Source organism: Cryptomeria japonica, chromosome 2 (assembly GCF_030272615.1).
Source record: "Cryptomeria japonica chromosome 2, Sugi_1.0, whole genome shotgun sequence".
Lineage (NCBI taxonomy): Eukaryota > Viridiplantae > Streptophyta > Pinopsida > Cupressales > Cupressaceae > Cryptomeria > Cryptomeria japonica.
In genome coordinates this window covers 575,136,245-575,208,333 of record NC_081406.1, presented here as the reverse complement: position 1 = coordinate 575,208,333, position 72,089 = coordinate 575,136,245, and the positions used below count along the sequence as shown (strand labels likewise).

Below are 72,089 nucleotides of genomic sequence, written 5' to 3'. Positions count from 1 at the left end.
GATCTATAAATGCACTAAATGGATCTTTTGATATCTACATTGAAACTAATGAGTCCTTTTGCCCCTCTCTTCAAGCCAATATGTCTCTTACACTTGATGTATAGGGACGAAACCTTCCTTTGGCGTCTCTTTGTGGACACATGCAATGAAAGTGTTAAGATTATAGGTTGTCTTCCTACACTTGTTACTAAAGAAGTTGATGCCAGTTCAAAATTTAACTTTTCTAATATTAAATACAAATACTTATGCTACTAAAAGCGTATAGCCAAAAGAAACGTTGCAATAAAGTAAATAACTAAAAGGAATCCTTAACTTAAGAGTCATAAACCTTAGCACCATCCTCAACCACGATACCAAAAATGACCGGTCTCCACTATATCCATTGAGTTGGTGTAGTTTATCATACACACAACCTAGTTGAGGTATTCAAAGGGGCAACCCTATGATCTAAGTGAAGGCTCATTTTATTATTGACCAGTGAAATATCTTCAAAGATAACACTCGCATTGTACATGCAACAAGGATCCTAAGTTCTCTATCATTTTGTTAAAAAATTATACTAATATATTGAGAACATAAACAATAAACATGAACAATGTTGAATGAGATACTAACTAACACAGTAGTTGTTGCGTGCAACTTTAGGAGTTGTTCAATAGTGGTTGTGGGTATAGCTAGTAATGTAATCAAATGAACTAGAAGTTGGGTTGCAACTAGGAAACTTAATTATGCAAATTTATTGAACATACATTAACAACTGAAGATCAAGAATAATTATCAAACAACAGTAAATAAAAAAAAGAAGGAAGGAGTCTCACATTACCTCAAGTGGCCCTTTCTCGAGGAATGCAATCTCTATAAATAGTAACAATACACTTGAACCACAAAACAATAATCATCCTTATCATTATTAATTCATGTACAAATAAAATATGATAGTGATTATACAGTAAATCTAGCTAGAACACAATCTATGTCGTCTGCATCATAAGTTCAACTAATAGATACAAAAGTAAAACTAATGTTTTAACAACAAGAGAAGATTTTAATTGTAGTGACACTCTTCCTATTTAAAGCATTTAGAGAAAGCATGCCATTAACTTCTTTGAATTGACTCTAGCCAAATGTCGCTTCTCCCTAACACTAAGGTGACTTATTCTTAAGAAGATAAAAAACTAATGGATTAATACTACAAGAATCTATTTCATAATAATTTTTTTATTAAAAAGTAACACAGAACTAGGAACACCATTGTTGCATTAATTCAATATTAATGATCCACAACTTTGTCAGTTTCAATGATGCATTATTTCCTCAACTTCTTCTAAAAAACTCTTCTTCAACTTGGACTTTGTGTCTCCATATCGGTGCTACCATGCATTCTAACAAAGTCCCTCCTTCCTCGGCTGCAGATGGAACTATGATATAATGGCCATGACCATCTCATGCTTCTTGTTGCATGTTAGTTTCAATAATGATAATAATCCACATAAATCAACATTCATGACTTTTAACAACATAGTATCCATTAAAACACATCACGTATCCATACTATTATACCATATAAGTGTGTGTGTGTGTGGCTCTAAGGATGACTAAAACATATAATGTCTAATGATAAGCTAATACAAGTTTGTTAAAGTAGTTTGAAAGTAAGTAAACTCAAGACATTAATGGGACTCATCAATACCTATTTTGAGTAAGAGGAGCAAAAGACCTCTTGAAAACCTTATTATTTTGGACATGAGGGAAACCATTTTGATTAGAGTTATTTACTTCATCCTTGACCTCTTCTCTACCATCTTTATTCAACTTGTTCCATATGTCTTCTACCACATTCTTGTTTATTGAGCTAGGTATTAGCTCCAACGTCCAACTTTCCTCTATCAGATTCAATTCTTCTTCTACCATCTTTACCCAACCTTTATCTTCTAGAGAATCATTCTCTTCTACAGTAGTATAAATAGCCTCAGTCATAGGTACAACCTCAGTCTAATTCCACTCTTTACAAACTTGTGCTAGTAAACAATTGCCTCCACTATTATCCTTCACATAGTAAACATTGCCATTAGTCTATGCACCTTCTTCAAATAATCTTTTAGAACTTCCTTTTTTGATTTCACATCTAGACCCATGAAATTCGACCTTATACCATTTTCTACATATCTAACTAACACTTAAGTGATTACGTCTTAAACCCTTAACATAATAAACATCATTAGTCTTATACTTACCATCAATTGAAATAGTACCATTACCACTAATAGCTATAACTTCCTCTCTTGTAAATTTTATAGCTCAACCATCATAATTCTTAATATCGATGAACTTTCCTTTATCTCCTATCGTATGACTTGAACATCCGGAATCAATTATCCATGCATCAGGCTCAACTTTTGCATGAAGTGTAGTCTTTACATTCATTGGTTTTTCATTATTCTTCACTCCTAAATTATTGGATATTTCATCACTCTTCTCTTCTATAGATAGAAACAATGCTTCTTCATTTGAGTCATTTTCATCTTCCTCTTCAGATGAATGAGTCTCCATTGAACATAAATTCTTCTTAGATTTGTCTCTGTCATCTATTCTTCTATATTCATTATTCCATCTATGGTTTTATCTTCCCTTGTCATCATCATAATATCTTCTAGCATGGTCTTCCTTATAAATACATCCAGAAGCATAATGACCAATTCTTCCACAATTGAAATATTTAAAGGGTAACTTGTGTTTGTACCTTATGGATCCTTTCTATAGTCTTCTTACAAAGTTTGCTTCTAACTCATCCATATCATTGCTCGATTCAGGTTCATCTTCAATCTTCTTGCTAGCTTTGAAAGCTACACATTTCTTCTCTTTTTGCAACTCATCTAGATCAACAATCTCAAAGACTGAGAGTGATCCACACAAATGATCCAAAGTGTACTTGTCCATATCATGGCTTTCTTCAATTGCATACTTCTTAGGCTTGTAGGATTTAGGCAATGTCAACATCATTTTTCTCTTAAATTCACTTTCTTCTAATTTACCACCAATGCCCTTCATAGCACTCACAATCTCATTTACCAATCATATATAACTTTCAATATTCTCACCATCAGACATTCTCAGGTTCTCAAACTTATGCTTCAAATTTGTCAACTTGGCTTGCTTTGTCTTCTCATCACCTTCATATATATTTCTTAGCTTTTCTCAAACCTCTTTAGCAGACTTCAACACAACAACTTTGGAAAATATTGCATCACTTAGACAACTGACAATAGCAACTTTATTCTTAAGCTCATCCAAAGTTTGAGGACCATTTTCCATAACATTATATCTATTCTTAATACTTTCCCATATTTTGGTCGGTAGGGATTCCAAATGTCATTCCATCATATCCTTCCAATAAGAGTAACTTGTGCCATCAAACCTTGGTGCTTTGAAATAAACTTCTTGCGCTATTCCAAATCTTCCTTGAGTAGTTAAGCTTGTCCAAGAGGAACCAAGCTGTGATACCAATTGTTGAACACACCATAGGATTGAGAGGGGGGATGAATTAGTCTGGACATCAAAACACTTCACTTTTGTTCTATTAAACTTAAACCAAAATTAGCTCATCACTGCAATTATGAAACATGAAAGCACAAAACACAACAAACACATGAACACTAGATTTATGTGGAAAATCATAAACAAGGAAAAACCATGATGAGAATTACACTCACAATATGAATGAATGATTACAGTGTTTAGGCTTAAGACCAAGGAGCACACTACCCTTGAAGGGGCTTACAAGACTAAGGCGCACAACCTTAGGGCAAGATAAACAGGTTGCACAAACTGCCAAAAAGAACACACCTTCTAAAAAGTACAAAGGATCAATGAATTGAAATGAATAAGATCTCCTAGTCATGAAACTATCCTTGAACCAATGTGTCAAGCGAAGAATATCATGACAAACATATCTAATCACAAACACTATCTCAACTCTTTTCCCAACTATCTTTGACACTTTCACAATATCAAAAAATCTTGCACATTAGTAATGTACACTTCACATCAATTCACATCCATCCCATACTCAAATCATACATCTGCACTCCTATTTATACAAGATAATTCACTAAAACCCTAAACTAGGTCGGTTGTAGACAAAATATACAATATTACACAAATTAGGCGACCTAGGCCTATAGCATCAAATGTGGTCCACTCCAAGAGATGGAGGGGAACCAAACACAACATAACACAACCTTTCCAATCAATTACAACAAGATGAACATGGTAACACATCCTCCAAAGTTGACACCAAATAAACATGTAGATAAATAAAGTACCACGCCAACCAATTAGCCCAAAACCATTATCCAATGCACAAAACATAATGTAGATCTACACATGTCATGATGAGACTCATATCATCATTAAAACTCATCTACCAAAATATGTCCACACCAAAATGGGCATGATCCAAATAGAAAACATCACCTTAGTTAGTCGGAACCCAAACCAACTAACAAAATTGAACTCTAAACATCATAACTTCACTTTTAGACTGAACCATCATTAGAAAATTGAATTAGAACATTGAACAAATCAAATAAGCATGTCCTCCAAGCTGCATCACAGAAAACCACATATCAGAGAACTACCAAGCATTCTCTGGACCAGTTCTAACATACATTCCACTATAAAAAAAATAACAACTAACTCAACCATTTGAGCAACAGAGGACCTATAAAATTGATAGTACAATATAAAAATATCCTAAAAATTATTTCCATAATCTTCACATACCAGAGGAATGCAAAACATTCTTCCACTGAAACATTAAAAACTCTTTCGTGCATAAATATTATTTCCTGCATATTGAACCTTCTACTACACCAATCTTTCAAAAACACCTCATACTTACTCAATGTCATTACCAACCCATTCAAAAGCACTAGACAACCATCTGCAACACATAGTGACATCTAATATAATACAATAACTCATATACAACACAAGGTGACGTCAATGATAACATAAGATAGGTTGACATTAATGACAACATAACACAACAACTCATCTGCAACAAAAAAACGTGTCTACAACACATGGTGACGTCAATGATAACACAAGACAAGTTGACATCAATGAAAACAACTCGAATTTCTAACTGTATGTAGTAGCGACACCAACAATGATGATTGAAACACTAGCAAGTACATTTCAACCCAACTCATCAAGTGTTCCTCAAGTAGACATACACCCAGTGTCACAAATAACTGCACAAATAAGTCAACCAAAAGTGGGGCTAAACACATCTGCATTTACAATTCTACCACCTTTACCACTTGTAGGGTTAAACATGAGTACACAAAATAGAGTTCCACCTTTAATACCACACCCTACATCACAAGCGATTTTTCCAACAAATTTCCCACATGTGGGGACAAACACAAATTTTCAATCAAGTCAAACTCTACCAAGGTCATGTAGACCTAAACAAACAACTTTGCCTCTGGTTGTGTCACAAGTTAGCATGCCTCCTCTTATATCTTCGAATGCATCAATTGTGTCACAAACCAACACAAAAGTAGTAACAAGTATTCCACTCATCGGACATTAACCAAGCATAGACAATGTACAACAAATTCAGTCAACAAATGCCTTATGACATCCAAGCATCAATGTGGTATTAAAAACAAAACTGCCCAAACAACAAAAACACAAACCCAAAATTCTCAATAATTTGCCTAGAAAACTAGGTCATACACAACCAACAATGCAAAATTAGCAACCAACAATGCAATATCAATCACGACCGCAACCTACTGTGCAATATCAACATCAACCACAACAGACATTACACCATCAACAACCAACAATTTAGTAACAATCACAACAACAACCAATGGTCCATTATGTCCAACAACCACAACAAATGGTATAGCAACAACAACAACATGTTCAAACAATCACATAATACCAACAACATGTTCAACCAACCGTGCAATTCCAACAACACGTTCAACCAACTGTGCAATATCAACAAGTTCAACCAACATTGCAATACCAACCACAAGTACAATTGACTATGCAATGCCATTGACAAGCTCAACCAATGATGCATTATCAACAATCGCATTCAGTAATTCGATACTAAAACATTTTAGCAATATAACCCACATCAACCACAAGTACCCCGAGAAGTCAATTTTTTTAAGATCAAGATCAAAACCTGTTTAGAGGTATGTTGTATCAAGAAAGAGCAAATCCAAAACATAAACAATGAACCTCTAAATCCATCACCTTTTGATGTGATGACTCAATAAATTGAAAAAATGGCACGACAAGTGGAAGCCATACAAACCAAGGGAATGAAAAAGAGTTACACAAAGAAGGATATATGTCCTAATCCATTCAACAAAAGTTTATATATGCCTCCCTTTCCTAAGAATTTTGAGTTACCAAAATTTGATAAATACAAAGGAAAAGGGGACCCTAGAGATTATGTTAGGGAATTTTATTTAGCATGCATAGAGGTTGCTTACGATGACACTTACCTTATGCACCTCTTCCCTCAAAGTCTCTCGAATCAAGCTATGGATTGGCTTGCTTGATTACCCAGAAACATAAAATCATGGAATTAATTAGCTGAAAAGTTTTTGGCTCATTTTTCCTTTAACATTGACAACTAAGTCACTATGTCAGATTTTTGCAACACAAAGCACTAGTGAACCTTTTATAACATTCTTGCAAAGATGGCATGACCTTGTTAGTTGATGCCCTTGTGACATTCTAGAAGACCAACAAGTGAATTTATTCATTGAAAATTTGATCCTAGAACTAATATATGAACTAAAAGTCAAAAGTCCTATCACAATTGAAAAAATCATTCGTAAGGGCACAAACATTGAAAAGGTCCTCAATTAGAGAGGAACTATTAAGGTTTTCAAAGACAACAATAATAACATGAGCAACTCAAATGATAAGAACAAGTTTTGGTCTAGAAATAAGAACATTGCAAATGATGGAGTAGTTGATGAAAAAACAATCAATAATGCAAAAGAAAATATTAGTCTCAAAGGACCAACCATTCCGGGCACACAAATGCCTAATCAACATGAGTGGCAAGATCCTTCAACAAACATAATTCAACAAAACCAACTATGGAGACCTCCCTGACCTAGGGATGATCCTCTTAGACAATTTACACCATTGGGAAAGCCTATTGAATTAATTCTAAAACAATTGCTAAGATAAAATGTCATTTGATTGCTCTAAATAAGAAATGAGCTAGCAATCAAACTTGGTTGGTGGAACAACAATGAATATTGCGACTATTATCACACGAAAGGGCATAAAATTGCTTCATGTTTTCAGTTGAAACATCTCATACAAGATCTGATTGACCAAGGTTTAATTGAAGTGGAAACTCCTCCAAGGTCATCCAATACCAATCACACTATTTTCAAGAATCCATTACTTGATCATGGGAAAGGAAAAGCCTTTAGTTTAGGTTATAACCTTACAGGAAACATAAGCTATGCTAGAGCCCCTCATGACTACACCATAAATCATATCCAAGAAGCAGGTGGTCATGTGTTTACAATAACCATCAAGGAGAAAAGTTCCTAGTGTGTAGTAGCCGCCCAAATATCCAAAATGACTTTGCAAGGAGCCCCTCCTAAGCCCCAAGCAATTAGTTAGTATAATCTCCTAGATCATTTAGATAAAATGCCTACACAAATTTCCATTCTTGAGTTGCTATGCATATCCCCTATGTATAGGGCTATCTTGGATAAAGCCTTGCAAGATTATATAGTTCCCATGGACATAAATGTTGATCAATTTCAGTCTATGATAGGCCACCTTATTGTCACTCAACATGTCACTTTTATAGAAAATGACATTCTGCATGACAAACCCAACAATAATGATCACTTACATCTCGAGGTGTTTTTCCACAAACGTAAAATTAGACAAGTCTTGATAGATGGCGAAGCAAGACTTAATATTTGTACCTTGAAAGTTGTAATAGCTCTAGGATATTTCGAGGAGGCCATAGATGCTTCCAAGAAAATAAAAATAAAGGCTTATGATGATGTAGAGCACCCTTCCAAATGGGTCATCATATCACCTATTCAGGTCGGTACGACTATAGAAAATACATTGTTTCAAGTCTTCGACTTAGATATTCCCCATAACATGATTCTTGGTCATCCCTGGATCCATGCAATGAAGGTAGTACCATCTACTTATCACCAGTGTATGAAATTCCCACACAATGGAATGGAGGTTACCATCCCTAGAGATCCTAATCCTTTTCAGTTTTGTGCTAACTTAAAGGGGACTCTTGAACAACAAGTTCCAGTTAACAAGGAAGCATCATCCTCTAGTTCCTCTCATCATGTTGATCCCTTAGTATTGACAAAATTCTCCAAAGCTAAGATCAAAATATAGAACCAAGGATGTGGAGAATTTACTATGGCACAATCATTTCACATTGGGAAGTTACCTACTTCCCCCAAATCTTTTGGAAAACCACCTTCTTCAAAGAGAATAAAAAGTTATCATTTAGTACAATCCTCCCACCACATTCTCAAAATGGGGCGAATTGAACAAAGAAAACATTGAAGAAGACCCATCTACATGGATATACAAAGATGAAGAGGATATACCATGCATGCAGTTACCTATGAAATGATATGGACTTGGATTTACAACTATGCAGAAAAAAAGGATATGATGGGCACATTGGTATAGGGGCATAGAAGAAAGGTGTCATAGAGCCCATTTTGCATAAGATGCAACCTAAGACCAAAGGGATTGGGTTTGTACCATTGTGAATTGATTCCTCTAGTATTAAGTCTGCCTTGTGCGAAAAAGTGAGTGCCTCTAATGATGATATGGAATCTAAGGAAAACTACATTGAAAATGATTCTAATGAATACAAGTGGGATACCCCAATAACATCTAGTTCCTATGCCCTTGACAATATTTTTATAGATCTAAATGACATGCCCTTAGAAGAAAAACATGTAGACAATACCCCTCCTCCTGTAAAAACTTGTCCTCGAGCATGGCTCAAAGATTTTTGGGATCTTAATGATACTTTTTTCCTAACCATAACACTTGTGACCCAAGCTTTATACAATACCAATGACATCATGCCTTTAGTGCACCTTCAACTAATAGATTGGGACCAATAAGGACCCACCGAGCTTGGACTATTTTGAAAATGATGAAGCTATAACTGAATTCTTAGATCTTTGGGAAGGCATACTATTGGGTGATCATAAATTAGGATTCACTATTGATCTAGATGCAACAACATATTTTGGGGAATCAATTCCGTCTTCTAGTCATAAACATAAAACAAAGAAAAAGAGAAAATAATAGGTCTCTTGGTGAAAATCGTATGGCACCTCTAGACCATCAAAAAATAAAAATAAAAGATGTATTCGAGGGTGAAAACCTCTCTAAGGCGCCCAAAGATGGAAGACTAGACATACCCCCATCAAAGATTAGGAGAAGTCTCCATTACTAGTGGAAATGACAGGAAATTAATCTGGGTACGACTGACAACCCTAAGATCATTCACTTCGCAACCTCTTTGTCAACATAAGAAAAAGCTGAATTTATAAAAAAAAAATCTTGGAAAGGCAATTTTTTTTTGCATGGTCTTATGATGACATGCTAGGACTTGATCTTGAATTGGTCCTTCATCACTTACCATTACAGTCGGGTGTCAAGCAAGTCAAACAAAAGTTAAGGAAAATGCAACCTCAAATTGCATTGATAGTCAAAGTTGAATTGAAGAAACAGTTAGACGTGGGTTTTATTAGACCTATTGACTATGCAGAATGGATTTCTAATTTAGTCCCAATTACCAAGTCTAGTGGGGGCATAAGGATATGCACTGACTTCGAGGATCTCAACAAGGCATGTCTCAAAGATGATTTTTCATTGCCCAACATTAACATCGTTGTAGATTTGACAACTGGTTATGAGATGTTATCATATTAGAATAGCCCCTGAAGCTCAACACAAAACAACTTTCACGTGTGCTAGGGGAACAACTATTGGAATGTGATGCCCTTCGGTCTTAAAAACATCAGAGCCACTTATCAAAGAGAAATGACAACCATTTTTCATGATTTTATGCATACACTCATGGAAGACTATGTAGATGACTTACTATGCAAGTCACTTAATAGAGATAGTCATCTAGGCATATTAGATATGATCTTCACTAGAATGGAGGAATACAAGGTTCGTCTAAATCCTAAGAAATGTATCTTTGGGGTAGTATCAGGAAAACTCTTAGGCTACATTGTATCCCACTAAGGCATATTAGATATGATCTTCATTAGAATGGAGGAATACAAGGTTTGTCTAAATCCTAAGAAATGTATCTTTCAATAGATGACTTACTATGCAAGTCACTTACCAAAGATAGTCATCTAGGCATGTTAGATATGATCTTCACTAGAATGGAGGAATACAAGGTTCGTCTAAATCCTAAGAAATGTGTCTTTGGGGTAGTATCAGGAAAACTCTTAGGCTACATTGTATCCTGGTAAGGCTCTGAAGTGGACCCAACAAAGGTGAAAGCCATAATGGACATGCCTCCACCCTCTAATTTAACACAGTTGAGAAGTCTTTAGGCCCAAACTACAGTCTATTTGGAGATTTATTACACCATTTGCTAACGAATGCCACCCTTTTCAATATTTGTTTCACAAGGGTGCAACCTTTAGATGGAATGATCAATGTTAGCAAGCGTTTCAATTGCCTGAGGACTATATTATCTCCACTAGTCCTGATGCCTCCTATTGAAGGCAAGCCATTCATTTTATACATTTTTGCAACAACAACAACACTAGGAGCTCACTTAGCACAACACAATGAAGAAGGAAAAGAGAGAGCAATATATTATATCAGCCAAACGCTTGTGGGCTATGAGTTGCACTATACTCCCATTGAACATGCATGTCTGGCAGTTGTCTTCATCTCCCAAAATCTTAGACACTATATGATGAATCATAAGACATTGCTAATAGCAAAGATGTATCCCCTGAAATACCTCCTTAACAAAGCAACTCTCATGGGATGATTAGCTAAATGGGTGATGATCCTGAGAGAATTTGACATTGAATATGTAGATCAAAAAGCAATAAAAGGGCAATTCATAGTTGATCAACTTGCATATGCTCAAATTCCAGATGATCATCCTTTGTTATTTGACTTTCCATATGAGTTAGTGTTTATGGTTATAGCCTCCATCGAGTGGAAGCTCTACTTTGATGGTTCACACACAAGATAATAATTTTATTTATCATACAACAAGGGGATGCAATTGCTAAGTCATATAGAATGACTTTTCAATGCACCAATAACATTGCAAAGTATGAAGCTTTGATCACAAAACTTAGAATTGCAGTGCAGTGGAAGATCAAGAACCTTCAAGTGTATGGTGATTCCTAGCTAGTCATCCACCAAGTGAATGATGACTATGATACTAAAGATGAAAAGCTTGTTCCTTTCAAGAAATTGGTTGACTTTTTCAAGTCTGAATTTGATACAATCAAATTCGACCAAGTACCACAAGTGCAAAACAAACCAGTTGATGCCATGGTGACAATTGCATCACTGCTTGATATGCCACAAAATGTTGAGAAATGTGATTTTTTAGTGGAACAACTTCTGGTACCTATTTGTATTTGAAGTTCCCCAGTTTGAGCTCATGTGTGAAATTGTTGGTCCCAATTCTCCCAGGTACCAAGATATTTACAATTACCTACATGCCCAAATTTTACCACCAAACCTATCCAATAACCAACATCAATCCTTCATTCGCCAAACTTCTAGATACGTTATCATTGATGACACTCTTTATCGTCGATCCCTAGACCAAACCCTCCTTAGATGTTTTGATTCAGAAGAGGCACAAATGACTTTAAATGAGGTACGCAATGTTATATGAAAAGCCCATTCTTGTGGTCCAAAACTGACAAAGAAAATCATGAGAGCTAGATACTATTGGCCTACATTGGAGCAAGATGCCTATAATTTTGCAAAGAAATGTGTCAAGTGTCAGATACATGGAGACTTGATTCACACGCTGACGCAAGAGCTTCAACCTGTTATATCTCCATGGCCTTTTCCTCAATGGGGACTTGATCTCATAAGAAAGATTCATCCCACTTCTGCAAATTTGTCACAAGTTATTCTTAGGGATCATAATCATAATATAATAAATTATTAATATATATTAATTTATTTAATATTTTCCAATTCTCACGGTGACTACTTCTAGCTTATATATATTTATTTATGTAATAATATATAGAATAAGCCAAGATATATCCTTTTCGCGTGGCTATTGCACTTTAATATGAACAATTGATTAAAAAATAGGCTTCTCTAGAAAGATTTCTCTAGACTTATTCTATATATATTATTAAATATATAAGCTAGTTTTTAAAACAAAAGAATAGATTTAGAATTCTTTTTTATCCATCATACTTAAAAGGGAAGTAGAGATTTAATAATTTTACCATATAAAAATAATAATAAAATATATAAATAAATAACAATCCAACAATATTTGCAAAGCAATTTGAAAGATAATTAAGAGTTTATAAAGGTTTTGAGCTTACAGAACAATTATCAAAATATAAATACAGATTTTACTGGCAGGATTTATGTAGGGTTTTGAAATTACAGAAGGTCAAGAAACTGTGACTACAGGCATGGCTTCCTCATCATTGCTGAAACTTTCGCGCTCATTATCTCGCGTAGCAGGTAAACTTTTCCTCGTTTTTTCAGCTCAGTATTTATTCATGGGGAGGCATAATTGATTTGGAGAAAAGCTGCACATGTAGGTTTATCCGGCAGAGCAAATGCAGGTGGTGGTTGTTGCTGGAGGGGTTTTGCTACTTACGAGCTTTCTGACAAAGACTCTGAAGATGATATTGCCCAAGAACCAAAGAACACAACACAGAACAATGATGTAAATAGTAATGGCGGCTCCAAATTCAACGAAAGAGCGGTTCAACATAACTTCAATGGGAGTTTGTATAGGGTACTTTTTTCCACCGAAGCCTGTCAGGGTGATTTGACTGTTTATGGTTCCTTCACCCCTGCACTCCTCCCACCACGCTTCAATTGGCTGTTTTTTCATATTTTTTCTTAGAAACTAGATTCTGCCAATTGAAAAAGAGTTTATAACTAACGTCCACAAGCAGCGAAATGCCAGTAGGAGAATCAAATTTTCCGTCCCTGCAGTGAAATACCTTCTTTTGCTACTTTTGATCAGAAACTCCTGGTGTTGGTAAGTGAGTCTCGCCGAATAGTGCAGGTATAGAATCAACCCTCAAGGTGCCGAGGAGATTGGCACTAAGGTTACTGTATGCAGAACAATCCACAATGAAGCGAAATTAGGTTTCGAATGTTCCCTTCATTGATAGCAGTCATGATTTCTTCTCCCGATTTTTTGCTGGACTTCGTCTAGTGACCAGTTTTATATTATTGTCCTCTGGGCTATGATCATCTTATACCTCCCTTTATGCAAGCTTCTTGATGGTCGTTCATATGTGGGGTTGGATTTATTTTGGACGTGTCGTTAATCCCTTCAAGTTCCGTTGTCCATAGAGTTAGTTTAAAGTTCAGGTGTACATTTCCTATACTTTCAATTAGTATTTTGCTGTTCTTGTAAACGAACTAACGATTTCTTCATCCACCTGTTGTTTTGTTTCATCAAAGTGTCATTTTCTCCATTCAATTATTCACCCACTACTATTCTTGGTCATCTTCTATTCTACATGCCTTACTTTCTCTTCAAATAACCCAATGTTGGATTGTAGCTGCTGCCGCTTAAGGAAAGGTGCATGTTCCTGCCAGTAAGATCTCATAGCTGACTGAAGCTGTTTCTGATTAAACTTTTTTGTGTTCTTTCTAGATGTCTCCATTTTCAACCTAAGGTATTGCTGCCCCAAAGCTCATACCCATAAAGCACTACTGGCATAACAAGTTATCCAAACAATATCCTAATGGTTCTCCAAGCCTACAATTTTGCAGGCCTACATGGCTACATCTGTTTTGTAGTGCATAGAATGTTTTCTGGCTCCTCGTATAATCCTTTCACTGTGCTTAAGTGTGCAGATTTGTTCACTATGAAAATTCAGACCATATTTGTATTCTAGCACTACCTCCAGTAGCTTTCCTTCAGAGATAAATTCTATTTGCTTTTTATCCTCTTGCAGAATGAAGACTAAGATCTTTCATTTTGTTGATATTTACTTGCATCTCTGCTCCCTTTTAAAAGAGTTAAAGGGTCTTCAGATGTTCCCTCAAGCTGCCTGCTGTTTGTGCAAATGGAAAATTGTCAAAAATTTATTCAGAATTTTTTCATATAAAATTCACATCATGATATAGGATGACCAAAAGATGCATGCACTAATAATAAGTTATTTGCTTTCATTCACAATTTTTATATATTTCTGATATATTTTTTGAGTAAGAGAGATTTATTTGCCAACCATTCTATATTTGTAAATCATTTTTCGTCACTTTCAATTTTAGCTGGCCTGCATGTATAAACTTGTTCCATCTCTTAAAAAATGTAACTATACCCCATCTCTGTATGATGTGTTTTATGTAGGTCTAGAGTGTATAAGGGTTCAAAGCATTGCATATCATGGATTGATTGGGACTCAAACCTAGGATCTCGCATCTATTGTTGAAATTCTGATGGGCAATGCCTCCTTCACAAGTTCTATTTTTCCCAGATTGCAACTTGACTTTCCAACAATAGGAAGCTCGCTGATCATTGTTTCCCTTTGCAATTTTATTAGTTCCATTGAGTTAACCATATAATGAACTTGTGTAAAATAGCTATGGTTTTTTCTTTTTTGGCTCTTTGGTGAATCTTGGATAAGGTTAGGCACTTCCTTATGATTTTACACTTAGGTAAATCTCGAGTTTATAAGCCTTTTTAAATTTGGGTCAGGGTGGCATGTTTACCATACCACAACCTAGCATGCAACATATATTCTGGGTGTAACAGTATTCTGTGCATTAGGAGGATTTGAACTTGGATCACAGTTTAGAATTCTCCCATCTACTATACACCACAACCTCTCTGGACAGAATGTCTACATTCAACTTTCCCACTGTCCTCCATTTTATGCGATGTAATTTTTTTGAACATAGGCACACACTTTCTTATTTTAATTCTATCCACCAAGAGCTATAAGATTCCCGTTTCCTATTCTTTAGAGCTTTTTTATGGGCATTCAAATTCAACAAACCCTTAGACACAAGGGTTCTACACCAGCCAGTGTTTATGCTTGGAGCTTTTGCATGGTGACAGCTTGCTTCAGTCACTAGATGGAAACCAAAGGTCAATTGATATTTTAAGTAAGTAATAAACTATTCCAGGGCAATGGTCAGAAAGCGGTTTTGTTTTTCCTGTAGTTTCAGCACTATCCAGGGGCCATACAACTAAAAATGCTATAAAGGCCATTTTTTTCAGTTAAATTTTTGCATCTGAAAATGCAAGAACAAGTCTTTTGTTATAGAAGGAGAAATCACTTTCCTAGTCTTAAGAAACTTTTATGGTGAAGGTGTAAAACTATTGTGTGTACATCATATAAACTGTTTTTTCATAAATCATAACTGAAGAAAGCCAGGGCTTCTGTTATTTGAAATTATTTTTGAGCCTTGCTTAAGCAAATTGGGATTTTCATGTAGGCTATCATACTTGGGGAGGTAGGGCAGGTACCAATTCAGAAGAGATTGAGAAATGGTCAAGCGGTTACCGTTTTTTCGGTTGGAACTGGAGGCATTCGGAATAACAGGAGGCCTCTGGAGAGTGAATCACCAAGAGAATATGCAGATCGGGGCACAGTTCAGTGGCACCGTGTTTCCATTTATACAGAGAATTTGGGAGCAGTTGCGATGCAGCACTTGAAGCAAGGGTAAGTTCACGATTTTCTGATCTAGAAATCCTCTTTTGTGAAGTGATACTTATGTAGGTTATCTTGTTAGTTAAATGTTAGTTGGTGGAAAGCAAACATTTAGAATTAATTGTTTGATTGGAGTCAAAGTGTTGCCAATTAGCATTGAGTTCATTTGTTATCCACTCCAGGTAGATATTGTGCTGGCATTATGGTTGAGGTGAATAAATTATAAAATCAATGCACCATAAATCAATAATTGTGTCCTTTAGAGTACATCATTTCATTCGAATTTTCTATCACTTGGTCATGTTGATCTTTGTTATGCCGAAGGCATATCACACTCACATATGGATGCAAAACCTCTGTCATTAAAAACTAGAAGCATTTAATTTGACATGTTTGTGACACTTAAATGCATGAAAAACAAAAAATCATTTTATTATTATTTTTTATATTTTATTTTATTTTTATTACAAGATTAGTATGTTGATATTCTTAATAAATACATATATAAACAAAAAAATATTTCTACATTGTTTTAAATATTTAATATAAGAAAATTGTAGAATAATAATATATTAGAAACAATACTATTAATTATGTGGGATTGAAAGTGTTTCTACATGAAATCCTCTTTTTTCTCAAGGATAAGGATAAGAACAAGAATATAAAATAAAAATATAATGATATTATAATATCATAATAATGCGGTCTTATTAGATTTTTTGCTTTTGTCAAGAGTTAAATAGAAATATAAAAATAAAATAATAATAAATTGGTACTACAAGCTTTTTTCTTTTGTAAAGAGTTTAATGGAAATATAAAAATATAATAACAAGAATATATTAAAACATTACAATATGATCATATCTTTATAATAATTTAATATTAATTACAATATCGTAATATAATAATGATTTAATATTAATTACAATAGAATAATATAATTATAATTTATTTTTTAAGTGGAATAATGAACAAAAATGATATCTTTCGATGTACTTTACCTATGTTCTGCTAAAGATAGTTATGCTAGTTAATAATGACTGAAAGTTTTATCCACCTTTCATTTTGAAACATGCCAAATTTGCACAAGGAAAAGAAACACAGTTTTTGAAAGCTGTTTAAACCATTTTGGTTTTCCAAGCCTGTTGATTCAAATGGTCAGGACAAATTTGGATGACCAATTAATACTTTGAAATGTCTTGGTTAGTGTTCCTAATTTAACTTAAATAACTTTTTGCTTTCTTGACATCCATAAAAATATTTTACTGAACAATTTTCAGTCAATTAATTTTGAGCCATGAAGAATATTCTAGCAATATTCACTTGCAACAAGTATCGGATATTTAGAAACTTGTGATTCTCATCAGGATTCATAAATAGAATTTACTTTTCCATATTGTAAATGTATTTTAGCAAGTAGGCACAACATCATGTTGTGTACAAAGAATTGGTTACTAAGCAGATTACATGAATCAGATTACTTATCTGATTTGGTTGCCAATCTAGGGCAGACTGAACCTAGCATATGCAGCTGTAGTGTGTCTTCAGAGAGCAGAATATCGACATCAATTGAAGAGGGAGATCACTGAAGTATAGCGCACCACCTTGCCCAGCAAGTTGTCCAATGGATTCGCTCTCTAACATGCAGATTCGCTGACTGTTCTTGCATAAGGCTGATCGCACTTGATAACAACGTTTGTTGTGTAGAATGAATCTTGTTTATATACAAGATTCATGTTCAAGTCTTCTAAGTCGGCCTTAACTAATTTCCTTTATTTTACATTTTTCACTTTGCACTTTGGCGCCCAATTTGGGGCCTACATAACTTGCAACTTGTGACACGTTTCCTGTTTGGGGCTCAGCCGTATGAAATGCTTAACCACACGTTACATTTGGGTACAGCCCTATAAACATAAATTGCTTAATCCATACGTTACATTTGGGCCCAGCCCTATAAACATAAATCGCTTAACCTTATTACAATAAGATAATATTTTAATTGCCACAAGGCAACATTAAAATATGATCTGAACTAGCTAACCATTTCAACAAAGATTGCCCCCCTTGTCAATAGGGTTGTGTTTCTTGTTCAAGAGAGTTTTTTCTTTTATATACCATATATACATTTAGTCAGAAAATTTGTTGTGACAGAGTACTTGGTTTGCTATATCACTTGTGCTAAAAATTGTTGTAAAATGATATAAGTTTGTTACCATTTTCAAGCAGCAAAAGATTCAAAAGTCATTAGTTATTACATCTTCAGTGTTTGACTCAATGGAGAAGGCTATTACCAACTGTCTAAATGGTAGATGCAGCAATTGTATGAAGTGAGTATCATACATAAAATGTGCAAGTACATTTACCAGGAAAGAGATACATGGAAACTGAGTAGAAGGTATAGTTTCCATATTCATTCCATAAAAGCTCATATAATATTCAGTTATTTGTGGTAAGGGAAAACAGTGCTATCGGAGAAGTATGAAATATAGAAGCTTCGGTAGGATTGCTTGGCCAGTGCTGTACTTACCAATTGTGGTCAAAGTTTATTGATATTGCGTTGTATGCCTTGAGATAACAATTTGGGAAAACTATGTATTGGATCCTCACACAGCCTGAGGTAGTTCAACTGGTAAGCTACTTGTAGATTTATGAAATAAGAGATACAGTGGACCTAAACTCCATAGATGTAAGTTGTTGCTGATGTACTAATTATTATTGTTGTTCTTGATGCTGTTATGATGTGATTTAGTAAAATTTAACGTTGACACATTTGTTTGATAATGGATTGAAAATTTTGCTAGTTGATGTCAGAAGTTCGTTAAAAACTAAAATTTAAGCTTAGTGGATTGACATATGCCTCTGAACTCCACCATGGATATCCAAGAAATGCCCACATTCTACATTTGCAAATTTTTAGCGCTTCTTAAATAAATGGATAGTCTGGTTATGGTTTAAATGAAATCTCCAATTATGTAAGATTATAATAGAAATAGATACCCTGGAGAGACAAGAATAAATATTAAATACATCTTGAAGATTAGCAAATTTTTAGCGCTTCTTAAATAAATGGATAGTCTGGTTATGGTTTAAATGAAATCTCCAATTATGTAAGATTATAATAGAAATAGATACCCTGGAGAGACAAGAATAAATATTAAAGACATCTTGAAGATTAGCAAATGTATATTATGTTGAACGCCATGAAGTCTGAAAACGTTCATTACATTGTACCATTTCTTTAGATTTTTCCTAATCATGTGGACCTGCTAACTCCTGTAGTACCAAATTGATCCGATCACATGTTTGGAGGAACCTGTGAGTGTTTTGGTTGATATATATAATATATTTTAACCAACTTATTGGTTTGATGACAACCATAGAGAGGTTGCCTCAAATAGTTTGCAAGTAAATAACTTCCACGACTAAACATTTATTAAAAACACAGATTTATTTGCAACAAGCGTTGGATCTCTAGGCTTTCATTGTGGTTATTAAAGCATCTCGCACACAATAAAAATGTCAAATACTGGATAACTTTCCATAGTCTGTAAATATTCAGATTTCTGATGGAAAGTTCGGTTTGATATTGGAAATTAGATGCAAAATACCCCAGATTAATATGGTAGAACTACTAGTTATTTTGCAGATTGTTTGATTCAGTTAAAAAAGCTATGTCTAATTGCAAAAAGAAGTGAATGTCAACATGGCAAGAAGATTTCTGATGGACATAATTCTGGAAATAGATAGAGCAAAAAGGGACATGACAATTAACAAGCACTTATAATTCACACTGCAAATATACATAAGAACTAAGATTGTATATTCGCCATATTATATTAAATTTTAAAATCAATCACTGAGATTGAGGGAAGTGCAGATCATTTGAGAATTAATAAATATGAGAGCTTCTTCAAAATTTGTGGATCAATGAGTTACAAATGTAATCTGAGGACAGCTTATGAACTTGAAAACTGCAATATAAGAGGCAGTCTAGCTGAAAAAGGGCAGATAAGAGCAGATGGATGCATAAAAAGGATTCTGTTATAATAGGACAATTGCAAATGAACTCATTAAAAAGCTTTTTTAATAACAGAAGATAATTGTATATGAACTCATCAAAAAGTTAAAACTTATTTTAGTACAAAAGATTATAATAGTTAAACACAGATAAATTCTGCTAGCTTTCAAATTTATTGCTTGTTTGCTGGTCTCCTACCGCTGAGTGCAAGAAATCAGTTTTTATTTTTAGTGTTTCTGTCCTTCAGCTGGGTGCGGAATGGCTCTAAGTTTTAGTTCTAGTTTTGCTTTTTTCCTTTGTTTTTAGCTGTGTGCTGGACTCTTCTAGCTTTTTGTATGTCTAGAGGGATTCTAACACGAAGATAAGCTGTTTCTGTTTTTAGAGTAAAGTGCTTTGTGTTTTGTTTTATTTTGTTTTTTGCTTTAGTATTTTTTGCAAAAGCTCATCCTACCAAATTTGGCACTGCAACTGAGTTGGATGAGTGTAAGGATGTGTGTAAAGCTCCGAAGATTCTCTTAAGCTATAAAAGAGATCATGTGCCCATAACTGAGCAGTAGGAAAAATATTGAATATGGAAGAAGATTTTTTTTTTGAGTGTAATTCAATTTCAATTTAGTAAACACTAGTTTTTTAAGTGGTTGTTCATATTTTTAGCAGCATGTGTTTGCAGGTTATCATACTTAGGCCTCCTTTTTCGGTTGAAGTTTCAGTCTGCAGTTGGTATTATTTTTCTTAGTGTTGAATTTGCTTACAATGATCTGAAAATTAACTTGATATTAGAGCACATTGACTGAAATCTTCCAGGTCCATGTATGGAGTGCATTGCTACATGTAAGAGGAAGTTGTTAGAGGATTTCAGTGCTCTTGCTTTAGTTGTTGAAGTGATCCGGACCTGTGAGAGGTTGTTGGTTGTGATACCTTAAGTGCTCTTTTGATTGGAGTGTTGAATTGCACCTGTCATAAGTTGCTGAGCTGAATTTTTTATAGCAGATCTATTTGGTTTTAATGTGTTTCAGAAGCTGTAGTCATAACTAAGCTCAGTCTTAGAGAGCATGACCACCTAGAGGGTGCTTCCAACTTTACAGCTTGAAAGTGCAGATTGCAAATGCTTCTGGAGAAAGTTGATTTTTGGTATTTTGTGGAAATCAAGATTGCATCTCCTACTGACTTTATTTAGTTTGTTGAAAATAATAAAATTTGGACAAGGCAAATTGAATGATCCTAGATTTGGTGAAGGACTGTTTGATACACCCTCTAATCTTTTAAGTTAGTTTGATTAGTGTCTTACTAGTCTGCATAATTTAGTAATGCCTACCTACACATCGCCCCATTGCAAATGGGGACCCCCACTTTTCGCTTTTTAGAGTAGAAGTTTTGCCTGATTTCTGAGTGTTTGCCTTTGCTTATGAGAGGGTTTTGAATTTTAAATAGGATCATGTGTTTAAAATGTCAAAATGTTACAGTGATCTTGAGTTTTGCCCAAGTCTAGGGGTTGCCTTAGGGTTTTGATTTATTCTTGCTAAGTGTTGCCTTGACATTTGAGCGTTAGCATGTTTTGAACGTCCATGTCGGTGATTTTTGAGTGCCAAGGTGTTTTAGGGCCTTCTGGAGTTGTTTTCTCGCTCCTAGGAAGTTATTCAAGTTGGTTTTGCACTTTATCCCGATAGGTTTTCTTTTGTTTCGCTCAAATTCTGGTGAATTTGCCTCTAGGTCCGGATGAGTTTTATTGAGATTTTGAAGTTTCCTAGTGGTTTTCAGTGGAAAAATCATCATATTCTGGATGAAAATCTATTTTCTAAGGGTCAAAAGGTCAAAATTCCAGACTAGAGGTGCTTTTCCCCTCATATTTCTGACTACCCATGATTTTCCCCACTCAAAATCCAGACTGGACATGGATTTTCCTTGGAATCCAGACATGCCCTATTTTTCCCCCATTCAAAATCTAGACTAGGGGTGATTTTCCACCAGGATGATTAAATTTTGTCGAAGTGTTGGGAATTTTCCTGACTACCTTCGAATTTCCCCTAGGGAGTGTGGATGAAGTTGCGGATGACTTAAGTGAGGATTCCTGATGACAATCGATTTTCCACCAAAGCTTTTCATGATGGCTTTTTGTGGATTTTAGTGCGGATAGTGATTTTAGACTTTGTGCGAATTTCCTCTAAGTGCAAATTGAAGATTTTTAAGTTCGGATAATTTGTCCAGACAGGGGTCGATTTTCCCCCAAATACATTTTCAATGATTTTTAATAAGTTTTCATTGGGATTTTTATCCCAACATGGGGCAATTTTCTCCCCAAGGGTCAATTTCGATCTAAATTTTAAAATATTTTAGATAAATTGACCTAAAATCAATTGTTTTTACAAGTGTTGGCAATTATTTAAAAAATAAAAACAATTATTTAATGATTTGCAATGATCATTTAATAATTAATTATTTTCCTAATGCAAATCGATTTTCCCAAGCAAGTATAAAAGGCAAGTTTTTATCCCACATTGCTTGTGTGGTGAAGTTTCAAGGAGAGAACAAGAATAAAAGGACCCAGCCAGCATTAAAATATTATTATAAGTGCTGATGGTGATGGCTAAGTGGCTGATTGAAGGCAGATTGAAGGTCCCAGCTGGGCGATTTTTGTCCAAGTGTCCATTGGACATCATTTTTGGAAGCTAAGTTGCAGATTTAAAGAGTTTGTTTGCCCAATCAGACCTGGGCGCCACCATTGGAGAGGAGCTACAGCATGTTTAATGGCTGATTAAGCCACATATAGCGATTTTGGGAGATGGCGACATGATTGGAGGGGCTGCGATTTTGATTGTGAGGCAGATTGCCCTTCATTTTGGGAGATTTTTGTGATTCTCTTGAGCTCCATTGTTGCTGAGAGGCTGCCATTACACTCAGATCAGAGTTTGACGCCATTGCTGGAAGTGATTTGGACACCATTGTTGGCTGGAACCTTCATTTACAGATTTAACTTTTCACTCCCAGCCATCACACACAAAGGCGATTTCATTGGGAAGCCATTTTGGAGTGATTTGGAGGCATTTTCTGAAGTACACCATTGTTGTTACAGTCTGAAACTCCATAGTTGCAGGTGTCTTCAGACTAATTTTCATTTCCAGCTACCTCCCCACTTGGGCGATTTTCATTGTGCATCATTTTGGGTGAGTTTTGGGAGCATTTTCTAGAGCTTCCATTGCTGATGTAAGTCTGAAACTTCACTTTCAGATTTGTCTTCAGACTTAGATCTTTTTTACCAGCCTTTTGTTCATGCCCAGATTTGACAAACTTCACTTTGGGAAGGAGAAATCCATCAAATACAAGTGTTTCCTATGATTGCGACAAGTTTAAATAACTGATTTATTGAAGTTGCAGGTTGTCTTCAGACATTGGGCAGCTATTGTTGGACCTTGGAAGGGTGTCTTCAGACTTTAAGAACTAAAAATCAGACTTTTCCACACCTTTTTCCAAGCATTTTCAGTATTGTGGTATACTTTCGGGCACCATTTTTGATATTTTTCTGAGTATACCAGGTTGTCTTTAGACTGAAACTTTGTTCCTAACCACATAGTTATGCCCAGATGTGACCATTTCTGAGTTTTGGAGGGTAAAATAATTCAAATGCAAGTATGTGACATGGCTGTGACCACTTCCAACCATTGATATTCATAATTTTCAGTGTGTCTTTAGACTTTTTGGAGCCATTTTCAGACTTTCAGAGGGTGTATTCAGACTTAAGAATCAGAAAATCAGACTTCAATACACCATTTTCAGAGTGTTTTCAGACCTGGACATTCATTTTTGGGCACCAAATCATGCCATTTTTTGAGTTTATAGGGGTGTCTGTAGACTTATTTATTGCAATCAGACTTATCCTAAGTCTAAAAACCATGTTTTCTTGAGGAGAATTTTCCAGATTTCAATCCGGACTTTAAGAACTAAAAATCAGACTTTTCCACATCTTTTTCCAAGCATTTTCAGAATTGTGGTATACTTCTGGGTACCATTTTTGATATTTTTCTGAGTATACCAGGTTGTCTTCAGATTGAAACTTCATTCCCAACCACATAGTTATGCCCAGATGTGACCATTTATGAGTTTTGGAGGGTAAAACAATTCAAATGCAAGCATGTGACATGGTTGTGACCACTTCCAGCCATTGATATTCATAATTTTCAGTGTCTTCAGACTTTTTGGAGCCATTTTCAGACTTTCAGAGGGTGTATTCAGACTTAAGAATAAAAAAATCAGACTTCAATACACCATTTTTAGACTGTTTTTAGACTTGGACATTCATTTTTGGGCACCAAATCATGCCATTTTCCAGAGCTTATAGGGGTGTCTTCAGACTTATTTATTGCAATCAGACTTATCCTAAGTCTAAAAACCAAGTTTTCTTGAGGAGAATTTTCTAGATTTCAATCTGGACCTTCATATTTTCCAGAATCAGTGCTACAGTTTTCTAAGACTACCTATCACAAGTTGGGACAAATGTCAGGAACAAAGTCTTGATGGTGTCCAACTTTCCACTCCAAATGATGATGAAATCAACACAAAATTTTCAAGGACAATGAGTCTGGATGGGGGTCGGATTTCCACTTGAAGACAGATTTACGAGGAAGGGACATTAATTTGGATGAAGATCAATAACAAAGTTGTCCAGATAGACATCAAATTTCCATCAAGTGAAAGAATGGACAAGGATAATGCGGATGGTTTTGAGGACTAAACCGTCCCTATACAGATGGATTTCCCACCAAGGTTGAAATCAAGTTTATCACATGGGTGTTTGATTCAATGCTTGTTTGTTTTGTAGGATTGTTACGAGGAAAGGAAGCATGGTGATCAAGGCTTGAGGTGAAGGAGGATGCACACAATGCGGATAAGGAAGATCAACACTTCAGGGATTGGAAGAGGATTTTAGGACAAGGATTTCCAAAGGCAAAGATGTAGACTAGATCAATCATGAAGAAGACTTCACCTTGATGATGAACAAATGAAGGAAAGCAAGTTCAAGAAATGAACACAAAGGATTCCACATCATGAAATCCAGAACTACATCAAGGAATTTCAATGTCAAAGAGCGCAAAGGAAGGAAATAATTCAAGATTCCAAGATCGGGAAAATTTTCCAAACATAAGGAGGGAGCAGTTCATGGAATTCCTTAACATAAAGATGAAATGCAAAGTATCATAAGGAATTCCAAACATTATGAAGAAGAGGAACGAACAAGGCAAATTGATTAAGTGTATAAGGCAAGCTGCGATGGCATCCTAGTCACCATCCGTTCAATCAAAAGGTACCAAGTCAACGTTCATTCAAGGAGGGAATAAGTGACACATGGTGCTACACCAAATATCATTTATCTTAGTTAGCCTCGTTTCTCATTGGCCAATGTAATGGTGGTTGTAACAAACCCTGATTAGGGTTTTATCTTGTCATCTTGGTCGTTGATCTTGAATCAATCTGAGTCATTCATTTCTTTTGAGGCTCTATATAAACCCCATTGCCTCTCATTTGTAAGCGAGAGATTTTGTAGAATTGTTGGTATATGCTGCAACTTTTGAATATAAATCATTGTTCGACTTGATGGTGATTTTGTTTTTCAAGTGTTGTCTTGCATTCAAGGTTCTCAATTCCTCCAAGTTAGATTAGAATTTTAGATTTAGAATTTGCTTTCAAGTTTTGTTAGATTGAATGAAAGAATTTGTTGAAAGTATTTGTGTGGAATCCATTTATCCATACCACTAGCCTCTTGTTGATTGTAAGTGTGCCATGCATGGTCAACTGGAACTTTATGAAAGCTTAACTTCACTTATTATACGTACATTGTTATGCATCAATTTGGATGGTCTCAATGTTTGATGGTAGTAATTTGAAAATCTATGAGATACACCTTAGATGATTGCACTAAGCTCGTGTCAAAATCTGTTCGACTTGATGGTGAGACCTTACCTAGTTTGATTCCATTGAATTTGTTCATCACTTCTTGCATTCTAGGTTCTAGAATATAATTCCCTAACCCTATTCCCTTTTGCCCTTTTTTTAGAAATTCTTGTTAGAATTGAATCAAGAACTTCAGTGCAAAATTCTAAGTCATCAGCATACCTATCCTAATCCATGATAAGATTGAGCATTCATGTACAACGTAAGTCCCCTTGCGATTCCAGCATTATCACATCAAACCACTGAACTTATCCACAAGTCAAGACCTGACATTTCGTAACCTTGGAGTTGTCTCATTTGATTGCGAAGCATAGCATATGAGAGACTTTGTTCAAGAGAGGATATAATACCTTGGTATTTTATTTTGTGTTCGCATGTGCATAAAAAACACATCAACACTACCCTTGCCATAATTTACTTTGTAGTTATTTTAAAGGGTTATGCATTTCTTCGTTTTCAAGGGTTACACATGAACAATGAAACTATAAATAATTTTATATTTGGGGATATAGATTAGTTTTGCATCTTTAGTTGCATGTGTAACCTCATTTAATTTGCAGATTAGAGATCTTTGGTCTACAAGAATAGTAAGCTAGTGTAAGGGGCGCTGTGAAATATATATTTGAAGTATCCTTAACACATGGATGTAAAGGTAGCTTTTCTGAATGGTAATATAGATGAAGAAGTGTATATAAATCAGCTTAGAGGGTTTGAAGTGCATGGGCAAGAGACTCATGTACGCAGATTGAAGAAAGCCTTGGATGAGCTTAAGCAAGCACGATGTGCTACGCATTGATGGATTGACTAGTACATGTTGAAGTTGGGCTTCACCAAAACTGTTGTAGATCCGAATCTTCAATATCTATTCAATAATTGGTCTTTCAGTTTTAGTGTTGTATGTGAATGACCTAATTTTTATAGGTAGCAATGAGTATCTCACAACTTGGTTCAAGGGGGAGTTGATCTTCAAGTTTGATAAAAAGGATACCAGCTTTATACACTACTTTTCTAGGTCTTGAGGTGTGGCAGGGTACAAGAAAAGTCTTCCTAAGTTGGGAGGTACACAGTGGATATTCTAAATAAATTTTAATGGTGGATTGTAAGCCCCTTAGTAGTCCAATGGTTTCAAATCTGAAGTTAACTGTAGATTTAGAATCCAAATTTGTGGATCCTTTGATTTACAAGCAGTTGATAAATTCTCTCATGCATTTGGTGAATTCTCAACCTGATATTTGCTTTGTAATGAAAACATTGAGCTTATTCATGGTTGAACCAAGACAAATTCAGTAGATTGCTGAAAAGCAGGTGCTCCAAAACTTGAAGGGCATAGTTCATTATTGGTTAAGGTATGTTGAATATGGAGAGTTAATAATGTATGGCTTTGTGGATTCTGACTAGGCAGGTGATGCTAGTGCTAGAAAGAGCACTTCAAGTTTTTATTTCAGCTTGGTGTGAAGTGCAGTAACCCAGTAGAGCAAGAAGTATGTAGTAGTAGCATTCTTCTACTAGTTGTGAGGCTATCTAGCTTTGCAAATTGATGGCATAAATTACTACTAAGATGCTGGAGCTGATAATAGTGTACTATGACATTTAGAGTTGCATTAAACTCTCCAAGAATCAAATATAGTCATTCAGTATCATTTCTTCAAAGACAGTTTAGAAAAGAGCAGAGATGGGCAGGTTGAAGATATCATGGCAAAGCCCTTGACAAAAGAAAAGTTTGAAATACTGAGAGATTGGATTTGATGGGGAACACTGTCCTCTCAGAGAGGGAATGTTAAATTTTCAAATGTGTTGCTTGGTTGCTCTTCTTCTACAACTGGGTGCAAGAAATCAGTTTTTATTTTTAGAATTTTCGTCATTCATTTGGGTGCTGAAAGTAGTTTAACTCTATACTTCACTTTTAGTTTTGTGTTTTTTCTCCATTTTTAGTTGAGTGCTGGACTTTTCTAGCTTTTTGTATGTTTTGAGCAAGGTTGCACAAGTACGGGGGTACTTGGAGACTTTGGAGACTGGTGCTGGTACTGGTTCGACTATTTTTTCAAAATAGGAGACGTGGGTACTTGGAGATGCCAATTTCTTTTAAATATAATTTAATAATTTGTAGAAATTCTGAAAATATAATGACCTTGAACATTAAATATAATATAATAATTTAGTAATGGCTGTTGCAACGTTTTAAGAAATCCTTGTGACCTGCATTTGTTTTGAGCATTGTTTTTCTTCAGTTTGTACTACATTTTGATTATTTTGTTGCCTGTGTTTGTTTGTTTTTTAACATTTTAAGGTTTCCTTTTTTTTGGTTTGGCTTGGAGACGGTGGGAGACGGGTGGATACGTTAGCAGGAAGTCTCCTCTCTATGGAGACGTTTCCAACCAAGTTTCCTATGCGGGATACATGTCCGAGTCTCCGGTACGAGTACCCAGGGGCTGGGTACGAGTACCCATGCAACCTTCGTTTTGAGGGATTCTAAATTCTTGAAGATAAGCTGTGTTTTTTAGTTTTCTACTTTAGTTTTATGTGGAAGCCTTTTCAACTAAATTTGGTGCTTTGAGTTGGATGTGTGTAAAGCCCAGAAGATTCTCTTAGTCTAAAAGAGATCTTGTGCATGTAACTTAGCAGCAGAAAAAATACGAAATATAGAAGAAGAATAGCGTTTGAATGTAATTCAGTTTAAATCTAATATAGATGACAGTTTTTAAGTGTTTGTTGTTCGTAATTTCACTAGTGTGTGTTTGCAGGCTTTTCATACTCGGGTCTCCTGTTTTGACTAAGATTAATTTTCTGAGTGCAAATTCTGCTTAAAATTGATAATTTACCGTAAGTAAAAGGATAAGTGAAATCTGGTATGTGGGCTGAAACATGAGGAATCTGAAAACTGAAAGAAATCTCATTTGAAGATGGTGAATTACAACACATATAATATAGGGAAGCCTCAGAACTAGACTTTAAAGTTTATTTATATTACCATCAAAGTAACATTGCCAGATAATACACAAGACACAAATAAACTTTCCTTAGAAGGCATGGCTCCACTTTAAGTCTGGGAGACTGACAGGAGACTGACATAGCAGTGTGGGTTCTGCGGTGGAACAAATGCTACTTTGCTCAGATTACGTATACAAAATCATTTACCAAACATCTTTCAACCTCTAATGCTTAAAGTCCTAGTTATAGTTGCTTTTTCCCCTTGTTTCTTGTTGCCTTGCATATGGAATAAAAAAATCTAAAGGTAAAATTTATTGTATTAGTTTTTTCCTAACATCCCAAGTTTTCTTGTATGGCTTCTGATGTCTTCTAACTCCTATTCTAGCCCTTCTAGTACAAAGTTGTGCTTTAGTGCTTTACTTTTTTCATCTTCTCTTTTCTTGGCTGGAAACAATGATCTATCATGGATTGATTCCTTGACATCCATTTCTGCAAAGACATAGATGAAGCAAATTACTCTCAATAAATAGGAATCAACAGTACCAAGGAAAAATATATTTAATTGAAGATTTTGTAGACATACAAATGTCATGACAATCAAACAAATAAATTCATCATTATAGGAACTTGGTTAGAGTTTCATTGAAGAGAATTTAAATAGACTTATGTATCAACTTCTTGTTGTATTTAGGTTCAAGAGATACTCACTACCAACTCCTCTCTTTAGCTGGATTGCAATGTAAACTACATTTTGAATGAATGTTGGAATGTTTATACGACTCTAACAAGTAACAAATTTCTCCTGACAAAACACAAACAATGACTTTGTATGCGATGAGCATGTCTTTATTAGTTATGGTTCAACAATTTTGACAAAATCAGGCAAACCACATGCCTAAGACACCGCATAAAACTCAGCAATAATCTATGATAAGTTCACTAGTAACAATTATCTCCTTGTGATGTTTTAAACACAACTTTTTGGGAGGATTGGGTTAAGCTGGAATTTAAGATAAAAGTATGGAATAAGTTATAATGCTATGTTACATTTCAAGTGTTTTTTAGTGGTAAATGACAGCTTTATTTGGTATTTAAAGATAATAACAGTCAATAACGTTGATTAAAAGTTACATAAAAGATTCATTGGGAAGGCTGATTTCAAGAGAGTAAATAAGCAATCACTAAATTGCCATAAATAGAAATGTGAAATGATGTATATGTGCATGCACGTGCTTGCATGTATGCTTGTACCTTTGTGCATGTGTTTGTATGTGCGTTTGTATGTGTGTTAACAATTTATGGTGGGGGACATGTTTCAGGGATGTCTAGAGAGACTCCCTAAGTTTTAGAGGAGGTTGGCCACAAAAATATAAAATATTTTCATTTTATAGGAAAAAATTATTTAAAAAAAGAAAATTGTGATAAATTGTGGACATACTCTCCATACTTGTGTTTTGCCTCGTGGTGAACATATATGTCATTTAGTTTTGGACCCGTATACCTTGGTATTATATGACTTGTTCTCATCCTCATTCCTATATCTCATGCCTTGTAGTGAATGTGTTCTAAACGTCTATAATTAAGTGACTTGTTGACTTTTCTGCATTTATAGGTGAAATAAGTAGCTCAACTTTTTTGTGAGTACTTTTGTCTTTGCAGAGAAGGAAGATGAAATAGAAGCAGGGGAATTTTTCTTCCATAAATTTGGAAGAAGAGGACCACAATCCAACAGGGAATTAGTGTGTAGGATTCTTGCCATTTTGAAGAGATATATAGAGTTAATGGCATTGTTACAATTTTATATTTGCCATTAACCATTCTTTATACACTGTGTTTGCACACTCCTATTTACTATAGTTTTTTAGGTTTATGTTCATTAGATAAGTTAATTGATAATCACTTTTAGTTGGTAATTTATTTATGAGGCTACCCAGAGCATTGGTAAATTGCCTTGGTTCTCACTGGTTTGAAGTTTAATGTTTTCTTTGAGATAAACTAGTTTTAATGATACGTGGTCTTTGCTTATAAGCTAAATTACTAGTTCGGGTTCGGAGATGCGAACCCTGGTCGGACCCAGGGTGAACCCAGGCGCGGACCCGGACCCGGACCCGGACCCGCGCGAATCTGGTTTGTGTTCGGAGCCCAAAACCGGCGAACCCGGTAACTGAGCTTAAAAGGTAATTTGTATTTGCGTCTCAAATTTTCATTTTTTTCCCAGCATTTTTTCATTGCCCAAGCTCATTTGTGAACTAAGTATTTTTTGAGATGTAGTTTGAATTGTCTTATTGGCAAAATAAATTAGCCACAGACAAAGTAAAATCAGATAGATGTTAGGTTCCAAGTGTTCCCTGGTAAATCCAATGGCTGTGAGCAAGGGTGTATAAAATAAATTATTACGAGGAGAATGTATCGGCTGTTCATGGGAAAGATGCCTTTCTTCATAGAGGATCTTAACTTCATTTCCTGTGATGGTCTCAATCTATGCTGTAATAGTTGATAGCCATTAAGTTTTAACTATTGCCTCATAATTTCTAACAAATATAAAATATATTGCTGCTGTGTCCAATTTATTTGACAATCTAGGTTTGTTGATTATCTTAAATATGGAAGAGATTAATAAGATCAAGATGTAATGTCCCCTCTCAATTGATGAGACCTGAAAATGAATTTTTCCTAGCCCTTATATTCGCGGGGGTTAGGAGAAATTAAAGAAATAAAGGGAATAAATGAATAATTAAGAATGGAGCCCAAAAAGCTAAAGTCTAAGCAAATATATTAGCCAAGAGGGAGGGGCTGGCATTAGCGAGAGAGCTCATCCCTTTCTTTTGTTTGGTCTACGATCAGGCTATTCACCCGATGCGGCGCAATACATACCAATCAAATAAAGCGCTTAATTATTCCTTATGACTAATGTTGGGGCCATTTTTAAGTTACAACTTATTACGACTAGGTGATATCTTCATGGGGGGCTATTTAATAATTAATACAAATATTAATGCCTTTGCCTAAGTTGCCAAAATCAAGAAATAGAAGAGGAGTTTGATGGCTTTTTGGTTGGAGGATTTTTGTATTAAAAGGCATCGATTTGGGCTTGAGTCTCATTATTATTCATTCTGAAGTTTATGTTTCCTCTCTGCAAAACATCTGAGCCTCAGGACGAAACCCCTGAAGTTTGACTCCTTCTGGATGATACCATAGAAGGATTCTGTAGCAGTTGATTCATTATCTATTCTTCAACTTTATTCATAGCTGGGCAGACACCTGTGGAGGATTCTGGGCTAGGTTTTAGTCCTCTCTTGGTAATTCGAGCAGATTTGATGGTAGTTTGTGACTTATCAATACAGCGACTGCTGCCTTTTTGCGCTTCTCAGTCTATGGTCATTGTATTGCAGCCTGTAGCAATCGCCTATCAGCATACACAATCAGATTAGAAGAAATTCTCAGATTTCTGCATCTCGTAACAAGTTGACTGCGTGGGTTGGCATATCCATTAAAGGATACTGGTTATAAATTAAGCCAATGCCATTATTGGAAGTGACAACCCTCCAGCGCTGGACTATGCTTCAGGCTTGAGCTGGGTTTAGCATCAGTTTTAGGTAGCATCTCTTAACTTGTCATTGATTGATCAGTTTGTGTAAAAGTTTGTTCAATTTACAATTCAATATGCAAGATGTATTCTAATTTTATTCTTTATATATCTATGTATTTTATCTCTATTATAATTCTGACTATCTTCTTTGTTTGGCAGGTAAGAGGAGTATTTATTGATTTCGATATCCTCTTTCTCAAATGCCATATGATATATATATATATATATATATGAGAGGGGAGGATCAAGCAGTGCCTTGACCGGTCATGTCTTATGGACATGACCGATCAAGACACTACTTGATCGCACCCTTTGGTATATAATATCAACCAGTGTTAAACATATTTGTCAGCCTGATATTAATCGGTGATCACATAACATATAACATATTTGCCAACCCGATATTAATCGGTGATCACATAACATATAACATATTTGCCAACCCGATATTAATCAGGACTCACGTAACATATTAACATGTTAACCGATATGCCAATCGGTATTAATGATGGCGTTTGGCATTGCAAATTAAGCGAAGTGAATCGGTGTCTATGTTAACCGACACCGATCACTTAACTAAGGGTTATATTCATTAATCATTAATGGGTGCATTACTATGCCACCCGATAGTAATATAATAATCACTTGTTGAGAACACATCCGATATAGATCGGGATAGATGATTAATTAGATAACTATCGTTGATTACCAATATGCCATGATTATCGATGAGGAATAATCATCAAATAAAATAGCTTGAAGTTTTTCTTAATGGTTTAATCGATAGGATAAATGATTGAATGAGAGACTTCATTTATCTCTCATTCAATCATTTATCTTACCGTAGCTACCATACATTAACAGTTTGTTGTATGGAAATTGAATGGGAGAATAGCTGATGTCTGCAATTAATATCAAAACTTCATTCTGTGAATTGTTCTTTTATTGTATTGAAGAATTTTATCATATTAGAATTATATTATTGTTGACTCAAATTACAAAAAAAAAAAAAAACTCAATCACACAGCAAAACCTGTTAATCTTCAAGCAAGAATATTTCACAAGATGTCAAATCTAATTTAGTTATTTCATAATGTATCTTAGGAGGTGGATTTATTGGTTACCCAATTCACACGACCCTTTAATTAAATAGATGGGAATTTTTCTTCTTTTGATGGATTTGTGGAAATAGATTGATTGGCAAGGTTTGTTTGCTTCTGAGCTTGGTCAAGAGGATGAAACTCAGATATGAAATTTGAGTAATATATATGGTAAATGATATAAAAAATTCTGTGAGCTTTCATGTGCAAGTCTTATATACTAAAGTAGCATTTGTCTTGGCTGTGACGAAAACAATGACTGTGATTTTACTTTAAAGTTTAATTTCCGGAACTATACTTTAGAATTATCTCTTCCTTAGTACTTTTATTATGAAAATATGAGGAAAACTGGTAGAAGACCATAAGATATAATAGTTTTTGTAGTAGAGGGTTAGATCTTATACCCCTGCAGTGTGAGACTTTTAAGAAAGAGAGTTTCTTGAACAATTCACACACACTGTTTTGGAAAGAGAATATCATACCCGGTGTGCATTCTCCTTGTGTATGAGGTTGCAAGGAATATATAAACAACACCTTTTCATCATCCAACTATGTTGGGTATGCATTATCAGTGGAAAATGGATTCTTTCGAGTGTGAGAACAAGACATGGAAGCTAGAAAGGATGCTTATGATGAACAGTGAGTTATCCTGTATAATTGTAAACATTTGAACAAGATCTATTAATGCTAGAGATAATGGGATGCAAAGCAAACAAGAAATAACTTCACTAATGCATTTAGTCAGGGACTGGGTGTAACAATAAAGGATAAATAAGCTTGGGCTTGGTTGCAGAAGACAGAGCTTTACTCATTTTTGTTAGCGAAAGGATCATTGACCTTACGAAGATTTTGATACCCAACTAAAGAGTCCTTGCAAATTCTATTTGCAATGAAGTAAATGTGGAACAAATATAGTCTTCAACAAGGATGCATACCAGCCTTCCCAAACATTTTTGAGACATAAGTATGTGGATGGGACATCTCCTTGGTGTCCTCATTTTTTCTGCATTTTGTTGCATGTCCCTGAGACATTTCAGAATTTATTTGGCATCCCAGTGATGCCATCAATAGATAGCCCTAATCTACCACTAAAAACATCTAGGGGATGCATTAGAATTTCTCACATCAAAAATTGATTATAAACAATGAAAAAACATATTGGTAAAAGGGGATGCATTTCAAAGTTCTAATAGTTATTACTTATTTTCATGATCATTGATAATATAATAATCAAATATTCATGCTTACAATTTTTGTATTTATATTTCAGCATTTAACTTAATTTTCAATTGTCAGTGTTGAATGTTTGTTCAATTTTTATTGTCATAGATATTATTATTATTAGAATACACACACAAATGCATGGAGACATTTCTGGCACATCAAAAAAAATCCTGGAATTTGGGGATGGCAGATAGATTGCCAGGGTGCAGTGGATAACACATGCACATGCACATGCACATACACATACACATGCACATGCACATGCACATACACATACACATACACATACACATACACATACACATACACATATACACATATATACATATAAATATACATGCACACACACACCCACACACACATGCAGGGAATAGTATGATAGTGTTAACTAACTTCCCCTCTACTCCTTTAGTCTTTCCAAACCTGTGAAATGAAGTGGACATCATACGAGTTCCCCCGAAATCCTTAGCCAGTATGATGATCAAATTGATCTCTAAATTAAGTAGCCTTGACCTTTTCATCTCTCCACTAGAGATGGGCCTTGGTTCAACCTCTTTGTAGTTGTGAGCAAATATATATATACACATGTACTATATGTATGTATATACATACATGCATGTGTGTATGTGTATCTAAGTTGCCATTTCAGGATTTGGTATGTGAATTTGGGAAAAAAAAATGTGGTTTGGTTCATTTTGGGTTCTTCCATATAAGAAACATTTAAAAATTATAAACGTATACATATTTGCAGCCTAAAAACAGGAATTAATTTTAGAATACCACATAGCATGGTATAGTAAACAAAATTGCTATAAAAATTAAAATATCACTTTAATTTTAACTAGTCAAACTTGAATATGATAGATATTCATTCTTTAAGAATAATATCACTAATCAGCAATTAGCATCATATATAGTTCTACAAGAATATCATCTATGTCACAGGGTTCGCTGAATTTCATGCTTGAAGTTTGAAATTCGGCAAACATTTGAAATGGGTATGAAGTTTGTAAAATTTCATGTCTATATTCGTATGAAAAAAGCATAATTTGTTTTTAGAAATATATCTTCGCAAAAATGTTTTCTTTAGTTTTTTTTCTAGGTTTTGAAAGAAATTTGAAGCCCACATGGTAAAAAAATGAGTAGGGCACACATTTTTTTAGCAATAGACTTTATGCAGTTCCTGCAATTATGACTGCTAGCGGCTAGGGCATTTCTTTTGTGGCAAGCATTTCTTCTGGAGCTTGCGACAAGAGATGGAGGAACGAACCATGAACTACAAGCCACAATTTATTTTGCAGCGTGTGACAAGAGCCGGAGGAACGTACCACAAGTCACGCATTCTTTGACACAAATTTCTTCAGCATAATTTTTTCGACCACAGGAGCAATTATTTGGTGCGAATTTCTTCTGCGAATTTCCACATTTCTGTTTCAGCTTCGGGTAGACGGTCAATAAGTCCATAGTTGAGGTGTTTTTAATTTATTTGTTGTAAATTTTTGTTTAGGTCTTTCTTTGTTTTATAATGTCTTAAATATGCATAATCGACTTTATAAAAAAATTAAATATTATTTTATTTTTTATGAAAAAATTATTTTAATGTCAATGTTTAATAGATTTGTATTATTTTATTTTACTTATTTATTTTTAACATATTAAATTTAATATTTAATAAATTTTAAATTTTGTGGATATATATATTATTAAATTAAATTTATAAGGTATATTCAATGTTGAATATATATATATATATATATAAATTTTGTAAGGCAAATTTAATTTAGAATTTTTGGTCATTGTCGAACTTCATCCGAATTTTATTGTTGCCGAACACGAACTCGAATTCAAACCTTGTAACTTAGAATATCATTGTCATCATGGACATTAGACGAGATACGTAGATTAGAAGAACCACATGGTGTCCAAAAGATGTGTGGATAACATTCCTTAACCAAAAAACAAACTGCTCTACAATTTTTGGTGTTGTTTGTAATGATTTGGAGTCTGGACAATGTTATGAGGCCCCACTTCTTGAATGGTTCCTATGATGATTTCAGCATTAAATTAGCCATTCTTCACTTACCTTTACCAATCCATAGCTTAAAACATTGCTCCCTTGGGGGACATTGATATCATATTGAGCAAGGGCCTATTTTTGGCATCCTTCCATCCATTGGAAATGATGGACAGTTGTGCCACAACCTATGAATCCTTAATGTGCTTCAATGCATTTTCCATCAATTTCACCTCCTTTTCCAATAAGGTGTTACACACCTTCTCACAACTCGAGCTTTTGTACTGTTTTGGAACTTCATAAGTTTTGTTCACCATTTCTTGCCAATATGTGAAAACAACATTGAAAGACAATTCATTTGCATATGTGCATCTTGTAATGTGTTGATTGACAAACTCTTAAGACTCATTTTGAAATGATGATTCCAACGGTCTCTTTGGTCTCTTATGTGAATCAAGCTCTTCTTCAGGTGTGGCAAAAAATGGGTGGCATTCTACCACAACTTTATGATTAGATGGGGGAAGAGGGAGCTTCATTCCTCAAGATCCTTTTTTGGCCAAAGACTGATTTGCATTATGGCCTATTGCTTTAGTGCTTGCTCCAAACATGAAATTGGAAAAAAAAAATAGTTTGTAAAACAATAATGAAGAAAGAATCCAAACAAATTTATTTCTATTCCAATTATCTTCCTTTATGATCTCCTTGGCAGTGAATAGTCTCTTGCACGTGTAGGAATAGCAATCCAACTACTTTGGAATCTTCAATGATCAATCTTCAGCTCTATTTGTCTAATGGCAAGTAAGAATGAATGGTTAGTGTCTTTTGCATTCACAATGAGGTAAAGTGAGTTTGTTTTAGCCTTTCAAATACTTTACAAGTCACCTTTAGGGTCAGGGATCCTATTTTAATCATTCCTAGTCAAATTCAAAGTCTGTAAATGATTAAAAAGGGACGACATTTTTCTAGTTGAGTTCGTTGTTGGCTCTACTACAGTTTTGCTGGATTCATCTTGGGTTTTCCTGGGTTTGTCCAGGACAGACCCACAATGGTTTAATTGAACCTTGCATGAATCCCCTCACATGCTGGTCCTGAATCCAGACTAGTAATAAACTGGCCTTGGATCTGGCCATACACTCTGACGAATTGATAAGTGGGTGAGTGTGCATTAGTCACTGCACTTTAGTAGCTCCTCTACCATCCCCAAAATTCAGGAATACTCTTGATGTGCTAGAAATGTGTTCCCTGGTGTTCCTTCTCTTGAAAACTTGGAGGAACATAGGCTTAGAATGCAAACTAATATAACTCTCCTGAGATGTGAAGTCCAATGGCTGATTTTAGGATGGAAACAAATTGTTCATAACATTAACTTTGAACAGCTCCTACTCTGCATATAGCTGATTAAACAGTCCTAGAACAAAGAAATATGGCAAGGAAGAAGATACAAAGTTTCTGAGTTACCAATGCTGCAAAGTGGGGTGAACTGCAAGATTGCCCCAAGATCTTCTGGGAGGAAGTAGAAACACAGTATCTAAATGACAGATTGCAAGTGTTTGAGAAGGAGCATATTTGAAGGACTATGGACCTCAGCAGTGATCAGAATCGGCCCTGCTGTTGCTGTTATGCGAAAGTAAAAGTGCAGTGGTGGTTAGAGACTCTAACTTTATGGAAGCTGTTTGCAAAAATGTGTTGAAGTTATAGCTACTCATATAGGATTTTAGGTTAACTAGTAAGTCAAGGACGATGTCGTCCTTTACCAAAAGGTAAAACTCTGTGGGAAATGATAGTTTGGGCTCATAAAGGATGCCATACATGCAATTCATGGCAACACTGTGATTGGCTCACAAAATATGTGGTGCAATGGTGTCCTACACCTGCAGATTCTCTGTAGTGTGTGTGATGGTACTGTAGATTTTCCATTTAATAAAGGTTAAGGCCTTTTTAGGTCCCAAATGGAGGCACAGGGGTTTGCTACAAAAGGGATCTCATCCTCAAGTATCACCAACAGAGTCAAAAGATCTGAATCTGCGTTGGAGAATGATCATGGAGCATGATGGACCTGTTGTGACGTATTCACACATCGCCCCATTGCAAATGGGGACCCCTACTTTTTGCTTTCTAGGGTTTGTTTTCTAGGTCTTTTAGGGTTTTGTCTGTTAGCCTTTGCAGGATGAGTGCTGTTGAGGGGATCGTTGGATTTCAAGCTTTGCTTGAGCCAGGGTGAGTCCACAGGGCCCCAGAATTAGGGTTTCTTTGAGAGTCTTCCTTAGGGCCTGGTTTTGCCCTCGTTGCTAATTGTGTCTTGCTTTGTGAGTGGGTATCATTCTTGAAGGTCCGAGCTAGGTCGAGTTGGTGAGTGATGAAGTCTGAAATGTCATCCTGATCTTCAAATGCCCTAAAATTTGGCTGAGTCTGGAATGTCGTGATCCTGAAATTTGGCTAAGTCTGGAATGTCCTGATCCTGAAATTTGACTAAGTCTGGAAAACTGAAGAATCCTCCAAAAACTAGATTTTTTCAATATAACTCCTGGAGGTCCGAAACCACTCTCAAACATCTTGAAAGTATATATGGAATATAACTTAAAGTATAAGAACTTATACTTAAATGTTATATTCCATAAAATGATCTCGACGAAGAGTCCAAAATGTCAAATTTCGCTCCTGACCCTTCCAAGGGGTCCAAAGCGAATTTCGCTCCTGACCCTTCCAAAGGGTCCAGAGTGAAATTCTAAAAGACATTCTACTTTGACCAAAACCTAGAACTAACGCATTCCCAGGCTTGAATGAAGGCAAAAGCACTTGTTTGAATGAAGAAATGCAAAAAAATGAAGTCAGGATCATGGCCTAAGGTGAATTTCGCTCATGACCCTTTCAAAGGGTCCAGAGCGAAATTCTTATTTCCTCTATTTTTCTCCTTAGCTTGACCAAGTTTGTAGACTTTTGAGGCATAATTGAGAAGGTTTGACGCAACTTTGCCTTGGAGAGGAGATTTTAGACCTTGGGATGATGGATTCTAGCCTGGGAGAGGAATTTCGCTCCCGACCCTTCCAAAGGGTCCAGAGCGAAAATCCTTATAACTCTCATTTTCCTTCCTTGTTTTGGATGGGCGCTGGTTTATTAGGCTTTGTGTGTGAGTCTTGATGTGTTCTTGCCTTGAGAAGTGTTTTGAAAAGTGAGGATCTTGTCCAAAAATAGGAATTTCGCTCTTGACCCTTCCAAAGGGTCTAGAGCGAAATTCTTCATAAGCCTCATTTGCTCCCTTGTTTTGGATACCAACCTTGTTCCGTGGGCGAATTTGGGAAGGAAATAACATGTCTCTACCTTTTGAGGTGATGGAACGTAGAAATGTGAAGGATTTTGGCCAAGATTAGGAATTTCGCTCCTGACCCTTCCAAAGGGTCCAGAGCGAAATTCACTATAATCCTCATTTGCTACCTTGAATGGGCTTAAAACCTGGTTCCTCAAGTGGACAACAATCTATATTTGCCTCCAGGAGAAGATTGAAGTTTGAAAAATGAGCAATTAAAGCCTAAATCAAGATTTTCGCTCCTGACCCTTCCAAAGGGTCCAGAGCGAAAATCAACCTAAGACTCATTTCTGGCCTTATTTGACCAAATTTTGATTTGCAAGGCATTTTGAAGGGAAGAGTAGACATGTTTGGACGTTGGAAATCTTTGAAAGCTTTGAAAAAATGAAGGATTCTAGCCAAGAAGGTGAATTTTGCTCCTGACCCTTCCAAAGGGTCCAGAGCGAAATTCCTTGCAAGCCTATTCTTTTGACCTTGTTTTGGCTTAAGACCTTATCCCTTGGGTGAAGGATGATGTTTAGTTACCTCTTGAGGTGATTTTGAGTTGGAAAAAGGAAGAATCAAGCCCAAATCATGATTTTCGCTCCTGACCCTTCCAAAGGGTCCAGAGCAAAAATCCTCCTAGACCTCATTTCCTTCCCTATTTGACCAAATTGTGATGTCCAAAGCATGTTGAAAGGGGAAATGGACATGATCTTGCCTTTGAGAGTGTTTGGAAGTCATGAAAATGAAGGATTTTAGCCAGGAAAGGAAATTTCGCTCCTTACCCTTCCAAAGGGTCTAGAGCGAAATTCCTTATAAGCCTACTTTTTAACCTTTCTTGGACATGAAACCTTGTTCCTAGGGCAATGAAGGATGAGATTCTACCTTGCAAAGAAGTTTCAAGTTGAAAGAATGATAATTTTGGTTCAAGAATGAGATTTTCGCTCCTGACCCTTCCAAAGGGTCCAGAGCGAATTTTCTCAAAACCTCTCTTTGCTATAAATTTTTTGCTAGATAAGTGTGGGCTAAGGTAAATTCAAGGAGAAGTTGCCCCTGAGAGTGACTTTAAGTTGCTAGAAACCATGAAAGATGAAGGAATTGAGCCTAGAAGTGATTTTCGCTCCTGACCCTTCCAAAGGGTCCAGAGCGAAAATCCTTAAAACCATCTTTTTTCCAAAATTTGAGCAAAGCCAAGCTTGGACAAGGGTGTGAGAAGGCATTTGGATTGCCTTAGAGTGGATTTTGGTTGCCAAGAATGCAAATTTTGAAGCCTAATGAGAAATTCGCTCCTGACCCTTCCAAAGGGTCCAGAGCGAAATTTCTAAGATTCCCCTTTTTTCTTTGCAAATCAAGGCAAGATTTTGGTTTTTATACATTGGAGAGGAGTGAGACAAGATGTTCTATGCCTTGGAGGAGATTTGAAGTTGAAAGGATGGCAAAATAGCCCTAAAACAAGATTTTCGCTCCTGACCCTTCCAAAGGGTCCAGAGCGAAAATCCTAGAATCTACTTATTCCTTTCAAATTTATGCTAAGCTATGCCTAGACCAAGGTAAAAGATGCCCTTGAGATTGCCTTTGAGTTGACGTTTGTCTCCAAAAGTGATGATTCTAGGCCAGAGGAGGAAAATCGCTCCTGACCCTTCCAAAGGGTCGAGGGCGAAAATCCTAAAAACTCCTATTTTGCTTTACAAAATCAAATCAAACTTGGATTGGGTGAAAGAAGAGAACTATTTCCTAGCCTTGTGAGGTGGATTGAAGTTGGAATGATGAAAAATGAGCTACAAACAAAGAAATTTGCTCCTGACCCTTCCAAAGGGTCCAAAGCGAAAAACACTAAAACCATCCTTTTCTCCAAATTTTGTGCTAAGTCAAGCCTGGACTAGGGTGAGAAAAGCTATTTGGAATGCCTTGGAAAGATGTTTGACCTTCAAAAATGTGAATTTTGAGCTAAGGTTGGAATTTCGCTCCTAACTCTTCCAAAGGGTCCAGGGCGAAATTCTTATAGGGTCTGTTCCTGGAGAAAATCTTGGGCAAGTTTCATGTTGATATCTTTTCGTTGATGATGTAAGTTGAAAATGCTATGTTGAAATGAATTTATCATGTGTCCTTAATCATCTTTTTGTTTGTCTTGCAGTTAAAAGGCGACCTTCTCCAGTTCGGCATCAACAAGGACGACCTTCTCCAGTCCGGCATCAACAAGGACGACCTTCTCTAGCCCAGCATCATCAAGGACGACCTCTTCTAGTCTAACATTTGAAGGAAAGACAAGGTGGCATCCCAGTTATCACTCCTCCAGTCGGGTTGGTCCACTTTAGCATGTCCAGATTCAATGTACCTGACTCATCAAAGATGGCACTAACTTTGATGTACCTACCTCGGTTCTCCATTGGTCAAATATTCCAAAGAAGACATGTGTCCAAATAATGCAATTATTTCATTGGCCAGAATTGAGTTTGTTGTAACAAACCCTAATTAGGGTTTCATTGTAAAATCTTGGCCATTGATCTCAAATCGATCTAAGCCATTGAATTGTATTGTGGGCACTATATAAGCCGTGGCTCCTCATTTGTAAAGGCTGATAGTTAGTCAGGAGTTAGAAGGTGAATAGTTAGAAATAGTGAATAAGTCAGTTAATAGTATAGCAATTAGAGTAGAATAGAAAGAGAAGGCAAAGATTGTTGCCAAGATGTTGTAAAAGGCTTGTAAAACTTCATTGAAGAAATGGTGAAATCTATGGGTCGATTCAACAATTTCCATGGTCTTTATACTTCTCAGATTTGATTTCATGTTATTAGATGAGTGGAAGAAATGTGTTTGATTGATGGTGAAATTTGTATATCCATACTACTAGCAGTTTGTTGATTGCAGACTTGCCTTGTGTAGTCAACTGGAATCATTCAGCTTAAGCTTAACTTCAATTGTCGCTTCTTCATTGATATGCATCAGCCTGATGGTGTCTATGCCTGTAGCGATGATCTGAACATCATAAAGCTTTCCTCCGAAGATCGCACTAACCTTGTGGAGATGGTCCTGGGATGTCAAGACAAGACTTAGTTAGAATTTCATCAAAGGTCATTCATTGTTCCTACATTCTTAGTGTCAGAATTAGATCCTTCCCTCGCCCTCATCCTTTTTTCCCTTCTTTCAAAAAATCTAGGCTAGTGAAATCCCGTGATTCCAGCAAATCAGACATTTAGGTCGTCAAGTATAAGTCCCCTTGTGATTCCAGCAAAAATCACATCATACCACAAAGAGCTTATCCACGAGTAGAGATCCTACATAACAGGAACCTTGAAGCTTCTCTGATTGATCCTTTTGCGATATCTTCAGCATTCGGGAGTTTTATTCAAGAGAGGATAAGGTACCTTTAGGTATTTTATTTTGTGTTTGGTCGTGTACAAAATACACATCAACAAGACCCAAGGTAATTTGCAAAATAACTTAATTGGCAGGAAGGGGGAAGGATGCTGCTTGCAGGACCCATATAAGAAAACTATAGGGCACAAATGGTGCTTGCGACAACATTGATGAATAGGACTCTGCATAGGGTGTGGGTAGCACCCAAAATGTTCACATGCAAATTCAACACATAATGTTAAGAGGTTGTATTTATCATTTTTTCAAAACAAATCTGTTGTGAGGTTATGGGTGCTGCCCTTTTTCCTGCCCTATGTTAGACATTCTTATGAATTGGGCCTGTGGGTCTGTTTCTGTCATTAGCGCTTGGACCTGATTTATTCCTTATGCTCAAAAGTCAAAATAGATGCCTTTTTTAATGAAATGATCGTTGAACTCTGATCTGTGTATTCTGTTTTTTGAATACTTGTTTACTCATTTTTCATGCACTGAATTGGCATTTAAAATTAACATTTGTGATTCAAGTCTCAAGTCATATCTGGCAAAAACCAGTATTTCTTTAAGTTTCAGGGATAAGGGGATGGATTCCTTGGATGCAAATTTTTTACTAGATTTTGCGAACAGTGGGGGGATGGCAGGATGATGGCTTTTCAAATAATAATATATACAATTGATTTTTGAATTGTTAAAATACAAATAGATCAAAAATACCTAAAATGACAAGCACACCAAAAGAAGCTAAAATTCCAAAAAAGTACAATAACAATTCACTAATTCCATTCTGCATTTGATAGATCAATAATCACAGAAATGATATGAAACATGAATTATATTGTAAGATGCCAAAAAATGAAATGTTACATCATGCATCATGAGATGTCTGTTTTGTAGTGAGCACTTGGACCTGATTTATTACTTACACTCGAAACAGATGCACTTTTATGAAATGATCATCGAACTCTGATCTGTGTATTCTGTTTCTTGAATACTTGTTTACTCATTTTACATGCATTGAATTGGCATTTTACATGCATTGAATTGGCATTTAACATTAATATTGTGATTCAAGACTTAAGTTATTTAGGCAAAAATCAGTGGTTCTCCGAGTTTCAGAAATGCCGATGGCAGGGATGGCAGCAGGGTGGCTATTAAAATAATTTAATAATATATAAAATTAATATTTGAATTTTAAAATACAAATAAATTTAAAATCGTAAAAACAGCAAACAAACCAAAAGAAGCTGAAATTCCAAAGAAGTACAATTACAATTCATTGATCCCAGTTTGGATCTGATGAACCAATAATAACAGACATAATATGAAACAGTATTTATATTGTGAGATGCCAAAAAGGAAATTTTGCATCATGCAAGGTACACAGGTACATAAAGCAACAAACCATAGAAACGAGACTCAGACTTGGTGCGGACTCGGCAAGGCTGACCCGAATTGGGACTCTGCAAAAAATTGGCAAGACTTGGCAGGTCTCGGCAAAAAACCACTTTCTAGTGAGTCTCGCCTAGAGTGAGTTCCTGGAGAGTCCAGAATCCCTAAGACTCGGCTAGGGTCACTCGGCTTGGAAGAGTCCTGGCGAGTCCTATCCAATTGATATCTCAGAAACTGTTTGTCTTCTGCTCTTTTCTTCATCCTTGTTTTCTCTTTTCCACTTTTCCTCCTCATTTTGTGAATGCAAAACAGCAATGATTGTTGGTTTTTAAATTTTTTTTGGTTGGGAGGCCTTGGTGCACCCCGGCCGCCCTTGGGTTTTATTCATTTTAAAATGTTTTATATTTTATTTTTTCTGTATTTTTATGTATTTGATGTTGGGGATGCACTTAAGTCTTAAGGTTGGCCGGTGGTTACACAGAGCCCCCAAATAGACCAAAATAAATGGTGACATTTCCTTTTTCAGGAGACAATTTGTGAACATCCCAAAACTTTAAAAAAGCAGAAAGAAGATGGGTAGGGGGTGTCCCTTCCAAGTCCTCAAATCCCCAGGATGCCGCTCATCTAGATCCAGGGAATGCATTTCTGTGGAACACTAGCAAAAATATAATATTTGCTTGACAAGTTGGGGGTAGTGCAGTCTTGGTTTATGATTTTTCCTGTTGTTCAAATAAAACTTAAGTTTGATTGTACTGTAACTGTGATTATGTTTTCTCTGTTAGCATGCAGATGACTAATTGCCAGTCATCTGCATGCCACTGTAACTGTTTTCTCTGTTAGCAGTGTAGAAACTGTTCGCTTAACATGGTGATAAGTTTAAAACATTGATTCTGCTATTCATAAGCTTGTAAACTAAGCTATGATATTATGTAATTAGTTACCTTTTTGAAATGTTTTTGTTGGCCCATTTTCAATAATTTCTGTGGTTTGCTTGTGTCATCTGTTTCTTGGCAGTTGATGACGCTCATCACAATACCTCAGTTATATTGTTTCTAGTATATAATTAATGATCTCTACAGGGCACATGTTTACTTGGAAGGAAATTTGGAGACAAAAATTTTCAGCGATCCTCTTACAGGTGTTGTCAAGCGCATTAGAGAAATCGCCATACGACAACAGGGTACGCTCCTCTCTTCTCCTCTTTTTATTGTATGTTCCATATATTTTCTCCTGTTCAATGATTACCAATAATATTCTGCAAGTGCTTTACCGAAGATCCTTCTTGCTAGTATGGAGTTCATATTTATTTGTATCCTATACTTGTGCTGAACAATATATGTCTTGACTCTTGAGTAAATTACAACCTTTTTATTTATTGCTAGTATAAATATTAAGTTTTAACATTAAGCTGGATGAGTATAAATCTGGGTAATGAGTATGATATCAAATTTTATATATTGTATGAAACTGTATATTTATGCAGTTTGCGGAATTTATGTTGCCTAAATGCCTTATTCACAGACCAATTATTAGCTGCAGTTGCACCCATTTTTTCAAGCTGCATGGTCTAGTGTGGCACTCATATCACTTGTCTCCTGTGTTATATGTCCTGGCTAGAGTTTTCTTTTCCAAACCTTTTCTATGTTAAGTTATTTACATTTGTCTGGAGTAAAATTATTGGTTATCCTAGTCAATGTATGTTATAATCCTGCAAATTCATGGAGCTGAGTAAAATATTGCTTCCATGAACTCATGAATCGCTTAAAAGTTGCATGCGTAAACATATTAGTTAGCATTCATGTTAAGTAGAGCGATGTTAGTCATTATTTATGGATGTTACCACCTCCAAAAATTACTATAATGGTCTGGTCTATCCTCACAAATAGTGAGAATTCTTGTCAGTGGGACCAGAGTTCCCGGAGGAATGTTTGGTCCAAAAACATAATGTATTCTTTGTGGACATTGTTGGTGTCCAAATATGGCAGTGTTATGAGTTTATTTATTTCAATCTGCATTTTAGAAACACATGTCCACTCATTTGCAACTTGCACCTGCTATTGTTAATTGCTAGTGGATATGTGCAGGGCGCCTGGTATTTTTAAACCAAGGAACTGAAACCAATACAAATTCACAAATCTTGAAAGGAGTTGGCTACTTTTAAATGGTAAGTGGATTTTGTTTCAACTTTCAACAACTCTTCTATACCTGTTCTCTGAGATGATTTTAGATGAGGAATCTATTGAAGATGTTAGGCATTGTGTCCATCCTTGGCTTTTGAAGTATATACTTTTCTAATGAGAAACTGTAACTGGTGTTTATCAACAGAATCTTCAATGTTTCAGATTTGGAAAAAGATTGAGGGCAGTGAATTACTACCCCACTAAGCTTGGAGGATTCTCAAGGTAGCAACTATGGACACACGACCCAGGATACATTTTGTGCTAAATCTGAGCAGCCAAATGCCTTGAAAGGAAGAAACTATTGAGTGCATTCTGATTTAGAAATTTGTTAATTGGACACTTTTTATGTTTAGCTGCATTCTCATGAAACTCAATTTGGTTTGTTCCACAGTAAGGGTTTTAATATTTTATGTATAAACAAAAATGGTTTTACCGTTTTAGCATTGATCCCATTTGAAAACCGAAGCAGAATCCTATTATGTGAAGGTGACTTGAGGTTTGCATGTTTGACAGCAACTTCTGGCTCGAGGAATTCATCAGCGTATATATAAAAATGAAAATTCATTTGAATAAAACTGTAAAGGTTTCTGTACTCTTGTTTGTCAAGAACCTTTACTGTTTAAACATTTAGTTAATCTCCCGAGGAATTTTGTTTCAGGTGGTCAACATTATTGTACAGCTTCTTAAAATACCAACTGTGAACAACGAATTCTGGTTTATTTACCTTCTGGGCATCAATCGGCCAGCTTACATGCATTCATCTTCCAATTTTAATGCACATAGCTTAATTAAATTTTTCTAGCTTAATTAAATTTTTCTTGGTGAAGGGGAAACATTCAATATGCTAAAGCTGATTAATTCCATCAGCATGCATTTTAATCTGTAAGCCATTTCATCTGGAGTGGATACCTGCAACTTGTAAATATACATTTTTGTTCCTGTAAGACAATTGACGAGATGTGAAGCTCAACCTGTGAGCAGAACAGGTTCGGTAAAGTAAATATAAACATGTCACACAATAAAGAACATAAACATATAATGTGAATTTAATATCGAGCAATGTGGGATTCATCATAAGGTTATCCTGGTTTTATCTGCTCAAGCTGATTCCTTTCTAGTAGATTTGCATGTCTCCTAGATGACCAATCTGCAAATTAGGCCAACAGATTTGTACCCACACAAAATATAATTAGAGGTCAGCTAAATAATAATAAATTAATAATAAGTAACATGTGCAAGAGCAAAGCAGAGACTTGAAAAACGAGCCTTCAATTTGCCTGGGTGGTGGGGATTGGAAAGTTAGCTTACTTATCTCTCCCACTTGCAAGAAGTTAGGGAAGTGGCAATGGTGCTCTTTTGATAGAATGTTTCTTCAGGCAGGTGAATTTTGTTGAAACCAATTTTATTAAGAGAGTACAATTAATAGTACTACATTTTAGTTTCACTGGTTGTACCATATATTATTATACTAACAATGAACCGATATGTTGTGACGTGTTAAATTTTATTTCACATTACCTTCTCTAAGAGGCAGACTGAACTTTCTTTGTTACCTTTTCAGACTATGCTATTTTGCCTCATCTTCTGCAGGTGTATTTGCAACAATGAACTTTTGTCGGCATGAAGGTTTACACAACTTTAACTGTTCCAAACTTTCTCATTTTTTATTTCTGAAGATGTTGTCTTCCTTGGTGGGAATTTCCCGAAGATTTCTTTCCTCTTTTACCAAAGACGCAATCAAAAGATGTGAAAAAAAAAAGGTTAAAGAAAGAATAAAAACCAGTTTGTCATCAAATTAAGCATAATACAAATTTGAATCTATCTGCATGTGCATTTTTAATATTGAAAATATCTTCATAATATGTTTCTTGCATTCTCTTATTGCTTTCGATTAATACATGAATCATTAATGCTGAAAAGTTTCGAGTAGAAAAAGGACATTTTGATAATTTAATCTGTAAATAGCTGAAAAAAAACGTCTTGGCAACATTGTTACCTGACATCAACCACAAAGCTCTTGACATGATTTTTTACCACCCATTGCTAGTTGACGCTCAATAAGTTGGTAGTCATCAAAATATGACTTTAAATAAAAACAAGAATAAGCTTGCCTTTAGGGTGTATGGGTTTTATAAATTTGCTATATAATTAGATAGATAATAAGTTCTTTCAATAAAATGATTAGTTTGGTATTTGAATGAGTGGTATTTAAAAAGGAAGTAATTGTATCTAGCTTAATCATCTATGAAGCCTGTCCTAGAGAAAATTGAAGAATTATATCTGGGTTAAAGAGAATTCATAGGTACAAATCAAGCTCTTCTAATTCGGTAGGTAGTGTTTTGTTGAACTATCAAGTGTTTGAAAAGGGAAGAATCAATTAGGATGGTTAATCTTACAACTCAACGGCAACTGCTAATGCTAAAATGGTATTTGTTTCTTATAGGAAGGAAGCTTCGAGTTGCCCACAACAATATGGTCACGAGCTTAACTTTGCTGATAAGTAGAATACATGGGTTGAAAGAAATCATTTTTCATTTATAAGGCATGTTTTTCTTGTGTATCATCTTAGGTATGTTTGTATTTGTGAACATGAAAAGATGATTTAGGAGGCATATTATAATAAGGTGGCATTGCACTTTGTGGTGGATATGGCTACGGCAGTTCTTTTATAAAGGTGTAACTTTGTAGTGATATCAATTGTTATGCTTTCTCATGCACCATGTGTGCTATTGTAAATTTACCAAGCAAGAAGCCAAATTTGTACCTTACTGTCCTAAGTTAATCTCCACAAAGTTTTCTTGTTGGATTTAGTTGTAATAAAGTTGATCGTAATTGTGTTTGTGGTTGGTAGATAGGGTCCTTGAATTGTAATCTTGCCAACATTGAGTTTGTAGAGGAATCACAAACAATGTATTGTAATACTTATTTGATATTAAACAATAGTGAGAAAAGGGTACAATTCCATGTAATAAAGAAATAAGACAGATTTTGTTGTAGAAATCCTCTTATTAATGGAGGAAAACCGGTTGGTAGTGGTAATTGCATTGTTATCAAATTATTTTTTAAAGTAACAAGTCAAGTACAATGAATCACAAGAATGTAAATTACAATTTGCTCCTTGCTCCATTGATACAAACTCATTGTCAAGCCTATGTTTCAAATTTCATGACTAGAATTTTAGTTCTCTTAAGTCTACATTATTAAATCTCCTGTGTGTCCTACAAATATATATAAAGATATTGGAGTTCTTGGACATTGCAAAGTCACCAAGACAAGAAATTGATGAGCCAAGAGGCATATGTTTTTTTAAAAGTTCTTGCACAATTACAAGTGGAATTACTACTTTTCATGGTGTCAATTTCAAAATTGTCACAATGGTTGCAATTCTTTGAGGACGACAACTTAATTTTAGATTGTCAATAGCAAGCATTATTAGAGGGATGTATTGTTGAGTATCTTCTAGAATTTTCTTTGGTCTATGGAGGATACCAAACTAGCCAACTTCCTTGCCTTCCACCCACAAATATAGGTAGCTAATAGTATGATTATATACATCCTTAATGTTTACATTCCAAACATTGATGCATAAGGGGTGAGAGTTATTTATGTTTCTTATAAAGAAAATCATAACTAAGCACCACACAAATTCACTAGAAAGCCCCATGTAATCATGTCATGGGTAACAACCATGACCCCCAACTACTTAGATTTGCCTTTGAGATATTGTCTCCATGAACAAAAAGAAAAAGATAAGTGGAAAATTTTGTCAAACGACTTCATGTTTAGCAACAAGTATAACAACATATTGTAGAAGACTATTATCCAATATAATTATGGCACCCCTACATCAAAGTAATTCATTAGCATCAAGCTTTGATAAGATATGGTTGTATACACTAGACTCTTGGCGTTAAGGATAAGCCATGCACTCAACAAGAAAGTGGAAGAAAATGTCTTCATATAACCTTCCAATTAGTATTGGTTTACATCCAAAATTCAACATGGAATTTCTTTTGTCATAGCTCATGTTAGATACATTTGAGGATTTATAACATTTGAAATACATGAAATTGAGAATTTCTTATGAAATAATGACTACAACAATTTAGTATTCGATGCATAAGTATGGGGAACCAAATCAACATGTTATATTCAAATGAGTTCTATGTAAGTCAATTTATTTATGAGGAATTAGTTTTAAGAAAAAAATGTATAGTTACAATTTATGATATAATATGGATCATTACCCAAAGATGGTAATACTAACACACTACAAATAAACTATATTAGCATAAGTCACTCCTAAGTTTTTCTTTGAGGGTGTGCAACTTTATTTTAGATTGTCAAAAGTGTGTTGTGTTAGAGGGATGAGTTTGTAAGAGTTGATTGGTGACTCCTCAACACCACTAGAATCCCTACAAGACCAAAACAACTTCCACAAGAGAGAATGTTAAGAATAACTTGTTTCAACAATACAAGATTGATTGAATATAGAATATATAATGAGATGGCCTTTCTTATAAAGGCAAGGTCAAAGATAAGATTAGACAAGATGTTGACGTGTATCTTAATCCTATACAATGAGACAACTACCACAACAAATTATTAAATGGCATACGTAACTAGAATTAAATAAAGGTCATAAAGATAAGATATGACATGTCTTATCTTGACAACTAAAACTTCTAGAAACAACACCTAGGACCTAAGTAAACTTAAGTCATATGAATAAGTCCCCTATTAGGAACCAACAAAAATACTAGGCACAAGAAATTTACTAGGTTCAAAACCTTCACACCAACACCCATCTTAAGTGCAACTTAAGGAGACGATTATTGTGTAAAAATGCAAGATTATTACGATGATTATGAGTCTCGACTACTAGGCCATGTTAGGTACTTGTGTACAATACAAATCTCTCACAAACAAACAAAGAAGAAAATCCAATGGGACAAAACTCCTTTTCAAAGGAGAGAAAATATACAAACATATGGAACAAATTAAAATTGATCTTGAACAAGCTCCAAAGACAAATGTGATGTCACAATAATTGTGCCATGTTTGTCATTAGATAAGAGAGATAAACCCTCAAATTGGTCCTACAAATTTGAAATGTGAGACTCCACAAACAATGAAGCAATGTCTAATAGATAGAAGATATGATACCTATTGTGATGACTCAATAGAAGTTCTTAATGAATTATCAGTAGAAGGTGAATGTGTGATCTCAATTGGAAAAGTATGAGCTATAGGAGAAGTCTTTGGATCATCAAGATGCTCAGTTTTCACATCATATTCAAACTCCTCTAAGACATCATCATCGAAGGAAAGATTGTCAACATTATCAAGTAGAATGAGGCAATTTGAACTAGGATCATATGGGAATTGAGGTATATGTGGATCTCCAAAAATATCCCAAATCTTGGTCGAAACTGTGTGTGAGAACCTGATTCCTAAAATTTGATAATATGCCTCTCTAAAGATGCCACAACAAAATAATCCTATGATATGATCATTCTTGTTACTCCAAACTCTATTCTTCCAATATTTATTTAGCTCACAAATGAGTCCATAAAGATGAGGCAAAATATTAAGCCACCTACAATGTGTTAGAATGCCCTTTTGCCAAGACTCATAATTGTCCTTAGTCAAAGTGATTAAAAAGGATGATTTGCATAACCCATCATTACAACAATGATATATTTCTCAAATGATAAAATAAAATATCAATAAATGAAATATAGCTGAAATGAAGTGATTAGGTCAAGACAACATCTCCACAACTGTCAAAATGTCCAAGCAATCAACCAAGATGCAAATACAGAATAAATGAATAAAAAATGTTTGGGACAAAATCTAGAAAAGGTGCATGCATGTCTTGAAAGAGCTCGTCAATACCTTTCCAATGTCGTAAGGATCGTGTAAATTGAAGATTGTGGCAAGAAGTTATGAGCTCGGGAGCAAAAACTGAAGATCTGACTTCAAATGATTGTTGTAATCAAACAATTTAAAAAAAAAAAAATGACTTGTGCCACTAGAAAGTGGACGAAACCTTTCCTATAATATCTCATTTTTGAAAAACTGACTTTGCTAGCCCAAGTTATTGCAAAAAGAAAAATAGCCTTCTTTTAAGGCACATAAGGGGTCAACATAGCACGTGGGGGCTTAAATATTATGTTTGGTTGGTCATTCCATATGATTAGGGTCTGCATAGTTGCAAAATAAAAAAGTGCTACCAAGGTTCCACCAATGGAGCTACGAATTAGTGTGCACCACCTGAGTGCTTAGCACCTTCTTACAGGGAGCAAGGTCATTGATAGGACCAAGTGGGAGAACAAAATGAAAACCAAGCTAATGACAATATATTTTAAAAAATATTTTTTAATTTTAAAATTGCAAAATAATTCTTCATATTGGTGGATTAAAGCCTTTGATCAGTAACCAACCAAAAAATAAGTACATTGACCAACGAGACATAGACCTTACATAGGTGAGTATAAAATTGACACTAGATTATGCAGACGATGATGTAAAAATAGGGAATACGATAAAATATCAGGAATATTTGTTGGACAATGAGACGCATGATTATTTTTCCTGTTGACATAGTATGATCTGTACAATACAACCATGAACTAATCCATATGGTCATAAGAATTTTGATAGGCCAGGTAAAAAAAACCATGGTGCCCCTAGGACAAAGTCTCCATTTTTCAATGATTTGACAATCAATCTTGTAGGTTTTTGGGTCTTTTGAACATGATGGTAGGGTCATATTTGGTCTAGAGTGCCCCAAAAATTTAGCTACCTCTTGAAACTGATAACTTCAAACCTTTCTTAAAACCCTTGTAGATCTGACAAAACATAATGAAATTTGACAAATGAAAGAAAACCATTACAAAATATAGCCAACACCACCCCTAGCTTGAGGTACTTAATTTTTATCAAGTCCTTGATAAGGTATGGTTGTACACTAGACCTTGGGCCTCAAGACAAAATATACACACCAAAAAAAGTGAAAAAATATGTTTTCATACTCAACCTCCCAACCTTTATTGGTTTGCATCCATATTTCATTGTGGATCTTCTTTTGTTATAGCTCATATTATATATGTTTGTTGTTTTGAAATATTTGAACTACATAGAATTTAATCTTTGTTATACAATAATGGTTGCAATAATTCAATAATTGATGAATAGGTAAAGGAGAACCATATTGATGGCCTCCCCTTCCACTACAGGAGACACTTCTCTACCGGTCATCTGGCTTCGGACTGCTCTATTCGACGCCACAAAGGTGTTTCTACTCGGTGGAAGAATGCTACTGCCGATCACTTAACAATCAATGCCCTTGACTCTGTGTCTGCTGACTCCTCTCATGAGGATGATGTCGATGTTGAGCCCCTCACGACTACTGATGCTCCTACCGCTCCTTTTGTGGCCTCATCTCTTGAGGTCCCCTCTTCTTCTTCTCTAGTTCTGTAACCACGATCCACTGCTATTGGATTTGCTTCTGCTGTTGTTGTTTCGTCATGACCTATTGCCGCTCTACAACACCCTCCTGTTGTTATGTTGCAGCACTTTGTTGACACCTATGTTTGTAACCTTGCGGGGTCCCTTCCGATTGATCTCTCTTTTGATGGACCTATTGACAACATTGACTGGACTATGGTTGCTTGCATGCAGAAGGGGAAGTCTTCACCCCTGCCCCTAACCCCCCCTTGTTGGGGTTCAGGTGGCTCTCCCCCCCCTTGAGTGGGGTCTTTTTGTCCTTCGGTTGGATAGGATTCCTTGCCTGTCTAACTGTGTTTGTTTGTCACCGCTTTTGGGATGTTCTTTTTGCCAACATCATCTCTCTTGAAGTCGCTTGTTTTCTTTTGATAGTTTTTGGCTATGTTAAGGGTCAGCACCCTAGTTAACGTTGCTTTACTAATAAAAAACATTCAAAAAAATTCAAGGTAAGTCATTTTATTGATAAGTAATTAGATTTTAATATCCTCTTTACTTCAATAATGGAAGTTATGACATTATTGTTTCTCTAAGGGTAATAATTGGTGGGGATGTTTATAATCACTTTTTTGAAAACTAGTGAAAACAAGACTTTTAATGCATCAAATATCTTAGGTAACATAGAGTTTGAATTCTAATATAAAGTTTGGAGTAGTTTCTCGATAATATGTTATGATGCAAATATTGCTACCATAATACATATTACTTTTATATCAATGTTTTTTTTTATTATTACAAAAAGTGAACACATAAATATTACCAAGACATTCATTAATAAAATAAGAAGTCAGAGCTTTCGTATATAGGTTTACAATAAAAGGCAACAAGCCACTTTATGAATGCGAGCCGATAAAAATAATAAATTTATAAAACATAAATAATAGCTTAAAATTGGAACAACTTCATTAAATCCTATAACTAAAATCTAATTGATTATTATTGAATAATAATTACTTTAACACCCTCCCTTAATGGTCAATCTAATAACTTCATCAAGTTTATCTTAGATTTTATAATTTTTCAAGTTGTAAAGATGATAAGAATTTCTATAATTTGATCCTCTATTAGACAATATTGTAGCACAACAAATCCTTATACATGTTGTCTACTAAAAATCAATTTCACATGTTTGGTATGTTCATGGAAGTCTGGATCCTTGAAAAGTTTAAGCATCGCTTGATTATCATATAATAAGGGCAAAGGCTTAGTTTCAGGCATCTTCAAGTTTGGAGGCATCCTTCTAAGTCAAACTAATTGGCACATTGCTTTTACTGCTCCTTGATATTGTGCTTCAATTGAGGAAAGAGTTATGGCATGTTGCATTTTGTTGGTCCATGTGATTGCATCTGTGCCAAAGATGAAAACATATCCAAAAGTGAATCTTTTGTCATCTACAAAATTCACCCAATTTAAACATTTAAACCCACACAACCTAGGATCTTTCTTAAATTATACACAATGTGAGATTCAAATATGTATTTCACATATCTCAATAGCCTCTTCATTATAGTCCAATGTTCTATATTTGGTGGTCATGAATTTGAAAATAAAACTCACAACATAGCTTGATATATTAGGTCCCCTCTATTTTCCTATAGATTGATTCATTGACTATCTTAGAGTCAAGTTTGGTTAAAAGTTTTAGCCCTTTCTCCATAGGTTAGATGAGATTTTGCAATTTATTTTTAATCTATTGAGAAAAATCCTTTCATATTTAGATTGTGAAACAAAAACTTTGTCACTTGCTTCTACACCTAGGTAATAATGCAAGAGGTCTAATTCAATCATATCAAAATATTTACTCATATTAGATTGAATTTGTTCAATAAAATGCATCTCACTACCTGTAATAATGATGACATCTACATATATGACCAGTAAAATGAGATCATTCTTTATATTCTTGAAGTGCAAATTAAAATTTGAAGGACTTTGTTGGAACCCTTGTTCAACCAAATGCTTGTAAATTTAGTGTGCCATACCTCGAGTACCTACTTTAGGCCATATAGAAACTTCTTTAGCCAACATACAAGATGATTCTTCCTTGCAACTTGAAAACCCTATGGTTGATATATGTACACTTTTTCCTCCAAATCTTCATTGAGGAAGGCACTCTCTACATCTGTTTGATGGATTGTCCAACTAAATTGAGTTGACATGGATATGACTAATCAAATGGTTCTCATCTTTGTTATAGAAGCAAAGGTGTCTTCATAGTCAATACCCTCTATTTGTGAAAACACTTGTAATAAAAATATATTTGTTATTGTTTAGTTTACCATATGCCTTTTACTTGATGTTGTACACCCTTTGCAAGCAATGGGTTTCTTCATTGGTGAAAATTCTATGAGATTTTAAATCTTCTTTCATAACACTCTTTGTTTGGTTGTCATGGCTTTTTTCCACCTGGGTTTTCCTTTTACCTCCTCAAATACCTATGGCTCATAAGCTCCTTGAATATTGACCATTAAAGTATAGTTGTATTACTATTTTTCTTGCTTCTTGATGATTCACCTCAATTATTTCACTTCACCAAACATTTATAATGGTGCTTTGCCACAACTTTGGTCTCTTCTTGGAATCATTTTCATCCAAATCAATGGTGCCACGATGACTGGGGCTACTTGTATGTGTATCATCTAAATGTTGATTTAGGCTATTATCAATAGATACTAGGACTAGTATTGGCCTAGGAGACTACACATACTCAAAATCCTCCCTCCCTTCAAGTGGAGCTACTTGAAGCTAAATAACTAAGTATTTTTCAAAAATAAGTTATCCTTTAATAATTTGAAAATTTGAATTTTTTTGGAAATGCCTAGTTTCTTTAGCAATCGTGAAATGTCAATTGAAGTTTAGCATGTTGGGAATTAGTGTTCACATAGAGTGTGAGGTAAAGTGAGTTAAATAAAATAACTCGCATAGTTATTATGGGTAATGAATAAATTTAATAATATTAAGTTGTTGACAAACAACTTAATATTATTAATAGTCGTAGTTTGTTTCGTGGTTCGTGTGTGTTGAGTTGTTAAAACAACTCAAATATATGTAGGGAATTGTTTTAGGAGTTTCTTATAATGTAGGAGATTAAACTCCTATATATATGTATAGCATTTGAATGAAAATTATGTGAAGTGAAACACGTATTATTCTATGTGTAAAATATTTTCTATGTTTCTATATTTCAGCCCAAAATTTCAAATATGGTATCAGAGTTGGTCTAAGCTTAACTCCCCCATGAGAGGGCTTACGAATATGAGAGAGATGAATAGAGATTTTATGTAGATCTACCTAGGATAAGTTAGCGTAAGAGAGTGATCTAGTTAGTATTTATATGCAAAAAGCATAAGTTTCATTGTGCATATTTTGTTTTCTAGTTTTTCTAAAATCCAAACAAGTTTTGATTTTGGGAGCAAGAGGCATTCTGGAATCTTAAAAAAAATTGTTTGATAGCAACAATTTTTCCTATGTTCTGATTGCTTCTGTTGGCTTGCACTTCTTGAGGCATTTTGATTAGCCCATTCTTTTTATTTGGTTTGGAGGATCTTCTATTGTTGTTGTTTCATATCAAGAGTTTTTCAGTGCTATTGTTACAGTGGTGCATGGCATTACCTTGATTGGACATGAGCAATCTCCATTGAATAAAGGTAATTGTATTTACACTTGCTACGGATTTTGATTGTGAGGCCTTTCTAAAGTTGTTAAGCACAGTGGAATAGTAATTTTTTAATGGGATGGGGAGTTTTATTTTAGTTTTTTAAGTTGTTGTATTTTAGTTGTTTTTAATATATTTTATGAGAAAGTTGTTTTTGAAATATTTGTGTAAGTAGATGTTACTTAATTTTTTAACTTCAAAAGAATGCACCAATTTTTTAACTTCAAAAGAATGCACCATTTTTATTAAATGGGATAAGACATTAAGAAATGTTTATATAAAATTTATATTATTATTTAGTTACAATAATGTAAATTAATATATAATTATTTTTAATCTCAATTTAATACTTATATTCAAATGTGAAATAAATATTATAGATAATTTTAATTAATGATAGTATATTTTCTATAGCAACATCAAGAGAGATGATGTTGGCAAAGAGAACAACAACCCAAAGGTGGTGACAAACATGTTAGATTCAATGACAGTCCCGAAGACACTGAGAGAGGGGGGGGGGGGGGGGGGTGAATCAATGTCTAATCGGTTTATTAAATATTTGAACTTATTTATAACTTTGCAACCCAAAACAATGTACCAGTAAATAAGAAATAGTTTAGTAAACAGAAATAACAAAGACAACATAAATGCACACCATAACACAAGATATTTTAACGAGGAAACCCGGTGTGGGAAAAACCTCGGTGGGATTTGTGACCCACAATACTTACTCACTGGCCAATATGAATAAATACAACTTACAATAGGGGCTTGCACATGCAGGGAGACCAACAACTTAGAGCACAATGCTCAATGAAGAGTCTCACTGACTACAATATGGATAATTAAATCCAATACAATGTACTACTCAAAATAGCATCTCTAATGCCTGGTTCAGTACCGGTTTAAGCTCAGTCATATACCTTAACAAAAACCTTCGTTGTCCACTATATTACCTTATACAATAATTTCCTATTTCATTCAACCATATATAAAATAACCTATAAGATCTCATACATATATGAGTCTTTACAATATACCAAGTTAGCTTTACAAAAGATAATTATATTTACAATACAATTCGCATAAACAAAACTTGTCACATGTCGGCTTGGGTGTCGGTATACTTCAATTGCCGATGTAATCTGGATGCCGGTGAATATGCATGTCGGTGATTGTGTTTGCAATGCCGGTACATGTAGAATCCTGATACCGGTTGGTTGCCATCAATGACAACATCAACCATATTCTCATTAGAGTGTAGAATGCCAACAAAACAAACACAGTCAGACAAGCAAGGAATCCTATCCAAGCAGAGGACAAAAAGACCCCACTCAAGGGGGGGGAGAGCCACCCGACCCCCAATGAGGGGGGGTTAGGGGCAAGGGAGAAGACTTCCCCTTCCACCTACGAGCAGCCACAGTCCAGGCAATGCTGTCAATAGGTCCATCAAAAGAGAGATCAATCGGAAGAGACCCCGTAGGGTTACAAACAGAGGTGTCAACAAAGTGTTGCAACAAAACAATAGGAGGTTGTTGTAGAGCGGCAACAGGCTGTGACGAAACAACAACAATAGAAGAAGAGTAGCAGGGGATTGTGGCTACAGAAATGGAGAAGCAAAAGAGGGGACCTTAGGAGATGAGGCCACAAAAAAAGAAACAGGAGCATCAGTAGTCGTGAGGAGCACAACATCGACATCATCCTCATGGGAGGAGTCAGCAGACACAAAGTCAAGGGAATTGACAATTAAGTGATCAGTAGTAGCATTCTTCCACCATGTAGAAACACCTTTGTGGCATGGAATAGAGTAGTCCGAATCCAGATGACCAGTAGAGAAGCATCTCTTGCAGCAGAAGGGGAGGTCCTTAAAGTCCAACAGTTGTGTCTAAGGCCTATCCCCCACCATGAGAACCACATCTCCTGGGAGAGGAGAGGAGATGTCAATGTCCACAAGAAAGCGGGCAAAGGTAGTGTGGTACATTGAGGACGTACCTTGATCAACCTTCGGGAAACGACCAATAGAGTTACCGATAGCCTCATAACAAGAAAGCTCCAAAAAATGAAGAGGGAGATTGATGAGCTGGACCCAAACTAGACGCACATTAAGTGGTTCATTGAGAGGGTTAAAAGAAGTTGTCCAAGGCTTAATAGAGAGGGAGTGCACTCCCCAAGCCAACAACATGCCCAAAACCAAATCTTGATTAGTAGAAGAAGTGAAGGAAGCAACAAAAAAGCCTTTAGCACAAGGGAAAATCTCAATATTATAAGCAACCAAAGGCTGCCAAGAGTCACTTACCCAATGATGAAGGTCTGGTAGAGAAGGCCAGAGCCCTGAGAATCTGCACATAAGAGCACAACGTTGGTAGACCCCAATGTTGTACATGACATCCTACCCACAAACCACCACAGGGGATGGTTTGGCACAGGGAAGAGGCCGAACCCCCTTCGAGGGTTGGGCAGAAGATCTGGCCACACGAGCAAAGCTATGCTTGCCAATAGGTTTGGGCAAAGAACCAACAACATCAATAGCAGTCGGCAAAGCCACAACCCCTGCAACGAGAGAGCCGACAACAGTAGTACCCACTGCCGGAGAACCAGAGGGCATTGGTGTTGCACCAGGCAAAACCCCATGGGGAACATGGGGGGCCTCAACAACAACCACCTTAGGAGCATCAGACCAAACAACAACAACAACATTGGACATACCGTGGATCATAGGAGCAGATGCCCCCACACGAGAAGGAAGGGGGGTAAAGTTCGAAGACGAGGGAATGCCCCAGACATCCATAGCAGAAAACCCTCGAGAAGCAGAAACCACCGTCGAACTAGAGGCACCAACAAAAACAATATATTATATTTGAAAAAGAATTTTTTGTATAGAAGTCATATTATTTTTTAATTGCAATAGTACAAAACTTTTAATCTTAATTTAATATATATAATCAAATGTTTTTCATTATTAAAGCAGTGTTAACTAGGGCGCTGACCCTTAACATAGTAAAAAAATATCAAAAGAAAACAAGCAACATCAAGAGAGATGATGTTGGCAAAAAGAACAACAACCCAAAGGTGGTAACTGTAGTCACACAAATCTGTCCAGCTTAATTAAATAAATAAATGCTATTTGTTTGATTAAAAAAAATCCACTAGCCACCAATTAATTAAATTAATATTTAATTAATTCATCTCCAAACATTCTTCTATTAATTAAATAAATTATTCAATTTATTTTAATTAATTCATTAAATCAAATTCAAATCAATTAAATAAATAAAATCTATTTATTTAATTAAATCCCCCTATTCCTCTTTTAAATAAATTAAATAAAAACATTTATTTAAATCATTATCCCCCCCCCACTTGCATTTTCCTACAAATGCAACTTGCACACATTTATTGAAATAAATGAATTTTTATTTTAATAAAATCCTATTTTCCCTCACCCACCAAATCCACTTGCAAAATCTAATCCCCTTCTAGATTCTCCTAACCCCTTCCTAATTAGCCTAATCATTGTCACATTCCTAAGCAAAATGGAGTCACTTCGCAAAGACTTCAAAGTCTTTGAAAAGCATTTAATGCTTTGTGTGTTCAACAAATTAACCCCCAAAGTCTTCCAAGACCACTAATGGCTCTTACATGACCATTTATGGCTCTTACATAACCATTTATGGTTATTTCAAACTTGTCCCCCCAAACATTTATTGTTTTGACCATATTCATCCATTTCACATTTGCACAAGAGTTTATCCATTGGATAAAAGCTTTATTCTTTGAATAAAGAGTTTATTCATTCAACCAACCTTGACTTTAAATCCCAAGGTCATATCAGGCATTTAATGCTTATTCCCTCTCCTCTCAACCTATCTCACATTGACACTTGTCATCCTGGGATTGGGTTGAAAGCCCTCACATGGATTTGAAATCATTCAATCCTGACCCTTGTTGAGATTGCTCAATCTCAACCATCCATTGCTCCATTTTTCCTATAAATAGAGTCCATTTCTTCATAATCCAGATCCTGAAAACTTGCATGCATTTAAGCTATAGGCATTTTTAGAGATCATTTTAGCATAATCAACTAATATCTTATCATTTTGGATAAAATCAATCATTTTTAGCATCAATAGCATAGTATTAGCTTTTCATTTCACATTTAGAGCTATACTACAATCTCAATCCTCCATAAGCATCCATAGTGCAAAAAGTTGCTGAGAGCTACACTATTTTGGAACTTGGAGAGGAGAGGAACAAGGGAGAAAGAAACTAAGAGCATGTTAGGAGGTATTTGGAGATGCCTCATCATGTTTGCTTTGATAGTTAAATATGCTTGCATGTTTTTAGTGTCTCTCTTGGTATGCCTTTTTAGATTAGTTTTTGATTGACTAACACTAACGGTTTCATGTCTTTTGTGTTATTTATCATTTGCTAACCTTGTGCCATTTAGGAGGGCATCAGTAACAAACAAACACAGTCAGACAAGTAAGGAATCCTATCCAAACAGAGGACAAAAAGAACCCCACTCAAGGGGGGGAGAGCCACTTGAACCCTAATGAGGGGGGGTTAGGGGCAGGGGTGAAGACTTCCCCTTCAGCCTGCAAGAACAGAGTCCAGACAATGTTGTCATTGGGTCCCTCAAAAGAGAGATCAATTGGAAGGGACCCTGTAGGGTTACAAACAAAGGTGTCAACATAGTGCTGCAATAGAACAACATGAGGTTGTTGTAGAGTAGCAACAGGCTGTGACAAAACATCAACAACAGAAGTAGGGGAACATGGTTGTAGAACAGGAGAAGAAGAAGAGGGGATCTCAGGAGAGGAGGCCACAAAAGGAGCGACAGGAGCATCCGTAGTCACGAGGGGCACAACATTGACCTCATCCTCATGAGAGGAGTTAACATACGCTGATTCAAGGGCATTGACAATTAAGTGATCAACAATAGCATTCTTCCACTAGGTATAAACACCTTTGTGGTGTGGAATAGAGCAGTTGAAGCCAGATGACCGGTAGAGAAGCATCTCCTGCAGTGGAACGGGAGCCCCTCAAAGTCTTGCAGTTGTGTCCAAGGCCTATCCCCCACTATGAGAACCACATCTCTCGGGAGAGGAGAGGAGATGTCAATGTCCACAAGAATGCGGGTAAAGGTAGTGTGGTCCATTGAGGACGTAGCTTCATTGACCTTCAGGAAGCGGCCAAAAGAGTTGTCGATAGCATCATAATGAAAGTGCTCCCAAAAATGAAGAGGGAGATTGATGAACCAAACCCAAACTGGACGCACATTAAGTGATTCAGTGAGAGGGTTAAAATAAAATTTCCAAGGCTTAACAAAGAGAGAGTGCACTCCCCAAGCCCACATCATGCCCAAAACCAAATCCCGATCAGCGAAAGAAGTGAAGGAAGCAACAAAAAACCCTTTAGCATCGGGGAAAAGCTCAATATTATGAGCCACCAAAGGCCGCCAAGAGTCACTTACCCAACAACGAAGGTTTGGTAGAGAAGGCCAGAGCCCAAAGAATCTGCACACAAGAGCACAACGTTGGTAGAACCTAATGTCGTCCACAATATCCTGCCCACAAACCACCATAAGGGAGGATTTGGCACAGGGAAGAGGATGAACCCCCTTTGAGGGTTGGGCGGTAGATCTAGCCACGCGAGCAAAGCTACGCTTGCCAGCAAGTTTGGGCAAAGGACCAACTACATCAGTAGCAGTCAACAAAGCCACAACCCCAGCAACCAGAGAGTCGACATTAGCAGTACCGACAACCAAAGAACCTAGGGGTGTTGGTGTTGCACCAGGCAAAACCCCATGGGGAACATGGGGGGCCTCAACAACAACCACCTGAGGAGCATCAGACCAAACATCAACAACATTTGAAAGACCGTGGATCATAGGAGAAAACCCCCCCACGTGAGTAGTAAGGGGGGCAAAGTCCGAAGACGAGGGAACGCCCCAGACATCCGCAACGGAAAACCCCTGAGAAGCAGAAAATACCATCAAACCAGAGGCATCGACAACAGTGTTCAAATGCAGAGAGATGGGAAAGTCATTGGGGAGAAGCAGGAGAGCCATGTTGTGACAATTTTTATTTCTGCCACGCGAGTAGGAAGGGGGGGAAAGTCCAAAGATGAGGGAACGCCTTAGACATCTGTAGCATAAAACCCCTGAGAAGCAGAAACTACCGTCGAACCAGAGGCACCAACAACAACGTTCAAATGCAGAGAGGCGGGAGAGTCGTTGGGGAGAAGCAGGCGAGCCATGTTATAATCAAATGTTATGATATAATCATATTTTTATTTCACTTTTTTTGAGTAGAACAACTCCTAATTAAAATTATTTGTCACTAATTAAGTTATCTATCAATAATTAACAATATTTTTTTAAAAATATCTACAATATTTATTTTACACTTGATTATAGAATTAAATGAATATTACAAATAATTGAATATTAAGTTTTACATTATTATAATTAAAAAATAATATAAATTTTTATACAAAAAATAATTTTATTAAAAATTTTCTTTTAAAATAAGAATATTACAATAACATTTATACACTTTTGTTTCTCAAATATAATATAAAACATGTGTTCTTTTAAAATGAAAAAATATAATATAAAAAACACATTTTTTTAAATATTAAAAAAAAATTCAAATATTAGTCACTAGCGACCTCTCGTTAGTCACTAGCGACGAGGTCGTGAAACTGCATTAGTGACAAAACAACTTGTGCCAAAATGACTAAAGCCAAGATCAGTTTCTAGGTGGTAGTGACAACCATCTCATATCATTTGTGATTAGAGTGGCAATGATCTCAAATGGTGGTTGCATACGCGACAACAAAGACTTGGTTCTCAAGTTTTGTAAGTTGTGGATGAATGTGTTTGTCCCCATTCACAAGATGATGTAAGTGGTTGGATGTGTTTGTCCCCAATCACTATTGTTTTTTATTAGTAAAGCAGTGTTAACTAGGGTGTTGACCCTTGACATAGTAAAAAACTATCAAAAGAAAACAAACAACATCAAGATAGATGATGTTGGCAAAAAGAACAATAGCCCAAAGGCAGTGACAAACAAACACAGCTAGACAAGCAAGGAATCCTATCCAACGGGAGGACAAAAAGACCCCACTTAAGGGGGTGAGAGCCACCCGAACCCCAACGAGGGGGGGTTAGGGGTAGGGGTGAAGACTTCCTCTTCCGCCTGTGAACAACCACACTCCAGGCAATATTGTCAATAGGTCCATAAAAAGATAGATAAACTGGAAGGGACTCCGCAGTGTTACAAACAAAGGTGTCAACAGAGTGCTGCAACAGAACAACAAGAGGTTGTTTTAGAGCGGCACAGGTTGTGACAAAACAATAATAGCAGAAGAAGATCCAATAGCAGGGGATCGTGGTTGTAGAACTGGAGAAGCAGGAGAGGGGACTTCAGGAGATTAGGCCACAAAAGGAGCAACAGGAGCATCAACAGTCGTGAGGGGCACAACATCGACATCATCCTCATGAGAGGAGTTAGCAGACACAGAGTCAAGGGCATTGAGAGTTAAGTGATCAGCAGTAGAATTCTTCCACCAGGTAGAAACACCTTTGTGGCATGGAATAGAGCAATCTGAAACCAGATGACCGGTAGAAAAGCATCTCCAACAACAGAAGGGGAGGCCCTCAAAGTCCAATAGTTGTGTCGAAGGCCTATCCCCCACCATGAGAACCACATCTCCCGAGAGAGGAGAGGAGATGTCAATGTCCACAAGAATGCGGGCAAAGGTAGTGTGGTCCATAGAGGATGTAGCTTCATCCACCTTTAGGAAACGACCAATAGAGTTATAGATAGCCTCATAACAAGAGTGCTCCCAAAAATGAAGAGGGAGATTGATGAGCCGGACCCAAACTTGACACACATTAAGTGGTTCAGTGAGAGGGTTAAAAGAAGTTGTCCAAGGCTTAATAGAGAGGGAGTGCACTCCCCAAGCCCACAACATGCCCAAAACCAAATCTCGATTAGCGAAAGAAGTGAAGGAAGCAACAAAAAAGTCTTTAGCACAGGGGAAAAGCTCAATATTATGAGCAACCAAAGGCCGCCAAGAGTCACTTACCCAGGGATGAAGGTCCGATAGAGAAGGCCAGAGCCCCGAGAATCTGTACACAAGAGCACAACGTTGGTAGAACCCAATGTTGTCCACGACATCCTACCCACAAACCTTCACAGGGGAGGATTTGGTACAAGGAAGAGGATGAACCCCCTTCAAGGGTTGGGCAGACACGAGCAAAGCTACGCTTGCCAGCAGGTTTGGGAAAAGAATCAACAACATTAGCAACAGTCGACAAAGTTGCAACCCCAACAGCTAGAGAGCCGACAACAACAATACCCACAACTGGAGAAATGGGGAGCATTGGTGTTGCACCAGACAAAACCCCATGGGGAACATGGGGGGCCTCAGCACAACCACCTGAGGAGAATCAGACCAAACATCAACAACAACATCAGACATACCGTGGATCATAGGAGCAGGCGTCCCCACGCGAGAAGGACATGGGGGAATTTTCGAAGACGAGGGAACGCCTCAGAAATCCACAACAAAAAATCCCTGATAAGCAAAAACCACCGTCGAACTAAAGGCACCAACATCAGCGTTCAAATGCAGAGAGGCGGGAGAGCCATTGGGGAGAAGCAAGAGAGCCATATTGTCTATGACCTAGATAATGATCATGTGCATCCCCAATCACTATTGTTGGTTGTTTGTGAATGGATGTGTTTGTCTTGAGTCACAAGAGTTGGTAATTATGATTGGATGTGTTTGTCCCCAGTCATAATAGTTGTGACCAGATGTGTGTGTCCCTATTCATGACTCTGATGTTGGATAGATGTGTTTGTCTCTATCCAAAATTTGATGTAATACCTCTGATAGATGTGTTAGTCCCTATCCTTGGTTCCATGGATAGATGTGTTGGTCCCTATCCTTGGATGAAAGAATAGTGAGCATAGTGAGACAAGTTCCACTATTGCTTCTCATGGGTAGATGTGTATATCCCTACTCATATCTTATGATGAGCTACTATGTGTGGTCATCGACTATTGTGATGTACTTACACCCCATGTTCACACTAAGGGGGGGTATTGGGAATTAGTGTTCACATAGAGTGTGTGAGGTAAAGTGAGTTAAATAAAATAACTCACATAGTTATTATGGGTAATGAATAAATGTAATAATATTAAGTTATTGACAAACGGCTTAATATTATTAATAGTCATAGGGTTTGTTTAGCGGTTCGTGTATGTTGATTTGTTAAAACAACTCAAATATATTTAGGGAGTTGTTTTAGGAGTTTCCTATAGTGTAGGAGATTAAAATCCTATATATATTTAAAGCATTTGAATGAAAATTATGTGAAGAGAAGAACATATTATTTTGTGTGTAAAATATTTTCTATGTTTCTATATTTCAGCCCAAAATTTCTAATATAGCAATTGGCATAAACATGAACCAACTTGTTAGTCTTATGACTATTGTTGCACCTTGTAAGCATCTATTTATTACTTTTGAGATCCAAATTACTTCCATTCTCATATTAAATCCAAGCATATAAAATGGAACCAAATACCTTGAGATGACTTACATTGGGTTTCTTCTATGATCTTTTGCTTCACTATTTATGTTGGAGATATGCTTAGCAAATATATTGCTATAAAAATTGCCTTAGCTAAACACCTCTTAGAAACAATCCTATTCACCATTATACATTCTATGCCATATCCATGATAGTATGGTTCCACCTTTCAACCACTCCATTCCATTATGGAGTGTAATGTGTAGTGAGTTGTCTATTGATACCATGTTTAGCACGAAAGTTGTTCAACTTTTTGAACAAAATTCTTATCCTTTATTAGATTTAAGATTATTTATGTAACAACTTGACTCTTGTTCTACTAATGCTTTAAAAAATTTAAATTCATTAAACACATCTAACTTTAATTTCATTAAACCTGACTCTTTAACTACTAAAATTGAGTTTTTCCCTTGTGCTAAAGGCTTTTTTATAGCTTCTTTTTCTTCCTTTGAGGATCATGATTTGGTGTTGAGTCAACATTGGGCCTGTGGACAACACTTTCTCAACCTTAAACTATGGTCTACCTCTTTTGATCTCCTCATCAAACCACTTCATTCATGTCCAATTTGGGTAAGACTGTCAAAATATTCTCCTCCAATTTCAGGAGGAGTCTTTCTATGAAGCCATCAATAATCGAGTTAGGCATTTTCTGAAAATTGATTACTCCACTTCTCACGTGGAGCATTCTACGTTTGATCGCCTTTTAATTGACATTGACACCTTCAAATCCCTATCTGGGTATGTGGTTCTAATGGTTAGGGATAGACCTTGGATGCAATCATTGGATTATGAGAGGCTCCCCTTTTGTTGTCGTTGCTACTTTGTTACTAGTCACCTAGCTTTTAGTTGATCTCTTTTGCATCAAAGAGGATCTTCTACTTGGTGGAAGAATGCTAAGGAAGATCACTTGACTGTTGATGTTCCTTCTATTGAGGACTACTCTTCCCAAATTGTAATGAGGGAAAGAGCTATCCAACCCTTAAAAAGCACCAAGGGGTTGGATAACCATTCCACCTAATGAGGGTCAAACTCTGGATATTTTGTGCCCTGAAGTTACTAGTGTGACTCCTATTGTTATTTGTCCATCTCATCTTGCTTCAGGTGCCTCCTCGTAGCTTCTATATCCTCTTGTGGTCAACAACCATCCCCTATCTTGTAATATCCCCTCTCCCTAGGTTGTTGTTGATTACACAGTTGGCAGGTCATGGATGATAACATGGAGTGTAGGTCCTAGAAGGAGGAATGACCCTTCCCCTTCTCCCCTTACTCTTTCAAGGTAGCAAAAGAGATTTTGATTATATAGGGTCAAGACCCTTGTCTTCCACTCGTTCCCAGGTTTTGTCAAAATATTTCTCTCTTCTTCTTTCCCAATCTCAATATTTGTGAGATTTGCCTCATTTTCCTTGATGGATGACATGTTATAGGTCTATGCCCTTCCCATGCTTATCTAATCAAAACTTTAATTTCAAAAAATACACCCACATTTTCCTACTAAACTCGTCAACAAACAAAAGAAAATACCTTCTGCCGATGACATATGCCTTGTTCATTAGTTAACAAATATTTGCATGAGCTAACTTAAGGAATATCTTGGCTCTCCAATCTTACTTGTCATCAAATGGAGCTCTATGTTGCTTCTTTTATTGGTAAGCTCCACAAATACCTTGTGTAGACACCCAGTTCTGTCCATTTAATTAAGACTATTAATTAAATAAATAAGACATTTGGTTAATTAATTCATCTTATCCTAAAATCCCCTCTCTCACATTTATTTAAAATATTAAAAATCCCATCTCTCACATTTAAATAAATTAATATTTATTTAAATGTGAGAGATGGGATTTTTAATATTTTAAATAAATGTGAGAGAGGGGATTTTAGGATAAGATGAATTAATTAAACAAATATGTCTCATTTATTTAATTAATAGTCTAAATTAAGTGGACAAAATTGGGTGTCTACATTTGCCCCTCTTTGAGATGGTGTGGTTTATTGCATCGTTTCAAATAAAAATAAGTAAGCATGGTACATGCCCCATGATGCCTCAGGTTGGTGGTCCAAAAACATTTGAAAAAAACTAGAAAACACCAAAAACATTGGAAAAACAATAAAAAACATTACAAAAAATTGATTCTTGTTCACACAAACATTCGATCAGACGTGAAAACAAATTGAGCCTACAAATCAAATACTCAAACAAGACAAACTATCAATTAGTCCATGAATTGTCAAATGCCTAGGCTTAACATAAACAATTGTCTTAACAAGGATGCATCCTTCCTTACAACAAGACATGATGACACATCTTTTGGCAAGAAGATTCTTTGGTTGTTTGACTGTTGATAGTACTTTTGTCTTTTACTAATTTATATCATGTTCCTATGTTACTCAAGGATTACCACAAGTGATTAGAGTGGCTAGGATGATTCATGGTATATTTTGTTTGTTTTCTGTCTACGAATTCTTCCAATGAAGTTTTAGGGCAAATACTAATGGTGTCTATGTGGTAAGTTCATAAAGCTACGAGATCCTATGCAAAAATACAGATTTATGGATCATTATGGCTTATTGACCACAATGTGTACCTTGACTATCAGTATGTGAACCAGAATGGAGGGGAATATTCCTTGTCTATAATTTGTCTATTTATAGGTGTAACACTCAACCTTCGTTTTTGATACCTCGATCAAGATCAAAACCAAATAAGCCAACTGATGAAAGAAGCACTATGAAAAGCACAAGATCTATCCATTTCATTTCATTCGAACATATCCTACCGTTCCATTTCATTGCATTCCATCCACCCATCCATAAATCTATATTGTTGCATATCATTCATACATAGTCATGGCAATTGATGCTCTATTTCGATCCTCTTCCACATGAATGGGTACTAGGTCCTCCATACCTTTATATTTGAAACTAACACTCCCCACCCTCCCCATCTCGGTCATCACCGAATTCCCTATATTATGTACCCCAAACTGATCAAGTCAAGTTCATCTCAGTCCATCTATATAAGGAGTGGATGTGTAGCCTATATCATATAGGTGATCATGTATGCAATATCGTGTCTTCCTTTTAAACTCAACTGTCAATTGGTCAACCAATCAAACACAATCAAAATAAACAATTACATCATTTGTCTAAGTCTCAACGAGTAATTTGACTCAGATACATGACTTCATCGGGCAATTACATCAATTGTCTAAGTCTCAACATGTCAATTTGACTCAATTACTCAAACTTTATCCTGTCTAAGAGAAAACCGACATCAACTGTCATGCTTTGACTAAAACTGGGGCAATTCAACCAATTGCACCCGACTGTCCAAACAATTGCACCAAAACTATATCGATCAACTGAACAACATCAAGAAGATCTACCATAAAATACAACATTTTTACAATATCTTTTGCATGACCGAAGGGTACTTACCAGCTTACCCTTCTCCTCCACCATTCAATCCAGAATCTTCCATTCTACCATGCCCATTTTTCTTAAACAAATTTTTTGAGAGATTGCCCGAATTTTTGAAATGTCATCCCATCTCTCGAGGGGGCATACCTAACCACCAACCTGAGGCATGTCGGGGCATGTACCATGCTTGTTTTTCTTTGAAACGATGTGATAAACCACACTGTCTCAGAGAGGGACAAATGTAGACACCCAATTGTGTCCACTTAATTCAAACTATCAATTAAATAAATAAGACATATTTGTTTAATTAATTCATCTTATCCTAAAATCCCCTCTCTCACATTTAAATAAATTAATATCTATTTAAAATATTAATAAATATTTATTTAAATTACTAAAATCCCTCAACCACTTGCATCTTTTAGAAAATGCAAGTTGCAAGATAACCCTCGTCCTAATCATGTCTAAGCCCCATATCATTAGCCTAATCAACCTCTAGGTGTTTGCACATTCCTAAACTAAGGGATTAGGGAAGAGTCACTTCTCAAAATATCTAAGGCTCTTACAAAGCATTAAAGTCCTTTTCCATTCCACAAGCAAACCCACATGGGTCTTTGACTAATCTAACTCACCTTTAACCCTTGCACATTCCCCCAACCCTTGGTTAAAGGCTTATCCATTAACCTAACCATCCATGGTAACCCTCAAGTCCCCTCAAGCCTTAAAGTCTTTGACCAATCTACCCCTTTAACCCTTGCACATTCCTTTTAACCCTAGGATAAAAGTTTTATCCATTAACCTAACCATACCTAACCATCCATAGTAACCTTCATGTCTCTTCAAGCATTTAATGATCTATCCCCCTCTCCTCTCAAGCCTTCCCTTGCTGACACTTGTCAACATGTGATTGGCTTGAAGGATAGCAC

General features: G+C 35.9%; 1 protein-coding gene across 1 annotated transcript; it reads left to right on the top strand.

Moving 5' to 3' along the window:
- The first annotated feature begins 12,604 nt into the window (after positions 1-12,604).
- On the top strand, positions 12,605-47,695 carry LOC131050927 (single-stranded DNA-binding protein, mitochondrial). The gene is made up of 6 exons (XM_057985249.2): positions 12,605-12,783; positions 12,864-13,063; positions 15,733-15,959; positions 45,872-45,972; positions 46,877-46,956; positions 47,118-47,695. The coding sequence occupies exons 1-5, from the start codon at positions 12,732-12,734 to the stop codon at positions 46,951-46,953; spliced, it is 657 nt and encodes a 218-aa protein (XP_057841232.1). The 5' UTR covers positions 12,605-12,731; the 3' UTR covers positions 46,954-46,956; positions 47,118-47,695.
- The last annotated feature ends 24,394 nt before the right edge of the window (positions 47,696-72,089 follow it).

Coding starts and splice junctions, on each gene's coding strand:
- LOC131050927 (XM_057985249.2), top strand. CDS start 12,732: ATGGCTTCCTCATCATTGCTGAAACTTTCGCGCTCATTATCTCGCGTA. Junction 12,784..12,863: donor CTCATTATCTCGCGTAGCAG/GTAAACTTTTCC, acceptor CTGCACATGTAG/GTTTATCCGGCAGAGCAAAT. Junction 13,064..15,732: donor TCAATGGGAGTTTGTATAGG/GTACTTTTTTCC, acceptor ATTTTCATGTAG/GCTATCATACTTGGGGAGGT.